This window comes from Diadema setosum, chromosome 17, assembly GCF_964275005.1.
Source record: "Diadema setosum chromosome 17, eeDiaSeto1, whole genome shotgun sequence".
Classification (NCBI taxonomy): domain Eukaryota; kingdom Metazoa; phylum Echinodermata; class Echinoidea; order Diadematoida; family Diadematidae; genus Diadema; species Diadema setosum.
Genome location: NC_092701.1, coordinates 7,767,742 through 7,832,575, shown reverse-complemented (window position 1 = coordinate 7,832,575; position 64,834 = coordinate 7,767,742). Strand labels below are relative to the sequence as shown.

The window sequence follows — 64,834 nt, the reverse complement described above, 5'->3', positions numbered from 1 at the left end:
AAGTTAAGAATTTCATGTATATACATGTATTTTCAAATTTGCGGAATCAAGATGTTAGCATAGGGTACTAGTACATTAGATGACAAGCAAAAGTATTTGTATGCTTATATTCTTTGTGCTTGTTTCTGGTCGTGGGATATGCACAAAAACTTCCACTTTAACAGTACCTGATTAGCTACCATATATAAGATCAAACTCGAGAAAACTGCAAGAAACACATGAACTGTCCCAAAAATTTATGAGTCTTAATCTTTCCTAGGATGAAAATTTGATTTCTTAACTGCCTCCTGGTAAAAATTTCAAAGTGACATACTTTTCACTCTTTTCGAAGCATTTGGCATTTTAAATTTACCATTTACTACCTTGACTAACAATCTCTCTTGAGCTTCATCGGGTCTTAGAGTTCAAGGATGAGTTTCTCACAGCTCTACTCTTTTCATGATCACCTGTCTCTCAATTTTTGTATCAAGCAGAGCAAATAGAGAAAGCCAATTTATTGATACATTTGAAAACTAAAAGTCAGAAAACTTAACTGGAAATGCATTAGAAAATTCACATGTGACTTCATCAGGTGTTAATCACATCTCAAAAGGACATGCACACACACACATACATACATGTTTGTCTGTGTGTGTGTATGTTCATAAAGAGAGATAGATAAATATACACACTCACAAAATACAGTGTAATCCCGTCATAACAAAGTCCACAGGACCAGCTATTTCTTATGTTATATTGAAATTTCGTTATAACCAAACAGTATGGTGTATAAAAATATACACATGATAATTTGGTTGCCTGAATTTTAATTTTGTTGTAACGAGAATTTTGTTACACATCTTGTAACCTTGTTCGTTACGAGAGTGCACTGTAACAGAATCAGAGATACAAAACAATGCAAGTGTGTATTCATCCTATTCATGACAGCACACATGTAACTGCTGCTTTGATGTATATGGTGTTAATATTTAAATAGTAATACAAGGTATATGTACTAACCTTCCATACGCAACATATTGCAAAAATATACAAGACATTCATAACAACACACATGAATCAACACGCAGGGGCAGGTAAATTTCTTTTGCACATTTTGACATTTCTCAATGAAGTTTATTTTGATATCATTCAACAGAATAATTTGTCAATACCATTCAATAAATGTATTTCATACACTTAAACTGGTGGCTACACACGTTGATTCCACAACTGTTATACTTGGGGAACTTGGGCAAAGGGTGATAGACCACAAAGGCTTCTATGATAAACTCAATAGCAAACCAATCAGAGTCTTCATTTCAAACAAAATATGATAAGAAAATATGGAGAAACAACTTACACTTACCAGAGGTACACATTTGCATCATATCCATATCAAATTCATATCCAATAAGAACATCTAATATCATTTTATACAGCCTAAAACAATGTAAAATTGTTAGCCCACATATAACATGTACTCATTTATCAGACTCTAACCATACTAAATTGTGGCTAATATGTTTCAGGGTGCATATGTCTGTGTGTGTCATTTGAAGAAGAATATATGGGAAAAAACAAACAAACATACTAAATGCTGCTTTCTGTATTTAAGAGCAGGGAGGACAATTCATACTTTGGTTAAACACAGACAAGCATTACATGTGAACTAACATACTAGAAATCACTCTATGCCTCTGTGTTGTTCCATAGTGGTTGACAAGTCTTGTTTGAAACACAGAAGAGCATGTTGAAAAACCTCGTTATCGCTTTCCAATTTTTACTGAACTCTCTTAGACTCACCTCCCCAAAAGAAAACTGCCACTGCTTGCATTTGGGTGGCCCCTGGCAATAACAAAAGACTTGTTTGAAATGCTGTCTGTGTACTGTATAATCAAACACAACACAGAATGTCAGAATGCATAATTTCTGAAGCTTCATAGGTCGACTGCCTCAGACTAATGCTCACCTTTACCTATTCCAAGGCAGATGCTCACTGTTTAATAGTCAGAGACAGAAACACTGATAATCTCTCGATTTTACAGCTATGTAGAATACATGCTGAAATCTAGCACTGCCTACTCCTACCAGATTGTAACTGCAGGGCTGAAGAGAATAGAGAAAAAGTGTCTTGAAGACCCTTTTCTTCTTCATTTTTGTTTTAACAACACATCCTAAGAAATGTTATTTTCACAAGCTGACAAAATATACAAGCATTATTTTTCATTTGCACGGAGTAACTTTTCAACTCGCTGAGAGCAAAAGGCTGAGTGCAGTGGAGTGCCTATCAGAATTCATAGCCCTAATAATAATAAATAAGACTGTCGAAACGGAGTCAGTCTTAAATATTTTCCATCAAGCTCTCAACAAGTTACCGCAAACTTTCGTGGAAGGTTTGCATGGCCCCATACAGCTGTGATGGCCGACTGTGACATCCAACGCACCACGAATCTTGTTCTGTAATGTCGAGGCGGGGTGACATTGGGGGTCACAGATACTTGAGCGATTTCCAGCACCCATGCACACAGTGCACAACCAGGGAACAAACTGCCAATTTCCTTTCTCCTGTGAGGTAGCCATACATTTGGAAAACCTGCAAACGTAGCATCTGTAGCAGCCTACGACAAATCGAGTCTGTGGCATGAGCCTTTACTGAACAAAATGTTCCAACCTATGAAGTATTCAAGCGAGCTTCACAGCAGATCACTTTTCTGAAAACCTTACAAACAGACGGACTACCTTTAAGCATGCAACAACAGTGAAGCAGCAATTTAATGTCGCTTCTGTTTTCTCTGTACACGAGTTGCACAAGGGTCATTGGAATGTTACTGTTTCAAGAGAAATCCTACTTGGACCCAAACGCACACATTACAAAAGTCTTGATATGAGACTAGGAGTACACGCCAACATAGCAGCTGGACACACTATCCATCATTTACACAAATATTCTCAGTATACCAGCTTAGTGCAAGTAGTGGAAACACAAGAAAATAAATACTGTGTGTTACGACTGGGTCGTTGAAAAAACTGGCTCGATTCCCAAGCTTTCAGCTGGCTTCTGTTTAGCCCAAACCAGTCTTTCGAATATCATAGTACTACTTCAAGCCACAGGATGTATTGCCATTATTAACTGTCATTTACATAATTGGTGTACTCATTATTCTTTTTTTTTTTTCACACAACACATGGCTTTTATCAGTGTCAGAAAATATACTTGTTACCTGGTTATTTGGCAGGATTTTTTTTTTTCCAGCTACGAGATTGTGAAAGGGGAAAAAACTTCCTTTAATGAACATTCACATCATATTTGACGCCTCTCCCTCCTTGGTTTTATGAGAGTTGTGACAGTCAAAGCTTCTACGAGATACAAGTGAATACATTCCTGCAGAAATCAGATAATTTATGCACGTACACCAGTCTGGAATTAAAGTCTAGTATCTACAGAACACAGAATAGAAATGAACGAAAGCGCAGAGCGAGTAAGTACAAGGACTACAAAAAACTCGTACTCCACTCTGCAAAGTGAAATGATAGGACTGATTAACTCACCTCTCAGTATATGGAGTGCACAATTATTTCTGACCCTTATGATGGCCAGTGAAATGATCGGTGCACTTTAATGCTAGTATGTCCCAATCAGACAACAAAATCAATTTATAGAATAGCTCTATCTAACGATACAAAATGTTTGGTAGATTAATTTCTTTTCTTTTCTTTTTTAATTGTACAAAAAAGACCAACAGCAGCACAATATCTCCATAGATTGGCAAAGCCATGATTCACAATGTCCCTTTCCTCTCTGTTAAATGCTACAAGTACCATTAATATAATATATATATAATATTTACACAAACAATACCTTTTCTCTTTGTTAATAATACGCTCTGCTGCAATATACAATCTATGGAATGCCTGATGGGTACAGGCAACAGGAGGCAATCACAACAATCAGCAAACAAAGTCACATTTAGCTTGCCATAGCACATACAATCAGTTGGTTTTTCAGAAATACCCAAAATTGCTTCATTCCTCGAGGGGTGAATTACACATTCGTAGGAAGAAGTCCCCAAAAAGATGCAGAGAGTCAGCACTCATTTGTTTACTCAACTTGTTCCTAAAAAAAACCAAAAAACAACAACTCTTCATTTTTTGTCTTGTGGCATGGCTCCAACTTCCTTATCATGACAAGCAAGTGGGTACTAGGTAAACATATCGCTTTCTCCTCAAAGTTGTGGATGTACACATCAACATCAATCCAGATTTGCATAATATTGCCACACAAAAATTGGTTGCACTCACATACAGGGAAATGAGGGGGGTAGGGATGGGGGAAAGCTGTTCACCTAACGTATGAGCAAACATCGATACTTGATCCAACAGGTGCCACATCCGTCACGACTTGGTCAAACATAATGTACCTTGCTTATCACTGAAAGACTGTGATTGGCTCACATACAGCTCTGTTTAGAGACAGAAAGAGTTCATTCCACATGTACGCCTCACCCCTAATTTTCAAGAGCACTCCGCAAGCCAAGGTGAGTAAACAAAAGAGATTACCACTCGAACATCTTGTTTCACCAAAATTTGTTGTTGCTCGTTCCCCCTAAGCTACAATGATGTACTCTGCTGATAATGTGATTACCAATAGCTGGAGATCAATATAATCTCCCCCTTCCCCCCGCCCGCATCCCCTCCCCACCCCCACTGGATTTAAGTGCTGATCCCAATCATGCTCACAGCATCGAACAATTCATTTCACACCATTGCTACCATCAATTTCCACCACGATGTCTTTCGTTTGCCAGTTCATTGCAAAATCTCATCAACATATGTACAGCTTAGTTTGTAGCACAACCATTTCTTGCACAATGTACAGTTTAGCAGCAGTCTCACCACTGTATACGTCATGCAAGACATGATTTTGCACACGTTCCTGTGAAACGCATCATCGTTTGTTTCTCCACAGGCAAGAACGTCCTTTGACGGACAATGAGAGCAGAAAACTACAATGTACACCCAACAACGGGTTGAAAAGGAAAGCTCACTATTCTTAATTTCCATCAGGTTAACTGGGAAATAAATGCTGAAGTATGAAAGAGATACAGCTGGCATGAAGATTATGACAGTAGCCAGACATATACCACGACTGCCTCAATGAAAATGGTTATGTTATAAAATTGATGATCACACGTCAAAATGCTGTGAGCATTGCATTATTACAGAACAATGAACGGTCATCTGTATTGGTAATATCATGAGCACAGATTACTCTACATATCTAATGGGGAAGCTCATTCTCTGATAGTTTGCAATACCCACTGGTCAAAACCACTGCCTTCAACCACGACTGGCAGTGATCGTGGAAATGCAGAACAAACAAACAAACAAACCAGCCCAATGTCGACCCATCAAACTCTATATCGCTGTGAATTTCATCCTCATCCCACTGACCGTGAGCACAGTTGAATCAGAGACCTTTTATTTTTTCTTCCAAGCGAGCAGACACAAAGAGATAGATCTAGAGAGACAGAAGTGATGTCGATGCTATGTTAGCACGCGCAGCCCTCTTTACCCGGCTGTTGGTCTGTGTTCAGTTGATTGCTCCGGGGTGCAGCAGGCTTGTGTTGTACCCCTGATTCAGCGGCATTTAGATCAAGACTGCGTATGGAAGATGAGACAGAGAAAGAATTCATACAGCATGGTCATTTTGAAAACAGAAAAATATCATGAAAATCATATTGATTTTGAAATTTAATCATGCCATCTCTTACTAATACGGATCAATAATAAATTCAAATTAACATTACCTCAGATGGAAATACCTGAAGGATACCGATTAAAGTAAAATACTTAAAGGATTATAATTATCTTCTCAAAATAAGAAGGCAACTATCATTTGCCATGCAACATCCAAATACGACAAAAAGGTTGGGCTAAATAAAAAATATGAATCAGACATACAGCAAGTTAGAATCTTATGGCGATCTTGGCACAATCCAACACACCCAACTGAAATTATCAATTTGTAATGTCTTGGCCACCTATGAAGCAAAACTTTGACTCTCTAAATACTTTACAATTACTACAGAAATACAGAAATAAGATGTCTTTCTCTTCTGTGCAAATTTAGAGCTACCTATGACAGTCACTTGAGAAATAGAAGCCTCGGGTTCCATCAAACGAAACAAAAATAATGTTTTTCTATTTCCTGTTTACCTTTGGGAGCCCTGATTTCAAAAATATTCAAGATATCACATTTAATGCATATGTGTAGGTCTGTTGTATCACAAAACATCCTACCATATAAAATGTTCGCAATAAAGCCTTAAGTATAAGGAGATGTCAGTGTTTTTCTAAATAAACATTAACTGTAGACGGTTTAGCCTGGAAACATTTTTATCATGACTATTGTTTACATTCTGTGTATTTAACAACACTGAACATCGATTATATTGATTCAAATTCTTACAGTGGTTGTTTCTATCCATAACTCACATTTTAGAACTATTTAAAAGCACTAATGTTGGGTTTTTGTTTTATCTGCAAATAGTAAATTATGCCTTTAATGTTCTTTGTTCTGACAGGTGAGTTATCTGCATGAACCAGCAGCATGTGTAACTTAAAAGACCTCACCTTCCATCCTGAATATTTTGGTAGATCTTTTTGGCAGTGTCCAGGAATGCTTCTTCTACATGGTCACCCCTGTGAAAGAGAATCAATGACAAGACAGTATACGGTTTATTCCAAATGATGATTCCTGCAGAGAGCTGTCGTATTTTTTTTTTTTTTTTTTTTTTGGGGGGGGGGGGGGGGGGTTTAACCACCTCAGAATAATCAGTATTTACGTCGAAGGACAATTTGTCAATCAGTTGTGAGTCAGTTCTATCCAGAATCTAACGTATTAACTGCCATCCTTCAGCCTGCACAGATATTTTGGTCATCCTCTAAAAACCTATACAAATTCAATGTCATTGGAATATCATTTTGTTGAAGTTTTTAAAAATACTTACTAGATAAATAGTGCATAATGCCTACCATCAATGCTACCTCTAAAAGCAGAGCTACCCATTAAAATCGCTAAGATTCCAAACAGCAATCAAGGAGATACTTGAACAGCACATACATCTGAATGGGCAAAAATAATTTACAAAGCAGGAATATTTTTTTATCTCCTTATTGAAACATGAAAAGATAATGCAGTGTTCAGGAAACCTCCTCCAGAATCCAGGAGACCTGGCAGCTCTGCTAAAGAGAGAAACACAAATTATGTCAGCGACTCTGATTTCATATTGGTTTCAGCAATCACACCCTTCATTAAAGATTTCCATCAAGTGTTTTTATGTTTTCCAAGAGGATAGGTCACGCCTTGATTCATGGCACCCAAATCAGAATAAACCAGATTAAAAGCTCCAAAGGCATAGTGAAATCTTGCATACCCTAACTCAATGTCACTGGCTTCCTATTGAAAAGCATCTCATGATTAAGAATTTTCTTTTTGTTATAAGGTGCAAAATGATAATAGTCCACAGTACCTGCATCAAGGACTCAGTTACCCCATCTATCCCTACATGGTATACAAGTTGTAGATTACAGTATCAATCACTTTTATTTCTTCTTTAAGTTAATATGAATTTTTATGGTGATAGGTCCTTATAAGTTGCTGCCCCAATATAATGAAATTCAATGGCACAGCACATTGGCTTCATTAAAGGTACTGTTCACCATTTAAAAAATTTTCCAAGTTATCACACTTGATGCATATGTGTAGGTCAGTTGTATCACAAAACATCCTATCATATTTATTTTAAAAAAATGCAATATAGCCTTAAATATAAAGAGATATCAATATTTTCTCAATAAACCATAACTGTAAACTGTTTATTCTAGAAACAATTGTATCATAACTATTGTTCACATTTTGTATATTTAACAACTGATTAAACTGATTAACACTTAAGTTGGGTTTTTGTTTCACCTGCAAATGGTCAATAATGCATTTAAAATTCTCCTTGAAGACTTACTAATTTGTAAAGTAAACATTTCTCTGCAGGTATATTAATTCATACAGCCTTTGTTGTGCGTTGTAAGCTTACTATTGTTACTTTTATTTTAACCCTGAATGCAATTTGTTAAAATGCTTGTTTTTTATAGTAAAATTCATAATGGTAAAGCGTCACAGGAACATTTATTAGCTATATCATGCTTTATATAGAAGTTTAGTTCCGTATATCTACTTTTAACTATCATGTAAATTGAATACAGGAAAGGAAAGCCATTCTATTGAAAACGGCTTTGCATCTTACGTCTTTGCACTGGCCTCTAGGAAGAGCAGACCATTCTCTTCTGCAAACTGCTTGGCCTCTTCGTACGTGACATCTCTTTGCGCTTCTAGGTCACTCTTGTTACCAATGAGGAATATTACCTACAAATATAGACAAAGAAATGAGGCACAGGGGATTCTCGTTAGAATGAGGACCTACAAAAAAACAATGACAGTGACCTTGAAATATCATGGTCCTGTTGCATAAAACTTTTTAAATGAGAAAAACTCTGGTAAGAAGAGAAAACTCAGGTTAGCATGATTCTGCCATTGACTTAAAGGGGGTATCTCACCGGGCTTGAAACTAGTTTGCGACTAGTTCCATCAGTTGCGGAGACGTCGCGGAGACGTCGCGGAGACTAATCATATCCGCGACTGCTGAGATGTCTCTGCGACGTCTCCGCGATGTCTCCGAGACATCTCCGAGACGTCGCCGAGACCTGCTGGAGACCAGAAAAACTGGTGAGAGGTGATGCTGTTTGACCTACTTAACCCGTTGAGGACGAGTCCCGAGTATACTCGGGCAGGTGTCTATGGGAAATGCGTGTTGTAGCAGTATCAGTCCGTCCTCAACGGGTTAAGAAACCACGTGACCCATCTGCGTGCTGACATCCTGCCTAGATCAAGTCAGGTGATCCTGCAATGGCTCCCTCATATTTGAAATTTTTTGACACCTGCCATAACTCGTCTCAGAGACGTCTCCTTGGTGAGACCGCAAGCCATTTTTATGTTGGAGACGTCTCCGCGACTGATAAGTTAGAGATGTCGCGGAGACGTCCCCATTGGTGAGATACTAGCTTTAGGATAAAAGCTCTCTTAAAAAGTAACTTTAGTTTTCTCAGGATAATAGTTTAAGGCAACAGGCCCTAGGTTTCTTAACATATCAGAGTACAAAACAAAGAAATCTAAAAGAGTTTGGACTTACACATTCACCTTGTTCAAGAGAATTTTGTTATAATGCATGCCAAAAATTCTGCTTTTACTGTAGACCACTGGCTTCTACTGTGAAACAGTGCATACAAGGGATCACAGACACTCAAGGCTAACTATTATATTCAATGGCAACAATCACCCAAAATTTGGTGTATCTTTTTGTTGTCACAAAATCTTCATCATCATCACACGTTTGTGAACTTCATTTATTTCATTTTGCATACCTTTCCCTTTTGGATGGGAATTAGGTGGGAGGACAGGAGTACAAAGGTAATAAATTCTGTTAAAACTTCGTTTATATCACACTCTCCTTCATGACTGATTTTCCTGATAATACTGTAAAACATGATATATTCGCGGCATGAAATTTTTGCGAATTGGAGCCGACAGCCTTTATTATGGCATGAAATTTTCACGAATTGCCACTGGCATCCAATGCATAAAGTGTAGATGAGCTTTCGCGTGCATTTTAATTTCGCAAATCTTGGCGCTCGCAAAATTAAAATGCACGTGAACATTCCTCGTTTCACAGTAATCTTATTTCATTAATTCCTTTCTGCCTGAGATTTGCTAACTTGAACAGAGACTAAAATTGTACATCATCAGAAGGTGGACATACTGTGTTCGGGTTGGTGAGATTCCTGGCGTCGGTAAGCCAGCTGCTGAGATGGTTGTACGTGCTTCGCCTCGTGATGTCGTAGACCATTAATGCTCCCGCAGCGCCACGATAGTAGCTCCTCGTAACCGCTCTGGTGGGGCAGATGAGTTTGTGGTACATAAGTGAAAAGTGTGAACACCATGTCAAATACTGTTTTCTTCAGAGACTGATTCGCTCACATTTAGAAGTGATGGGACTTTGAAGTAATTACAATAACCATCAAACATTTGGCGAAAATTTCTAGCAACATCTTTTCTCTTTTTTTTTCTTTTTTTGGCAACATACGCTTTGATTACCTTGTACCATTATTAACAATGCAACAATTTTATGAGCTACTGCCTCAAAGTTTGCAAGTCACGACTTTGGAAAATATTATGTCTGATTATTATCCCAACTCACTGGCTTTCAAACCTGTATTTAAAGTGTACTTTAAGTTTGCATGTCTCTACATAAATACTTAATATTTCAAAACATGTCATAATCTGAATGTATTTTTGATTTTGAGAAAATAACAATTCTATTGTCAAACCACTCACATTAATTCTTAACCTGTCATTACAGGGAACAGTTCCACATGAACTTTAAATTACCAAAACAGTTCAACAATATATTTCCAAAAGTCAATATGATTTTAGTTTCATAGACATAAGAATTCAAGAGTTCATGCACTGATCAACTTAATACAGACATATTGTACTTCATACTTCTCTGATATCTGCACCAGTGTTGGAATATAGATCGATCTACAGTTCTACATGTATCTAAAGCTTTTAATTTTGTCGATCATAATGTATTTAAAGTTCTCTGTATGGTGTACATGATCTTCCTCTGTTGTGGTTTGACAGTTATCTGAGAAACTTTAATCAATAAACTGCCCGTATTAACAAATAATCTTACTAATGGCCTAATGAATTGCGGTGCACCATAACGGTCAGCATTATTTTGAAAAACACAAAAAACAAACAAATAAACGGAAATGTTGTAATTCCAACTACCGTCTGTTTCTGTATTGTATAAATTATCTACATTCATTTATCTACATTTGTTGTTGTTGTTGTCGTTGATGATGCTGCTGCTACTGCTGTTGTTGTTGTTCTAACCTGAATCTCTCTTGTCCTGCTGTATCCCAGATCTGTAACTTGATCTTCTGTCCCGACACTTCAATTATCCTTGTCCCAAACTCCACTCCGATTGTGTGCGGACAATCTGCCATGACTGTGGGAAGAGAAAGCCGGACACTTCATGATAGATTTTTGCAGTGATGGTTCGCAACTACGACCTCATGTACACGCAGTTGGAAAAAACCACACTCCAGTGTACAATTAATTTTTCTACCAGTGGCACCTAGCATAGAGTAAAATAGCAAGTTTCAGAATGTAATGTTAGGATTTTTCATTGCCAGTATGAATGACCCTAAGGCAGTCTGCTGTACATACAGTACACAGCTCTTTGAGAGCAGGAGTCATTATTTGCAAAATACTGGAGTGTACTAGGTACTAATATTCAGAATGCTATGCATAAAGTCACACACTTAGCAATAAATCAAGACACATGATTTTACACATTCTATAAAACTATCAGAGATTTTTAATCATATTTTTGTTCAAGGGTAGTTGTAGACTCTAGTTGTAGAGTATTTTGAGTGATGTCCAGAGAGAGAAAAAGACGTACAGACAGACAGACTGTCAGACAAATAGACAGATGGAGATGGAGAGAGAGAGAGAGAGAGACAGTGAGACAGAAAAAGGAAATTCATGGAATGCTTTCACTTCTTCCTGAACCAACTACATAGTAGCTACTGCTAAAATTTGGCATCTATAAATATGCCATTCCAGTAAAAATGGCAAATGTCAAGTCCAGATTAAAACTGCCACAAAGTCAGATTGGATTGCAAGAAACGTTCACCAAAATTGTACAAAGAGCAAGAATATTACAGAGACTGAACAAACAGCTGGCAATGTGGATATACACGTACACGTATGCTTATAGAAGCCTGACACTGTCTTCTCACAAACCACAAAACTCTTAAATAACATGTCAATCTTTCTAGCATTTGATTATTATCATAGTATTGAATATGTCTCAGTCTAGATCGCATTGCATTGAAAACGTCTTCTGAATGCCTCTGTGCTGTAAAAGCATTGAATAATCAGCAAAAAAAAAAATAAAAATAAATAAATTTTGTATCAATATTAATATCATATTGTATACACGATACCTATGACAGGGATACTCTCATGAAATGGGTATGCATGAAACATAATGCACCAACTCATCACAAAACACAGAAAAACACTTGCAAAAAAAAATATATATATATCTATACCTATATATATATATATATATATATATATAACTAATATATATATATATATATATATCCCTAGTTGGCACCTTAGGGAGACATATTGGGGGGAAGTGTCTTCATTAGGGAGACAACTGGTCATTAAGGAGACAATTTTCGTGTCTCCATTGCGTAAATTGCCATTGAACATGTATTTCAAAATTTGCATATAACATAAATGGAAATGTCTCCCAAATGACCCATCTAGGAGTATATATATATATATATATATATATATACATATATATATATATATATATATAACTAATATCTATATATATATATATATATATATATATATATATATATATATATATATATATATTACCTACATCATCCTACAGTAGTCTGTGTCATGTCAATAAAATGATTGTTTTCTAGAGCTACAATGCAATATGATATTGTCATTATACAAGTTCATTTTCAGCTACATTCCTCTCTTCTGCTTTATACTTTAAAGACACCATCAAACCTTGGGAAACTTCATCTAATTTCACAGTAAACAAATATACAGTGTAGTGGAATATATGAAAGTGGCTTCTGTGAACAGCAAAGGTGCCCATACATAGGGGCAATGTGCAAGGTTCAATGTACATTGAACAGAGTGAACCACCCACTGGGGCTTTTAACACATGTAATGGAATGAAGCTGAACACACATCATCAGCGATAATAAAAACCTCGCCGGCGACAGTGAGGGAATATTTATGCACCCTACCTCACGCATTATTGATCAAATACTGAAAGGTGCCTAAAATCTCCGAAAGGAAAAGCAGTCATTGTTACATGTTGCAATGATAATTACAAACTAGCGTCACAATTATACAATACACAGGTGCATTTTCGTTATCAAATCAAAGGAACAAGCAGCATTATGAAAATGTTTTACTGCAGTTAACCTTTAAAAAAAAAAATGAATGTTTTTTCATAACATTCATTTTGAGAAAACTGTGTGGAGACGGATGGATTTAAAAGTACATGTAGCACTAAACATGAAATCAAATTCAATGTACATTATTGGATTCATTCTATTCTTGCAGGTCGAAGGGTGCGGACGTGCCGTGGTGCTCTCGCTGTTCTACTTGTACTATTAACCGAATTTTGCATCTATTTTCTGCCTTTCAGCTTTGATTAATATTGTTTGTTCTTCTTGATCATATGAGTGAGCCTGTTTTTCATTTATTTGATCCTTATGTGACACATTTCTGCTGAACTTGTTTTGAAATTTGACTGCGGATCTGAACCCAAAGGACAACGCATATCATCGTAAGTTGTTCGACTCACGGCAGTCAAGCACTGCTTTGCACAGTCTGTCGCAGTGAGTGTACGTCCGCTGCTCTTTAGCTTCCGCCCTATACAGTTTGAGTTACCGTGATTTATACATGTTATCACTTACTTTACTACTTTGTTGTGTTGATGTTATATACTTCGTAAGATCATTTATCATTCATTGTAGCGAACAGTATATTGTCTAATTATTATTTTTCTTTTTGTCTTAGATGTGTAGGCCTATTTTCCTCTGTTTTGAGTTATAGTATCCACTATTAGTATTATCCATATATCTATATCTTTGATTGACTTCACCTGTAGTTTATTTGTGAAAGGAAAGTATTATCTGTCTGTTATTGTGTTATTATATATCCACTGTGTATTTACACCCAGGTGTCAAACTACATCTGATTCTGTGTATACTTGTGTAAACTGCAGTGTTCGGTCGCTGCACGTTGCCAAAGCTATAGTGTGTAGCTACATGTAGCTGCCATTTTGTTTCTCACCTCCTCTATACACGCGTTCTCTTTTGTAATTCCCTTTGTTCTATACTATCCGACCTATTTACTTTATAACTGAGAGGCCTCATACTTTCTTTAGAGTTCCTTATCGCTTGGTCTCTCTTGTCATTGCCTGGTTTTTTCCTTTTCTTCGTATTCGGTCCGGTGCGCCTTTAGTCCTCCTTTTCCCTTTTATTCATTTCGCCTCTCCCTGCCCCACTCTATTGTTTATCCCCACTCGATCCTCTCCCTACATGGCCGTCACAATGGCGGCCATGTCTGGAATTCAGGACGTCCCTCCCCTCATTGTTCCCGCTAATGACTCCGAAGAAAACCCCAACAACCTCTCAGAGATAGAACCTGACCCCACTCCGATTCCTATCCGCGACACTGGCTTTACTGAAGTATCACGAAAAAGACAACGACCGAATTCCCAACCCTACTCCGATGACGAATCTGATCTGTTTCACACACCCACCCGTCCTCCCTTCAACCCGCATGTAACTATCATTGGCACAGTCAAAAACATTACTCTCATCAACCCCATCCAGATCGCACGTGAAATAAACAAGCTAGTAGGAAAAGTGTCTCAAGTCCAACGCAAACAAAAATCCTTCACTATCAAATGTTTCAATCCTAAACAGGTTCGTACTCTTATGGAACTGAATGAATTCTGCAAAACCCCAATTCGTGTCACTAACGACAAGTCATTCTCTCCTGTTCTAAAAGGTGTCATCAAACGCGTCTCGCCCGAGTTAACGGAACAAGACATCAAGGAGGCGCTGGCGGGCCAGGATGTGACCGAAGTTAAGCGCATCTCAAAGCGATCAAACGATGGTCCCACCCCAACCAATGTACTTGTTCTCTCTTTCGACTGCCCCTCACTTCCAGAATCAGTGTGCATTGGCTACGAAACTTTCCCAGTAAGTGTATATGTTCCCCCTGTTTCTCGCTGTTTTCACTGTCAGAGGTTTGGTCACACAAAAGATACATGTAGATCTAAACAGCGTTGTGTAAGGTGTGGAGAAAACCATGATCTCTCTTCTTGCCCGTCCAAATCCAATCCAAAATGTCTGCGATGCGGGGGCCCCCATAGCGCGGCATACGCAGGTTGCCCAAAGTTCAAACTTGCACGTAAAGTGCAAAATTACTCCACTTTGAATCATGTTTCCTACGCTGAAGCTGCCAAAAAATTACAGGTTACCCAATCCAACACCCAGGCTATGAATTCTAACCCAGATCAATCTGACCCGCAACATCTCCCAGGTCCTCATGTGCCCGATTCTCCTCCTCAATCCACCATACCTGCTCCCATTCATAACTCCAAGTCCAACCCTACCACCTCCTCCATCACTACTTCTCGCTCCCATCCTACCACTGTGAATGTGACCCATGCATTTTCTCAACCCCAACAGGCTACTGACAGGGCCCAGGTTCACAGAAGCCTCCCAGTCCCCACAGATACAAATACGGCCTCCACTCAAACTAACAAACGGCAACTCCCTCCTACAACATCCATTCTCCTAGTAGAAAAACTAGTCTCCTTTGTGAGCACAGTTATCAACAATCTTCATGCGGCTGATTCTGACCACAAGAGAATCATGTTAGTTGTTCAATCTGCAAACACTTGCTTCGATGTGGTCGTTTCCCAGGAAAAGATATTCGAACTCCTACACCAGAACCAATAATGGATCTGAACCTCATTATTTGGCAGTGGAACGCCAGAGGGCTCCCCTCTAATGGCGCGGAGCTGACTCAACACATCTACTCTTCCCCTTCTCCCCCACATGTTATCCTCGTGCAAGAGACCTGGTGTCACGATGACACAAATTTCTCCATTCCTAAGTATACTGCTCTGTGGCGCAATCGCGTCTCATCACGTGGAGGTGGCTGTGCAATTTTTATTCATCAAGACGTAAATTTCAGCAATGTTCATTATTTCCCTCACCTAGAGGGCTTAAAAGTCAATATTCTGTATAGAAATGTTTCTGTCACTGTGATAAATTTTTACAATCCCATAAAAAGATTGTCCACACAAGATTTACTTTCACTTACAGTCGACTGCCTGCCATACTATGTCATTGGAGGAGATTTTAACGCCCACCATCCTGCATGGGGAGGAACCACTATGGACCTCAACGGAAAAGTCATATTTGAATTTTGCAATGATCACGATATTGTTATGCTTAACGATTCCTCAGCAACACGCTTTGACATTGCTAGAGGATCTTCCACATCAATTGACCTCACTCTTGTTCCTCCGTCATTAGCCCCCCACTGTAACTGGTCGGTATCCCCGTTTTCCCTCGGGAGTGATCATTACCTTATATATTGCAGTGTTCATTTTACTTTGCCATTAAAGCGACTTTCCATACCTAGCGCTTCCTCTCAAAATCATGACAATCTTCCGCCCCGTTGGGCTTTTCGAAGAGCCAATTGGGAATTATTTCAGCGTGAACTAGAATTGTTACATCATTCACACAGCTCCCGTCCAGCAAATATTTACGATCTGTATGATCTTTTTCTACAATGTATTACCCAAGCTGCTAATGCTTCTATTCCCCTCCAGACCCCGACCTGTCGCCCACCTCTTCCCTGGTGGTCGGCGGCCTGTTCGAGAGCTGTCCGCGACCGTCATCGTGCCAAACGCAAGCTTGATAAGTCATATCTTTACGATGACTTAATCACTTATCTACAATTCAATGCTGCAGCCAGGCGCACCATTATATCAGCCAAACGTTCTCATTTCACTACTTTTTGCAACTCTTTGAACCGTTTTTCCCCACTCTCAGATGTATGGTGCAAAGTAAAACTATTGTCTAACAATAACACCAGGAGTACCTTCCCACCCATACTTATAAACAATACTTATACTCATGACGCCCACTGTATCGCCAATGCTATGGCAGTTGCTTTCTCTCAAAAGCCTTCTTTAACTCCCACTCTCCCTCTCCCTACTTCCCAACCCCCATCCTATATACATGACAATGATTCTCCTCTCAACGCTCCTTTCACTCCCAAAGAGCTCGAAATGGCGATCAAAGCTTCCAAAAACTCAGCCCCTGGGGGCGATGGAATCAACAAACAGTTGTTAAGCCATTTAAATGACAATATGTTTTGCTCTCTGTTAGAGATTATTAACATGAGTTGGGAAACGTCTGTGATCCCGCCCCAATGGAAACACTCCATTATCAAGCCCATACTAAAGCCTGGCAAGGACAAACACTCCATCAGCTCCTACCGCCCAATTTCTCTCACACCTATTGTATGTAAACTCATGGAACGTATGATTGTCCGTAGACTCTCGTACATTATTGATAAATATGATTTAATTTCTTCCCATCAGTCAGCTTTCCTCCGACATCGTAGAATTCTCAATAATCTCCTTTGCTTAGAATCCGAAGTAAGGAAATCCCTATTCAGTAAAGGATATACGGTCGCTATCTTTCTTGACATTTGTCAAGCCTTCGACTCTATTAATCATCAGGTACTGCTTTCCAGACTATACTCAGTGGGACTTCGAGGCCGATTTCTAAGCTGGGTACAAAGTTTTCTGGACTCACGAACTTTTCAGGTGCAAATAAACTCCACACTTTCAGACATTCGTACATGCCAAGCTGGCCTCCCGCAAGGTAGCGTCATTAGTCCTCTATTATTCAATTTGTTTATTGATGAAATTATACATTATTGTGCATCAAACGTGTCTATGTATGCTGACGACATCGCTTTATGGCATTCTTCTACCAGTCTTCGTCACATCAATACAAAACTCCAGTCCGATGTGAATAGCATCTCTGATTGGATGACACAGTATGGACTCTCTCTGTCTACTAATAAGTCTAAAGTGGTTATATTTCACTCTCGCCCAGTTTCTCCCACAGGTTTCTGCATTCGTCTCCAGAACGCTCCGCTTGAAGTCGTCCCTTCTCATAAATACCTAGGGGTTACCCTTGATTACTCCTTGTCATGGTCCCCTCATGTTCAAGACATCTTAATGAAATGCAACAAACGGTTAAACCTCCTCCGTTCGCTAACCGGTTCAAACTGGGGCGCCGATACACAAATCCTTCTCTTACTCTACCGGTCTCTAGTTCGCCCTCATCTCGACTACGCCTGTGAAATCTATGGTTCTTTATCCCCGCTCCTTTCAAGCAAACTAGATACAGTACAGGGCCATGCCCTTCGAATATGCACCGGCGCGCTACCATCCACCGCCCTGCATGCACTTCAAGTAGAATGTAACGAACCACCACTCCATATACGCCGTGAAAGGGCCGCCTTCAATTACTGCGCCTACATATACACACTGTCCCCACTTCACCCCGTCCGAAAAGCCATTGTCAACTGCTGGCAATACTCTTCGAATAAATGGCCACAAAACAAACTTCCTTTCGCTCTCCGAGTAAAGCCGCTTACGGACACTTTCCTAAAGCTGCAACCAATGCATGTTTATCCCAGTCCCCCTTGGTCCATTGAACATCCCAATATTGACTTCTCTCTTCACAGCTCATGTCCCAAGACCGCCCTCCCTTCAGCGCAACATCAAACTGCTCTTCAAACCATAAAGACCACATATTCAAACCACCTGACAATTTACACTGACGGTTCCCATGATCCCTCCACTAACTGTTCTGGCATTGGAATTTACGTACCTCACTATCGTCATGAAATAAGTGAAAGGGTTTCACCCATCTCAATTTGTCGTACAGAACTGGTAGCAATTCTTCTTGCCCTATCATGGCTGGAATCCTCTCCCCCTCTCAGAGCTGTTATTTTCTCAGATTCTCTCAGTGCCTTGACACTTTTGAATAACCACACCTCAAATATCCTTGACCTTCCCAATGAAGTCCTTCTTAAATGCTCAAATCTTGTAATGAATGGGTGTGACATCACTTTAGCATGGGTACCAGCTCACTGTGGTCTAGCGGGCAACGAAAAAGCCGATTATCTTGCCAAACAAAGTTTACGTAAGAATATTACAATCAGTGTTCCTCTAAGTGTTGGTGATATACGACATGTAATTAAACATAGGTGTCTTGACGCTTGGAACGCGTTATGGCGCTCGTCTAAGAAAGGACGCCATCTTTTCAACATCCAACCCTGTGCCTCAAACACCTTCACCTTTGAAAGTCTGAATAGACGTGATGAAATAATAACTCACCGACTCCGCATGGGCAGAGCCAGATTAGCAACTTTTTATCATATTATCCGTAAGCATCCCACTGGTCTTTGCTCAATATGCAATGCACTGGAAACCGTGGAACATTATCTATTACACTGCAAACAACACACAAATCAACGTACAAATCTCATGCGTGCTATCCATAAGCAATCACTACACATCTCTGATTTACTCGCAAATCACAAAGCTCTGGACGCAGTTATTGCCTATGTCAAGGAAACCAACAAATATCACAGTATTTAAGATTGCATAACTTTGCTGTAGCATGGACTTTGCAAAGTCTTGCAGAATGTACATGTACTTTATCATTTTGCAAACGTAGATTTCAAGATATTTTGTGAGTCGTATTATATGTTATTATGCATTATTGGTATTATCAATTACTTGTTTATTAATAATGTCTCCCACGTTGCTGTGGAATGCATTTGAAGAGGTATATACATGTATCATACATCTTCATAAATAATTGCGAGTTGCCTATACACACGTCATGTTGGCATATATCTGCTTATCAATGATATGTGGGTTTTTGTGTTTGTTTGTTTTGTTTTGTTTTGTTTTGTTTTGTTTTTCTTTCTTTTTTTCATGCTTGATTGTGATAAATCTCACTTATGTTTTATTTAGTCTCGTTTTCCCCTTCCCAGTACACAGGGGAAGGACTTTCATTCTCCCCTATCAGCGTAATAGACCTTCACGACATTCGCAGCGGACATCGCTCTCCGGTCCCCTCCGACAACAAGCCCACCTTTGAATTGGTCAGCCGTCACGTCGAGGCCTCCATCCGTCCACCTCGCCTATAGGTGCCGGAATCTGCAGCAAGCGGGTTTGGGGAGTCACTCGCTGCTGCAGATCCCGGCATCTCCCTCAATGGGTCTCTATTATATAAAATATATTCATGTATATTGTCTTACGTTCCTTGCGTGCGTTTCCCTAGCAAGAACAGGGGATCCTTTCGTTCATATACCTATAGTGTAATTTTATAAATGATACACCTTTCATCATTTTTGTGGTGAGAACAACTTAAAAATATTTGTTAATCCCCTTTCGTATGAGTCGCCTGCACCTAATTAATACTTTAAATCTATGGTTTGAATTTATTTTGAAGATTATTATGACTCCCACTTTCTGGCACTAAATTGTACTTTTTATTTTTTGGGGCTTGAAGCCCGCAGGTATACTCATACGTCTTTGATTCCAGGATTATATCTGTATCATATTTCTCCGTTGTTTGCTGCAAATATTTTTCTGTATCAACGCCTTAGAGCTCCTTGATATAAACACTGCAAATATTTTTCTGTATATGCAAGTACTTTTCTGTATCAACGCCTTAGAGCTCCTTGATATAAACACTGTATATATATATTTTTTCATCTTCTTCTTTCTTTCGAAACAATGATACAGTTATAGTAATTTTATCTATTTTGTAAAAAACATATCATTGTGTGTGTGCTCTATTTAAATACTGTACATTATTTTGGGTTGAACCATGATATGGAAGTGTCTGTGCGTGGTTGAAGGTGTGTGTATGTGGTTGAGTGTGTGCACGTGGATGAGTTAGTGTGCGGTACACGCGCGCGTGTATTGTGTAATTATTTGAGTTTGTCTGAAGAATAATATGAGGTATTCATCAATATCATATGAGCTCCCTCGTGGAGACGTAATGAGCTCCTTTATGGAGACAATATGAGCTCCCTCGTGGAGACTTTATGAGCTCCTTTGTGGAGACAATATGAGCTCCCTCGTGGAGACGATATGAGCTCCCTCGAGGAGACTTGGTATGCATTTAATATTCTTGTTTATATCTCTTTAAGATCTATAATGTTTGTTTTATGTTATAAGTGCTGTCTGGGGCAAATTATTTGTATAGGGCCCCATTTCTCTCTCTCTCTCTTCTTTCGATCTTTAAAATAACAACAACATACATTATACATACAATCAAATCATATCTACATTATCTTTAAAAATGTATATCAATAATAAGCATGATATATTTGTAATTGCTGTTACGATGTAATTTCAGCTGACAGGACTGGTATCTTTGCTTCATTAGTAGTCAAAGTAACTGATACAGATTTGTATGAATTCATATTAACACAGAAATAAAGAGCAGATAGTCAATCATACTTACATTTTTTCTCTGTAAATTGATGTAAGAGACATGACTTCCCCACTCCCATGTCTCCTATGATGATGTATTTGAAAATATAAGAGTAGTTGTATGGCCCGGCAGCCATGGCTAGATGTGTGCCTGAAAGATACAAGCAAAAAACATCACTTAAAAGCTGAGTACGTGGGACTATGATCATCATGGCATGCCTTCTACGTGTACAGTGCATTTGTATGTTTTGTAGTAATGTCAACAGCACTGCGCTATCATGGTGTGTGAATGCAATTTGCAGCATAAAACCAAAACACACACTTGGAATACAAATTGGATATAATGTAACAGACACACTGATAGAGGTGGATGAACCTATGCACACACAACATACAGCAAGAAACCTTGGTCCCATGTTTATGCCAATACATCCACCACGTACTGTAGTAGCACTGGTTTAAAACCATGGTTTGGGCTTTCATACACCTTCATTTACTGTACTCTATCCTGACAGATGAGTGATGCCTAAAACTGAACCCTTAGTCACAAAATTGTGTTTATGAAATTTAATATTTCAAGAAAAAAAGTATGATAGCAATTTCCAGTTAATCATTCATGAGTGCAGGTGGAAGGATTTCCCATCGACCCCGTATCACCGACTGATGTCAGAAACAATGTTTGAAATGGACTAGACAAAGGAAAGGTCCCAAAGATGTACTGCACATAGTGTGCACTGTATCCTTTGTCTAAATTGTAGATGTAGATTGTAGATGTATCGTATCGAGTCATCTAATAATCCAAAGAGCTCAACAGCTGCATTATATACAGCTCAGTTATGCCATGTGATATCCCTAACAAACCGGGTGCAATGTACAACTTATTTTGAGTACTGCATTTAAAAACAAACTGCTTTGCCTAATATTCATGATGTTTAACATGTTCATTTAAGCTTGCCTGAATGCAACTACACGTAGGATACACGCAGACCCAACTACTGTAAAAGTGGATATTTTCGCACGACTAATTTTTCACGCTTGGCAGGGTAAGAAGAGTTTCGCATGTTTTTAATTCCGCGGAATCAAGACATCACACACAGGAATGTACGGCAAGCAAAAATATTCGCATGCTTTTATTTTCGCGCTAGTTTCTGGTTGCGCGAAATGCGCGAAAATTTCAACACCGTGAAAATTTCCACTTTTACAGTAGGCGATGACCCATAAGCTGCACTCATACGCACAAAACAGCAGGATAACAATCACAATCCATATCTCGAGACAAGCTGCACTCATACGCACAAAAGAGCAGGATAACAATCACAATCCATACATATGTATCTCAAGACAAGCTGCCCTCATGTATACGCACGAAATAGCAGGATAACAATCACAATCCATATCTCGAGATTTTATGCTTGGCGTTCGCATGGACAGAAATAGGGGGATAACGATCGTGATAAAAATCTCAAGATTTTTTCCACGTGTTCACATGGACAGAAATGTCCCACTAATTGCCAATCACAATAATTTGTCAACAAATTTGCCAATGCATGAAATCTGCCACACTGGCGCACACCGTGCACTTCAATGCATAAGCTTCTCTTTGCCATTCTGTCTTGCATGTAACAAAGGTATGTTCCCCATGCTGTACTGATCTGCGCTTTGAATGATGGGATATTAAATCTCGAGATTATTTGCCCGAGCGTTCACATAGTCACCAAAGGGGTAAATTACAATGTACCTCAGAAATATGCACAAGATTTCTTTGGGTTTGCATCGTGATGCTGATCACGATGAAGAGTGGGGATTTTTGAGTCCACATGGGCAAAAATCTCAAGACTTTGATCGCGATGCAAATCTCAAGATTTACACTGTATGTACCTCGCTATTAATTCACCTAAGTGTGAATACCAAGTTAGGAGAATACATGTACATTGTAAATGATACACCCAGAGTCTTGGATCAAATCAGTCTGCTCGTATGAGTGGAGTATTCACGTGTACGCAGAACAATGTACAATACAGGCAGCCTGAAAGAAGACAATTGTTCTCCCCAATTTACATCACAAAGGGACATGCCTTGTGCGCCAGGGACATGAACAGCAGGCTGCACTACTAGGGCCTTTCACCCTATAAAATGACTATGACACCCCTGGAGTTGCAACCTTTAAATGGGGGTTTAGCACTCACTTGTCCCAGGGAGGTGGAGTTCCCACCTCCCTGCTTGTCCTGTTCACACACACACACACACACACACACACACCCACACACACACTTGATATAAAATGGTTTTCAAAAATCGATGTTTGCAAGGTGAAGTAAAAACGGTATAAAATCAGTCCATCTTTATTTTTTTGTATTTAACTCTTTGTGTGTCCCTGACTTCTTCTTTTTTTTTAAATCCTATAATGCAACTCCTCTGGTCATTGCTCAGGCATGCTTAGTCTAGAGATTTGAAGCTCCTCATTTGCAGCCATGTGATTTTTAGGGGGGGCTTGTGTAAATGGTGACAAATACAAATTGATTTTCGCATCGCATTGCAAAAAACAACAACAACAATTCCTGCATGTGAATGTGACTTTTATAGTTGTATCTGTACTCTTGATACAAATTAAGTTAAAGAAATCACATAAGTTTCAAACAAAGGCAAAATAGCTTTAATATTACATTTATATGTATGTGATGTATGTCACCAGAAAGTGTAACTATCCTTCGCATTTCTTCTTCCTATAGCATTCCACTGTAATAAGACTCTGTCACTCATATCAAGTCACAACTAGTCAAGTATTGTTTATCAACCACAGTGCTGGAGAAAAAAAGTTGCCACTCTTTCAAGGCACAGTTGATAAGTATCAAATTTCAGATCAGGGGGGGGGGGCATTGTTTGGGTAATGAAGCATCACAACCCATCAGCACTGTGCAGTATACTGTTCATAATGTACTAACTGAATAAACTGAGTACACTGTGTACAGGAGCTTTATACAAGTACACTTTCAATGATCCACGGAGTCAATTCTTCCTACATGTACATACAGAAAATCCTTGTGATATGAAAGAACTTGTCACTGTATGAAAGTGAAATGTTGCTTTTTGCACAGTTCAGATTGTTTGATATTTTCTTCCTGTACATGATGCTGACCCTTGTACGGTCATTAGTAAATACAAGGATGTAGGCCTACATTCCATATGGTTTAAAACAGCAAATGTGATGGAAATAGAATTAAATGACCTTCTCATACAAAGATCATCTGTTGTACATATTTTGGAATTCAGTATTCATCCCTAAACATTTCATCCACATTGTTTGACTGTGCATGATCAAAGAGCAGGATGCTAAAAACCCAACTGCCCGTTAGTCCTGGGCAACAGAAACCCAACTGTGTGGGGCCTTTGCCTACATGTAAATTCCCACTTTGGGTTAACTATACACAGCCCTGTCGCTGTACACAAGTGTAAGTCGCGACAGGGCTGTACGGTGTGGACACTCCGTAATCTCTGTATTCCGGGGAGCCGACGCGATTTTGAATTTACTGCACCATATTTGTTACTGAGACTACATAAGGTGAAAACTTTATCTATTTAGCTACCGTTTTCAGCTATTGATATTGATACTCATTTTAGAACTTACCAAAAATTGCACCTTTTTTAATCCTGTACGCCGCAGAAACTGTAGAAATTGCAGAAATGATTCGAAATGTCGGCGCAGCACTGGGCAAAGAGGGCGCTGTCGACTTCGCGGGCGTACAAACTCTAGCAGCGCAATTTGCATCGTTCAAAGCTGGGAAAGGTTTATTTTGAATGGCCCCGCGATGATCACAGCATTCCGGGTTAAGATTGGACTTTTTGCTCAGTGTATGTTGCGTGAGGGCTCACTATGGACTGAAATACCATGCTCATAGTCCAAGTATCTCAATTCACGTGAGTGATTCATAAAATTTGTGAAAAGAATGTAGAAATTTTCAATAGTTTTGTTGTTGTGTTGGCCGTGTTCAAGGGGTTTAGTAGATATGTGTATGGGGTTCCGTAGATATGTGTATCACACACCGTCAGACCCCGTGCTAGCTTAGCGCACGGGGTCTGGTCGGGCTAACTTTGGGTAAGCAGGTGAAATATCTCACATAAGCTAATGCCCACCAGATTGTTTAGTCAGATGATACAATCATTCACATTGTCGTATACATTGTACCTACCTGCACAATTTTCCCCACAACATAGACAAGCACTGTAGTTCTAATGGTACAAGAGCATCAGTTGGCAGTTAATTAACTTTATGGCCTTGAACACTCACTTTAACATTCATATTAACTGTCTTGCAGATGATTCTCATTCAATGGAAGTGCATGGGGTTGAAAAGCACACTTAAAAATAAAAACAAAACAAAACAAAATCGCACCCACTTTTTCACTTTACTCCGTAATGAAACAAAGAAAGTACGGATACTTGTGCATGACCTCATTCTTTAATTTTTATCACCAGACTGTCGCCAATTCATTATCAACCTGTACATGCATAAAACATATCCCATTGAGGACCGATTTTGCTGTAACACACATCTCCCACAGACACCTGCCCAAGATTCTCGGGACTCTTCTTCAACTAATAGTGATGATGATGATTAATTAGTAGTAGTAGTAGTAAATAGTAGAAGTAGTAGTAGTAGTAGTAGTAGTAGTAGTAGTAGTAGTAGTAGTAGTAGTAGCAGTAGAAGTAGTAGTAGTAGTAGTAGTAGTAGCAGTAGTAGTAGAAGTAGTAGTAGTAGTAGTAGTAGTAGTAGTAGTAGTAGTAATAGTAGTAGTAGTAGTAGTAGTAATAAGTCATATACATGAATATAATAATCAAGATGATGATAATGAAAATAACAATACAAACATTAAATAAAAACTACAACTACAATGACTCTACTTTGGGCAACTGGCTAGATTAAATGATATATTCGCAGCATGAAAATTTCGCAAATTGGAACCAACGGCCTTTCTCGCAGCAAGAAATTTTCGCGTATTGCCACTGGCATCCAATGCATATTGTGTAGGCAAGAACTTTCGTGTGCATTTTAATTTTGTGAATGTTGTCGCTCGCGAAATTCACGAAATTAAAATGCACGTGAACATTCCTTAATTTACAGTACTTTATAGCAGATACTCAGATTCTGAAGAAAACAGCAGCTCACATTATGAAATGGAAAGTTCAAGTGATCACCAGTGGCCACTGCACTATACATGTAGTTGGCTGCCAGATTTTATCACAGTACACAAGCTCATAAACAGGCTTCATAAAATTTGCAGTTTCTATCTGCTGAACCTAAATTCAGTGCGAAGAGCAAGGGGTGCACTGTATGGATTACATCCTTTTTCTGTACTGCAGAATGTTCAAATCAAAATTGAACACAGTACTTCACAATAGGACCTGTTTAGATATGATAAAATAGGCTTGATAACATATCATTTCAAAAGAATAAAAATTTGAGAGTTACTCTGTTTACCACAAACAAAATGTTTGGTAGATTACTTTCTGTATCGTGTAAGTGTGCGATACAGTGACTTTTGAGCTATGCAATGTCCACTACATTACAAATGGTGCACGCATGTGCCCACTTAACTCACTTGTGCTAAAAGTTTAGCACTTCAGGGCTGCCTCTGAAGCAATACTTGCCTGTATAAAGAGTCTGTAATGAATCCACACCTGCCTTTTTTAAATGACTTGTAGTACATGTACTGATGTGATGAGATTAAAAAACAGGGGGCCTACAATGACTTATACTTGTATGCAAGTAATATGTACATTGTAGTTATGCTTTAACCTAATATACAGGGTGTAACATGTAATAATTAAGTGTACAGAAAGCAAAGCTTGAAAGACATGCTATACTTGTACCAACAATACAATTGTATGTACCACAACAACCAGTGTGCCAAAATATTACTGCTGCAGTGACAGAGAAACCACTGGGATCCACATGTGTCTGTATTATAGGCATAATTTTCTTGGTGTATAGACAATAAAATGTGCCAAGACCATGTGTGAGTATTTAAGGTCATATTTTAAAAGTAAAAATGGCGGCGGGGGGGGGGGGGGGGTATTTCTCTCCACCAAAATAGTTTCTCAACAGTTAATTGTTTATTTGTTCTCTGAATGGAAACATGCAGCACTTATACCCCTTTCAGGTAATCGTGGATGCGGATAATAGGAGCACTAAGTCGTAAAATTTCGATTACATGAACGGGAGAGGAGTAGAAAAGTGCGCATTATTTTGATGCTGCTATTATGCGCATAATTGCAGCATGAGGAGTAGATCGAGAATACATGAACGCGTTTTACGACTTATCCGCACTAACATTCCACAGTTCGGTCAAAGGTCACTCGATTTCCCACACAACCGCTGATTGCTGAGCTTGAGCGCGCGAGAGGTGTGCATACACGTGAGGATATTCAACGGAAACATTACGTCATTATAGAGGCGTGCGCAGTAACCATGACAAATAACTCGCACAAATAACTCGCACCATTATATGAACGGGTGCTCGTAAAAGTAGTGCGCACTTCATGGGATATATGAACGCGATTTTGACTACTTCATCCGCATTATTTGGATGCGGATAATTGAACCGCGATTACCTGAAAGGGGTATCATTCCTCACATGGACAATAGTCTTCAAGTTACCGGTAGGTGTAGATGTGGTAGGTACAGTTGAACCTCTCTTATCCGGCCTCCCTTTATCCGGATCTCTCTATTACAGTATACGGACGCAATCTCGCCGTGATTTTTTTTCAATAATTACGGGAGGAAAGGGGGATTCCCAACTCCTTGACAACTCCTACCCAAACACACATGAATTACATATTACTTCCAACATGATTAACATACATTACATCAAATTTCCTTCCAAATTGCTTACCTCCAGACATTTCAACATCCCCAAATGTAACAATGAAAAGGTTGCAGTATACACATTACTACATGTGGTACTACAATGGGCTACATCAGTACATACATTGTATGTATGTATATGTACTGTACATGTATAAAGCATTGAGTCTCCCTTATCCGGCCAAATCCCTTATCCAGATGAGCCCCGGTCCCGACTTGTCCGGATACGAGAGGTTCAACTGTACATGATAATGCATTACAAATTGATATACTGTATGAACACCCATGCATGTATCGATGTACAAAGTTTTACCAAATGTTATCACTTTTGAATACCGGTGCACAGAGAACATAATCCTGCACGTGTGCACAGAAAGATGATTGACCACTTTTTTTTAATACTTTTTTTTTCTTTCTTTTTTTGGTCTCAGAAGGAAGGACGACAGGATGGATAGGATGTGACTGTCTACCAGGAAATATGTGGTGGTTCACGAGTATAATGTATTTGGTAAGATTTTGTTTTGTTTCTTTGTTTGTTTAATTTCCATCTGAGAAGATGGCTGGATAACTCATATTCATTCTAATTGGTCTTCCATGGGGTCCAGTTGGATGCGAGGCCGTATCACTTCACAAGGTTTGTGCACCCTCCTGTGTACTTTGCAATAAATGACTGAAGCCGTGTCTTTTACATGCATGAGTTGTGACTCTCTCACACAGGACCTACATGTATCCGAAGGACAGGGGCAGTATGATATCACACATTCCCATCTATATAGGACATTGTAGCAGCGCATTACAAATATAATTGATCAATACTATATATTGCTAAGTGAGACTTTGGAATCGAACCTAGGTTCTTTGGATCTGGAGGCAGACATGCTACATGTAGACCAACTGTGCCAAACACTGCCCCCTACTATACATGTAGTGACATGCTATGGATGTGACAGTGGAGCCTAAAGCTAAAGACTGGGATGTACACCCAGAGACACTAGTCTGGCAGGGGATAAAAGGGTATTCCCCTAGATATTGTAGAAGACCAATCAATGGTGATTGCTTCCCTTTGAGGTAGCTTCAGGTCACACTACAGTAGCATTCACACAGACAAAGTAGCGTGATAACTATCACGATCCAAATCTCAAGATTTTTTGCACCCCCTCATCAGGACAGAAATATCCTGCTAATTGCCGATCGCAATAATTTGTCAACAAAACTGTGCATGCCTGAAATCACTGAAATGGTGAGCCTGACTTGCAATTGTGTTCGTGCGCTATTCAATCGTACATATTTTGAATGATAGGATTATTTAACAAAATCTCGAGATGTTTTGCTCCAGCTTTCACTCACTCACCATGGTGCGAATTATAGTGCTATTTCTCAAAATATCGCAGGCACTTCAGAATTAGAGCTATCTGTAATACTCAAGCTTGCAAGGGGATAATCAAAGCAAAGAGTGGTCTTTAGATGTGAGGTCATGTCAGGTCATAGCCCCGAACTGATGTACTGTACACTGTATGCTAGTTTTCGTACTGTACTACAAAAGTTCAGTGGGTCATACAAACTGTACATTGTACAACTGAACATACGTACATTATACAACTGGGATACGTACATTTGTACAATGGTACCGGGCAAGGTCTTACAAAGGTGTCTTGTACATGACACAAAAACAAAGCAATGACGACTGAGCATCTGGACTATTGGAATTTTTATGGTCACATACATGTACATGTAGGCAATGAAGATTTTTCTTGTCATCGTAAATGTAAAATAAATCAACTTCTTATGGGGGGGGGGGGATAGGACCACAGAGATTTTCATTATAACGTCAAGTACCTTGTAAACTGTGCTCATAATTGTACAAGTTTCCACTGTAAATGGTATACTGGTATCACATTTAATACTGTAATGGCCCCAAGTGAGAGTTCAAACACAAAAGAATAGCTAATACTATAGATGGATGTCATGGGAAAATACTAGATACAGCACAGGTTTACAATTTTTTCTGTACCAAGAACCTATATTCAGTATCAGATTTTGATTCATTTTTAAAAAATAGTCTGTTTCTAAATCATTTTAAAAATTTCAGGAAATCAAAACAGATCTACAGTTCAAAATAGACAACCAAAGGTCTGAGAGATCATTGAAAGGATTGCTGAGTAATGCATGAATCCCTCTTTTAATTCACTGACATCATAAACCTAATTCAGTACGCTATGGAAACCTACAGTCTACAGGACAGGATTCTGAAATGTCAGTTTAAGCGCACATTTGTGACCTTGATTTCTGGCATTGATTTGGATGACGTACCCAATCTTGTTAGATAGATAGGAACTTACAGGAAACGATCAAGCAAGTTCACTACTAGGATCTACCACCATGTAGGCTGATAGACCCATAGATACAATACTTCAAGGACTCGGTCTTACTGTAGAATACCCTGACTTGCCAAATATGCAAGTGTCAGTACATATACACTACTAGCTGTAACTACCCAGTAGGGTTGGGTAGTGTAGAATGACAATGTTGATTGGGCAATATTGTACAACTGTACTTTTGTATTGTATCCACATACAAGATATCTTGAATTCTACAATTAACCAAATTGCAGCAGAATCACAGGAAATACTTACTGGCGTATTTCCAATCACTCACTTAAATTTGAACCAAATCGGTTGTCAGAAAGCATTGATATTGTTGTCTACTTTCTTGTCATTGCTCAAAACAATTCACTCTTTGGGAGCGATGTAAAATGTAAATACATGTAGTTTACGCACAACGCATGACGCACGACGCACGACGGACGCCAGACGAAGAACGATCACAATAGCTCACATGAGCCGAGTGAGCTAAATAAGCCTGATAACCATTGAAAATGAGGAGAAAATTAGTGGGTTTTTTTTTTTTTTTGTTTCATATTCTATAGTACCATACCCTTCAATTCAACTCAACTGGTGCTCAGACATGATAACCCGTTGAAGATGGTCTGATTTTGCTACAACACGCATATTTCCCATAGACCCCTACCCGAGCATATTCGGGACTCGTCTTCAACTGGTTTTTGACACATGAAACTGCACTGGACGGTTGAGCAATTTTTGTGCTACCATAAGCAAGTGCACAGGAAAAAGTCACACATGAAACAGCAACAACTGTGTACATGTATGCAGAGCTCATTTCGCCCGGAGACTGCAGGAAGTGATACAATACTGTACTTCTGCATTTTTGACATACAATGGAGTTGTAGCGAATTACAGCTGATATTGTGGAATATTCCTAATCTAAAAGCTGGGCAAACTTTTGTGCACGATGTATGGGCCCATCTACAAATTGTACCATACACACGCAAGCTGTGTCAAGCGTACCAAACTACATGTATACTGTTGCTGTATGTCACTTGGTGAATGAGGAAAATATGAACAAACTACATTATTGTAGGAGGTCTAAATGCTGCATTTTGCACTGTAATAACAGATTATGAATACAAGAAGTCTGTAATTATGTCTACATAAAGGCAAGTAACAATACATTTGAGGCATAATTTATCTTCCAGCAGAACTTCAGTTTTCTTGTGGTGATGACTACTGCCAGTAAGGATGAACTAGTACAAATTTTCTGAGGCAGAATCACAGTCCTAAAGCATTTGAGACATTTTCAGGTGATAGATAAACACAACAGTGTTTTCAAACGCATTAAGAAACACTGTAACTTTGACAATAAAAGGCAAATTTGAAATGCATTTGAGACCATAATCCCCTTTCTGCGAGTAGATAAACGCAATGCCATCTTAGAAATGCTTTTAATATCTCAGAGCTGCCCAGGTCAACTTCAGCGGTTTCGGTTGTGGAGAAAAGCCAGCGTCATTTGTGTTTTCTACCCATTGTTTGTGCAGGAATGATGAAGGCGTATTTGGTGGTACAAAGTTGACCTCTGTTTCCCAGGTTGAACAGTGGAAGCAGTTGCACAGTGACAACACTCAAATTGCTAATATTACATGATTGTCAGATAAATGCAGCACCCCGAGAATCATGTATCAAATCATGTTCCTAAGCCCCATTCAAAACGCGTTTTGAAACGTGATTCTCTCTCTCGAGTTAGATAAACAAAGCCTCAGCTCAGTCTGTTCAGGTTGTGATGATGCAAATCTTTCATTGGACTTACTAGATATATCTAGGTTTATACTAGTATTTAACAAGTTAAAGGCACATAGACCCGTTGGTTTAGTCGAATGTGTACAAACGTGGGCGCACGGCACAAGTTTCCTACAGAGACCTACATAGATGCTATCGACTCCTCTTCAGCACTTACGCTAAATTTTCATTTCCGTGAGTCTGAAGAAGTCTGATCCACTGTAGTCAGTGGTCCGATCATAGTTCAGCTCATGATTTGGCCGAGGGGGATGACAGCTTTAGCAAACTTCTTTTGTGACGTCATACTAAGTCTAAGACTAAGACTCAAGAGGCACATAAGCATGCGTCCTGGCATCACTACACTACATACAGACTGCTTGATGCGCAGAGAAGACAACAAAGGCAACATTACCTAGCAACACCTACTGTTGTATGCACTTTACTCTTGATGACAGCTCAACTTTGGCAATCTTCGTATCAATGCTAATGGAGATTGCTAGTAATAGTAGTATCATCCCACAGTGCCCCTACACCCACCGGGTCTAGACACTATGTAGCCCGACCAGACCCCGTGCGCTAAGCTAGCACGGGGTCTGATGGTGTGTGATACACATATCTACGGAACCCCATACACATATCTACTAAACCCCTCGAACACGGCCACACAACAACAAAACTATTGAAAATTTCTACATTCTTTTCACAAATTTTATGAATCACTCACGTGAATTGAGATACTTGGACTATGAGCATGGTATTTCAGTCCATAGTGAGTCCTCACGCAACATACACTGAGCAAAAAGTCCAATCTTAACCCGGAATGCTGTGATCATCACGGGGCCATTCAAAATAAACCTTTCCTAGCCCGACCAGATGCTGTTAATACGCTACGCGAATACAGCATCTGACCAGCGAGCGGGCACCTTCAAAGTGGGGAACCACAACACAACAGAAAACTTATGAAAATTTATACGTTCTTTATAAACAGTGTACACGTTACCAAACGTTACTCACCTTAAGTGCATGCTTGTATTAGAGAAGGTTCGTAAGTCCATTGAGAGCCCTCGTGATAAGTCTGTGGAACCAAAAAAATTATACTTTCTGGCGGATTCCCTACACCGTCGGGGTTCATCGTTGCAGAATTCAAAATGGCGCCTTGATCTCTGCGGAAATCTTTTGCGTGCGTGCGATGCGCTGCGCTTGAGTGTTGGTGTAGCGACTAGCAGCACGGTCGACAGCGCGACCTTTTGAAAGGGCATTCAGATCATGTGACCTCCCTGATATTGGAAATGGCCTGGCGTGAAAGACGATGTACCGTTCGTGAACCGTTCACACATGCTGCATATAACCATCATTTTAGGTAAGTTATTAAATCTAAATTTCAATATTCATAGCATAGATATGAAGTCTCATTATCATTTTGTTCGTCAGACGAGTTTGAAGAGACAAAAAAATGATCTAAAGTATCAAAATTCAATCCGATCGCATGCGATCGTTGGACCCTCTTCGTGTTTGGAGCTTCGCTGGTACAGCCCTGTCGCGCTACGTACGTACAGCGGCGACTGGGCTGTGTATAGTTAAACCTTTCCCAGCTTTGAACATGCAAATTGCGCTGCTAGAGTATATACGGCACTGCGCCCGCGAAGTCGACAGCGCCCTCTTTGCCCAGTGTTGCACCGACTCTGCAATTTCTACGATTTCTGCGGCGTACAGGATTAAAAAAGGTGCAATTTTTGGTAAGTTATAAAATGAGTAGGCCTATATCAATATCAATAGCTGAAAACGGTAGCTAAATAGATAAAGTTTTCACCTTATGTAGTCACACTCTTAGTATTAATAGGCCTAACAGTAACAAATATGGTGCAGTAAATTCAAAATCGCGTCGGCGCCCCGGAATACAGAGATTACGGAGTGTCCACACCGTACAGCCCTGTCGCGACTTACACTTGTGTACAGCGACAGGGCTGTGTATAGTTAGACACTGTATGTGCCTTTTTATTTTTGATTTTATAGCAAGCTGCCCATATTTCCACCATAAAAACTGTCCAAACTTTGACCCCCAGCTATACATTGAAGTAAAATCTATCCGCTATAATCATGGCTACATGTACAGGAATATATTATCTTAATATGCTTGTCGTTCAAATCCTCCACATAATCAACAGAACAACATTATACATATGTACAAGTGTACTAAGCGACTGCCTTGTGAAGTGGTCTGATCGAGAGCATCAGTAGACGTTTGGCAGTACCGGCGAGACATTCCACGACACACACTGTACCATTGTCATTGATTAGTGTACCACTCATCACTGTATGCACTGCCTACCCGATTCCGTGCGCCATTCATCCCCGCCGCATCAATCATACGATCTACAACACACAAACACACTGAAGTCACCGCAACACACGCAATGTTTTGGATGATAAAACTTACGATATGAGCCTAATGCGTCAAATAATTGCCTCCAATGGCAGATAAACAAATGCTTCTACGGAGATTCTGCGATCTGTCAGCACCGCATCAAGATGAAGAGCTACGGAAGCCGAAATATACACGATCTCAAATGCAAGAGCTACGGTTCGGCACTACACGGAAGAGGCGTTATCAGTGCGACAGTCATACCCCGTAGTTCAATATGGCGGCTTTGGATACTCCTCTTGCTGTATGACGTCACTGACCGGCAAATAAGAAGGCAGGGTGGGGTGCTAAAAGTTAATGATAGACCCACTACAGTAATTCAGTTACACAATGGGATTGATATTTGAAACCTACTTTATGATACCCTACAATCAAGTACATTCAAGTCCTTTCGTCATCTCGGGTCGTTTACGGAATACTGCAGTATGATGAGAACTTTCAGCTGTTCTTCTCTCGTCAACGGGGAAAAGATGCCGAAACTCAACTATACAAGAAAAAATATAGGCCCTGATGGGCCCGTAATAGGACGTCTATATCAAGTTTGTTTTGTTTTGTTTTGTTTTTTGAAGTGGAAAAGACAGAATGGAATAAAATAGAGTAGACAAAGCACAAAAAGAAAGTATTCTCAAAGAAAACAAAAACAACTTTCTGAAATTGTTTCTCTCTCTTGTCAACGGGGAAAAGATGCCGAAAATCAACTACGGAATGAAGAGAAATAATCATAGTCCTATAGACCCACTATATAGGACGTAATTAAGTTTCTTGAAGTGGAAAATACAACAGAGAATAGAGTAGACAAAGCTAAAAAAAACCCAAAAAACAAAAGAGAGTAATCTCAAAGAAAAATTGAAAATGTGACAAATTTGAAAACTGTGAACCTTTGCTATATAATTGAAACAACAGAAACGAAATAAACAAATAAAATAGTGAAAAGAATAATATTGTAAACTACATTTAAGTTACAGACATTGCAAAAGTACTAAAGATTAACAGACATATCTTTATTTTATCGATATGATGTACGGTCTGCCATCACATAGTGAGCCACGACTTCACAAGTGCAAGTCATTTCTTCCAACATGATAGTGGTCAGTCAACGTTTACACTTCACAGAGAAAAACAGGTCTACTGCACCAGCAAAACTGATACGGAATGTCCATGTTAAACGCTGTTGTGAATAGATAAACAAGCAATGTAAATGGAAATGTTTTCCAACCTCTTCAAAATATTGCCCTGGAATTAAGCTAACCATAATAAGCCATGACAGAGAAAGCCTGATCTTTTGCGCCAATTTTACAAAGATTCCACCTGCGTCATGTTTCAGCTGACGAACCTTCAGAAATTATTCAGACTTGATTCTGCTCATCATCAATTTTCTGACTGTACAGATTTTTGTTAATAGATTAATGATTATCATTTTATTTCTTTCTTCGCTTTCAAAAGTCTTAATTTTAAGTTAAAATATTTTCGTAATTGACTGCATCCATCACCTGAGATTGTTACCATTTTGACGATGATGCTAGTAGGCTATAAGGCTAAAACATAATATAGGGCCTGATATATACAACAGTGGGTATCAAAGTGATCTGGTGATCAATCATGTCCTATGGCCCAACGGCCCTCGAAGCAATTATTCAAGAAACAGAAAAATATTTCCATCTCGTCTACCATCCACCACAGCAGCGCATGTCATTTAAAGGGTGACCATCAGGGTAGAAGTTTTCTTCTTCTTCTTCTTCTTCTTCTTCTTCTTCTTCTTCCTCCTCCTCCTTTTAATTAATTTTCCAGGTAATTTGCAAATCCCGTGATTTGCAAATCTTCAGTGGGTTTATGAAGGGGGATTGAAGTATTTGGGTATATATTTTTTTCGTTGATTTAGAGAAAACTGCATTATGACAAAATAGAAGTAATTATAGGAAACAAATAAACTCTTGTTCTTTATCGTTGCTGGGTAGAGTTGTGGTAATCAAGTCACTGATGTTATCGAAATTGACTTATTTGTTTTGTCTTTGCCGAGTTCTACAGGTAATTTTTTAATTAGATAAATGATATGTTTTATAGTTTTATTTGGGACAGGAAGTCTCTTAAAATAAATACTATTCAAAATAAATGTCTCAGACATAGAGGACCTATATACAAAAGGATGAGTAAACATAATAAATCTTGTAATTCATTTGCACAAGTTTAACTGCACTAAAAATTATTATTAGGCGATTGGTACTTACTTGATGGTCAGAAAAAAATATTGAGTTTAGTTCTACCTCAGATTCATCAATCAGACATGAGCCTCGGAAATGATTTCCGATTCGAACAAGCCCCGTATACCTCTAATCCTGTTTGGAAGGAAGTTATACAGCTTACGGTGGTTTACTTTCTGTTCGTTGAAGTCATTTCCACGGTCAACCCTTGTGGAAAACATAAGATAAGGGAATGTATCGGTTTTGAAAAGATCACGGTATATAAAAAGGAACTCCTTTCATGACTGTTCGTGATTGCGAGCCATGATTTGTTACACATGATAGTTATCGTTTTATTGCATGCTTTCAAGAGGATATATGACGATGTGGATGTTAATTTTTTAGATCATTTCGAAACATGTCAAGCGGAAAGGTTATCAGGTTGTGAGAAACGTATTCGATGGAAAATTTTTGTTAACCAATGATACCCGATGTTTTAAATGTGGTTATTAAACAACGCATTACTAAGGATATTCCAATATTTATGTTTTGCTGAGGAATATAGTATTTCAATGTAAAGAGTTTTAAAATGGCAGCATTAAATAATACACCTCGAGGAAAAGAAACGGCAATTATTTTCGTTGGCCCCGTAGAATACACCGGATGTTGATTTACGGTGGCTTCATTTCAAAATACTTAATAACATTTTACATGCAAAAAGATGTTGAATAGAATTGGGTTGATTGAAAAAGAAACATAATGTTCGTTTTGTAATGTATATGTTGAAACTGTAATGCGTCTTTTGAGTGAGTGTTGATGTTCATGGGCGGAAGTAAGAGAATGGATTAACGTAATGCAGATTTAGAAATGATATTTACGACGGAAAATAAATTATAGTACTCGTTTTGGGGTTATAAATTCGGCATTTAATTGAAATACTATCCTTCTTAGAAAATTTAATGAAATTTATGACTGAAAACAAAAATGATACCTCGTTTACGCAGACAGCATTTTATAAGTCTTATGACATTAGGCCTACCAGGGCATGGTTTCATCCTATATCTGCAGACATTGTTGTTGTTGTTGTTGTTGTTGTTGTTGTTGTTGTTGTTTCTGTTGTTGTCTGTCTTGTCTATTTGTTTGTTTGTTTGTTTGTTTATTTTGTTTGTTTGTTTGTTTGTTGCGTTTTGTTTTCTCCAGATTGCTTCACATAATGGCTTGAAACGTTTCGGTGCACTTGTGTCTTTAAAAAAATCATATGAAATAGGTTAGGTCACTAAATCAAAGCAGAAGAAAGTATGATGATCGAAGGTGATCAAACAAGTAGTTCAAAGTATGTAGTCATGTACTAAATTTATCAATTTGGTTTTGCGTTCAGATCCTTTGAGAAGAGTAAATTTCGGTTTTGCATCCTCATTTAACGGAATCTCAGCATCCAAGGGCGCCGGAAGCGGGGGGGGGGGGGGGGGGGGGGGCAAAACGAGTTTTTGCCCCCCAAAAAATTTAAAGTGCCCCCCCTGTAACAAATAATTAATCACTGATTTAAAGACCAAAATGAACAATAAAGGCATATTTCTTGTCTAAATGTTGTAATTTCATAACTGAAAATGCAACAATTTTCGCTCCTAACGGGGCGAAAATTATAATACACTAACAACATACATTATTGTATCTATACACTAATAGTAACTTATGAGTAAATTTAGTGTACAGATGGTAGCCTCGTGTCCTCGAGTGTGCCCGCTGAAACATACCTTTAGTAAACTTACACATTTCATTTTCTTCTTTGCTTTCTAGCATATAAGAATATTTTTTATTGTTCGAACGATGCCATCACGTTTAAGCTTTTAATGAGTACATTTCAGATAAATTGCAAAGTAAAAGTGGCTCGCTCGCTCTGCCCGTACTTATAGTAAAATGAAAAGTTTTCATATAAGTTATTATCATAGCCCTTCGCAGTGATTTCTTTTACTATGTTTAATTCCTCAGAATTAATTTAAAATGCTCTATAAAAGCGACTTTTATACTCTGTTTTTACAAAAAGTCCCTACCGTGGGAGGGGGTATCCCCCCCCCACACCCTCCCCCGCTCGGTCGCTTCGCTCCCTCGACGAGGATCTCACACCATCACCGATCACATAATATACCCCCGTATGTTTAAGATCATAGTCCTTCCAACTGATTTTCTTCAATATGTTAATTCCCTAGAAATTTGCTTTTAAATGTTCTATAAACGCGACTTTTATGCTCTGTCTTTACAAAAATTCCCTACCGTGGGGGGGGGGGGGGGTATCCCCCCTCCCACACCCTCCCCCCCCCCCCCCCCCCCGCTCGGTCGCCTTCGCTTCCTCGCCGAGGATCTCGCACCATCACATTATCAATGTACTCGGACCGTATGTTATGATCATAGTCCTTCCAAGTGATTTTTTCAATATTATGTTAATTCCCTAGAAATTTGCTTTAAATTCTCTATAAACGCGACTTTTATACTCTGTTTTTACAAAAATTCCCTACCGTGGAGGGGGTATCCCCCTAGCTCCCACACCCTCCTCCCGCTCGGTCGCTTCGCTCCCTCGCCGAGGATCTCACACAATCACATTATTATGTACAGCGTACTCCCGTATGTAATAATGAGTCCTTTGCACTGATTATTTTTCACTATGTTTAATTCCTTAGAAATTTGCTTTTAAGTGGTCTATAAACGCGACTTTTGTACCCTGTTTTACAAAAGCTCCCTACAGTGGATGGGGGATCCCCCTTTCCACCACCCCCCCCCCCCCCACTCACTCGCTTCGCTCCCGCGCCGAGGATCTCACATCGTCACATAAAATTAATGTGCCCCCGTTGAGATTTTGCCCCCCCCCCCCCCTAAAAAAAAAAAGAAAAAAGAAGAAAAAAAAAACCAGAAGTGTTCCGGCGCGCTTGTCAAGCATCTACTTTTTATAGGTGAGTTCTACTATAATTATCTGATCCAGGCTACCCTTTATAATTAATATAGTATCACAGTGGTTGATACCCGAGGCTCTATCACTATCACTTGTCTTTGATCGATTCGTGACACTGTAGCTTGATCAATGAGATTTTGTCTCAAACCACCATAATAATATTTCGAAATTCCCGAAATGCCACTCAGCCCTCGGGGAATCACAACGTTAAAAGGAAATTTCGGCTTTCTAGGAACCTTCCCTGGGCATACGCCTCTTTAGCCAGTAGACATCAATTCTGAGAATACTCGCTCAGCATCAGCTGGATAAAAATTCAAGGAGCAGACGCCAACTACTAGTACACTGGACTACTAGATAAAAATACTGCTACTTCAGTCATAATATCATAGGTGGCGCTGCATACGCAACCCGGTGAACGCCGTGAACCCGTCATGGAGCTTGCTGAGAGTTATGTGAGTTGTTAACGGAAATAATCTTTGGCCTATCATGTATAGTGCCAATTATAATTGTATAATCAGCATGTGATTTTTAAGAGTCTACAATCTACTTAGATAATTTGGTGAATCATATGATCTGGGAATAAGCTCTGGTGTCCTATCGTAAAAGTGCAATGTGTGTCAGCGGGATCACGCTTTGTCAGTCCCATACGTTCATTATTGTGTAAGCACGGATAGTCGACACCCTGCCCTGCATAGCTGCGCTGCCCTGGCACTCAAGTGGCAGTATAAATATTACTGAATATCATGAATATGATGGCAGGTAACAGCACAGGCAACCCTAACCCTGGGGCGCTCCTTGTACACAGTTATACTGTAGGAGCTTCGCGTTCAGGCTGGTCGCAGTTATGGCGACCCCACTACCAGGTGACTACATACCACGGCACCAGTGTCACCATTGCCCAGCCACTGCCAGCCGTATGCACGACATGCCAACATTCAACAACAACACAACAGTAATTTTACCACTACTTTTTTAGCTACAGCAACACATTTTGCAGTAGCCAGTGGAAGGACTCTAACCCTAAATATGCTGTTATTTTCGCTAAAGATATTTTCACGAATGAGGAGGTCAGGGACATTTTTGTGAGATGTTGTTTTTCACGAATTGACACAGAGACCTTCATATTCAAATCATAAGCACACAGTATTACTTTAGCAGATGGTGACATTTTTGTGCATTGTTAAATTTGTGGTCCAACTGTGATTCACAAAGTTCACAAAAATTAAACCCTCACGAAAATAACAGTTTATACATTACTCACTCCTGAGTGATACACACCATTAAGATGCCATTAAAATAAAAACAACAATGTCAATAACTTGTACTGTCATTACAATGGTCTTGTGGATGGTCAAGTTGATTCATTTTGAAGTTGTATAGAAGATTCTTATTTGTGATGGGTATTGTGTTACTGATTCATTTCTACTTGGTAGGATATCATGCCGTTAGGGGCAAATGATCTTTTGAAGATGAGGGAAAAATATGTTCGTCAAATAAGTAATGAAAGACAGTTTCATTGGCATTGTATCTATGAATCATTGCAGATCAAATATGATGGTATTTTGTGATGTAGTCCTTTGTGCAAAATAGTACTTAACACTTTTTTAGGACATCATGGCTAGTGAAAGCTCCTAACAGCCCAACTTTTAACTACTACTTACAACCTCACACTAGTCAACAGATATTTTGCCCTTTTGGGGTTATCTGTCTTATGCTGTAAGCCAATAGATATTTGTCAGAGTTGACAAGTTGCCCAGGTGAAAAGATTTTTGTGTGTTCCAGCTCTGTTTGTTCTTCTGGCTATTAAATGCAAACAAACTCCAGAGCTTGGATATCAGGTTGCAAGCTCAATGTGGCTAGCAGTTTGTTAAAAGCGGGCCCCCAAATGAAAGTTGAGATGTCTTGCCCGATCCACTGACTAAAATTGCCACACTTGTTTCACTGCTGTAACACATGAGTTTGTATCATGCAATATCCATAGCACCAGCACTGTTCGTGTGGTAGAATGCAATTATCTGTACTCATCAAACTTTGCATCATTGATGCAGCTGAAGGATAAGTCGTCATGGCAACCGGAGCTGTTCCTAGGTACTCTCCGGGAGCTGGTGGACAAGGAGGGGACAAAGGAGGTCCTGGACATACTCAGGACAGACAAATACAAGGTGAGGATATAAAGTGGGGCTGTAGGGAAAAACATCCTAGAGGAATAGATCTAGTGAGCATGATACTTTTGTGTGAGACCCTACATATCAGTATAGATTTTCTTTGATCCCCATTTCAACCTAAGAAATAATATTCAAAAGCAAGTTTATAAAATAATAGTTGAGTGACATTTGTGGATGATTTTTATGTGGAATACATGCATTTCATTTTTTTGTTTGTTTCTTTTTTTTCAGGGAGGGGGGGGGGAGGAGTTATTTATTGAAATGTTGTGCAGGGTTATGTAGCCTCTTCATTAAAGAGCCATCACTAATATAATGTATTGTGCTAACTCAAGTTAAAGCATGTTTTCTTTCATTACACTAAGTGGATGTGAGGTTGATCAAGGTTAGTTTGCAAAGCCAATGTACTTTCTACTATAATACCATGGCATAAAAATTCTCATTTTGTTATATGACTGTGGCAAAGTCCTGGCAATCGATTACCAGACTCAATAACATATTAAATGAATGGTTTTTGCTTTGATCCTCAGCCAATGGTAGAGTCGATTGCGTGGGACATCTTGCCCATTGTGACGCCGCACATCAGCAATGCCGAGGAGAATAATGAGGTGTTCAAAGACTGTGCCGATATTCTGAATGTCTTAGCTGAGGTGAGCATATGAGAATGAAAGGATCAAAAGAAAGCATTCACATTATGCAGGTGTGTTGCCTAAGGCAAGTAAACTCACAGTAGGGTGAGTTAAGTAAAAATGGACACTTGATTGGGGGAAAGTATGCAGCCTATGTGCCTATGAGGGCAAGTGGAAAAATATGTGACCCGCCACAACAAAAGGATCCAAAAGTCACTGACGGCAAAGCCGATAAAATCGAGATTGAAGTCAGATCATCAAAATCGGTCAAAGCCATCAAATTTCTGTTTTGGATATAATTTTAAAGTCTCATGTTTCGTCTGTCATCTGCTGAAATTTTGAAGCTAAATGATCAAAGGAAAGGCGATAAACTAGTGTTTTTCCGACGTGATTTTCCGACTTTCAGTGGAACAGAAACGTGTCCAGAGATTTGGATTTTGGACCACAGACAGACTCCGCCCCTAGCAACGAGGGAGTAATCTGGTTTGTTAGTGTGTTGCATCCTGGTTACTGGTTGGTCGTGCATAGACTGCTGGCGCTAAGCTTGAATGAACATCGTGGAGGTTACTAGGAACATACCTTCTATCGTCATGCGGTGAAAACTGTCATACCTCCCCTTGATCACAATTGCGTCGGAAGGAAAACTTTGAAGGTGGTTTTCTTGAAACACTGATTTCACATACCACTTAACATGCTCTCATAAAATCATTGATATCTCCGCAACCAAGTAATTTTAAGAGTTGTATTACATATGAAATTAAAGTGGAAGAGTAAGGGAATAATGATATGTCATTTTCAGAAAATCGACCTCCCCCGGTTTTTGGATCCTATTGTTGTAGTGGGTCACGCATGTTTTTGTTATAACCTGCAGCCCCTTGAGCCACATCCCCAGGATTTGTCAGTACCTATGACTGAGATTTTAGGGTTGTGTTATTACCTTCTCCAAGGAAGGAGGTTATGTTTTCATTGGCGTAGGTGTGTTTGTCTGTTTGTTTGTTTGTTTGCAAAAAAACTCCCAAAGTTATGAACGGATTTGAATGAAACTTGCAGGAAAAGTTGATAATGACACAAGGAATAGATGATTTAATTTTGGTAGTGATCCAGGAATTTTTATGGATTTTTGACAGATTTTTTATCTTTGTCAGATGGGGTCAGTGAACATGGGAGCTCAAGCTGTATGTATTTTAGGTTTGCTCTAAAGCGCATGCTCTGCTCGGGCCAGGTGAGGCGCTGCGTAGCTGGAAGCTGATGAGGTAAACAAAAGGCTTCTTTCTTGGGAAAATTGAACGATTTTCAGCATGCGTGTATGATTTTGTTGTCTCGAGAAACTTCTTTCCTTTGTTCAAATTTTTAGAAACAATAGCAAAAAAAAAAACAACAAAAACCTAAAGGTCAAATCTGAACAGCAACAAACATTTAATAGCAAACTAAACAGAGCAGCTGAGAGGAAAACAGACAAACCATGTTATGAGGCATTTCCATAACTCTTTTACATCATCAAATGCCATATGATATTTTGCACACTTCCTCTCTTTTGATGTCACTTTGTGTGCCCTAGTATTACATTTTCTGTGTATATTGATCAGAGTGCAATAATGTGTGCATCGCAGATGTGTACATTCAAGTACAAATTTGAATGTGTGTTATTTGTGCTTACCTAAAACTTAAATGCAACTGATGGTTGATGATTTATGTTCTGTCTTAACAATGTATTTAGGTATGTACACCCTCCATTTTCATATTTAAAAAGGTTGGGAAGCCTAAAGAAATGATCCTTGGATTCCTTGAGCAACTTGACCGTTTCTTAGATGACACTTCTTACCGCACCCTCCTAAAGCCCATTACAACAGGTTAGTCAAAATTTCTTACTTCATGCAGTAGATGTATTCACCAAAAAAACTCAAATTACAACACACTATCCTCCCTGTGGTGACTAGCAAAAAACTCTTGCTTACTCCAAGAGACATTGACTAGAATTTGTTATCAGGACCTTATGAAGTGTAAAATGTACAATTGCATGATAAATTACTTGTTGCCTAAAGTTGCTGCTTTCTCTAACCCAACAAAGATTTTTCTACCGAGTACAATCTATGGTAGATAGGAATAAATGGTATGTATTTAGTATTTGGGGGAAGAGTTGTCAGAGATGAGGTTTAAAGACTGATCCAGTTTGTACAATCAGCCAGAAGAATACTGTATACGCCGAATATTTCGCGAGGTTTTTATTTTTGTGAATTTCGCGAGTTAGGTGCTATTCGCGAAATTAAAGACACGCGAAAATATTGACTCTTATCCCGATGTGAATGTGACATACGCCTGTACACTTCTGCGTTCAGTACAGGATTCCACAATCGTGAATTTAACCACTTGTGAAATCGTTGGGAATTCCCGATTCGCGAAAATTTAGACTCGCGAAATATATGGCGTATACAGTATCAAAATGTATCTTACCTATAACAGGATGCTGACATAAATGTTGATGTAAGAGTTCTCCACTAAAACTGCAATATAAACTCAGATCAATTATCGAGTGTAACTTTCTAGTGGGTGTGAATGAGCAATGATTTGCTAGTGCAAAATTACACATCATACCTTGAAATTCGTTTGGAGTCCCTTTATTTCTTTTTTCCCCATCATTTCAAAACAGATACATTTTTTTTCTTTTAATTGTTGTGAGAATGTAAGTGCTCCTTGTTCAGATTTGAACTCATTAAACTGATTTGTGTTCTATTCTTCCATCTTGATTAGTGTTGATGCGATTTGGCCTGACAAAGAGTTACCATCTCAACCAGACATTTGTATTGCTGCATACACACATCCAGACAATCAAGGTAATCAAAAGTGTAAACTATGTAATCTCAAATTAACATTTTTAAAAAGAATTAACATATTATAGCTTTAAAGAGTTTCTTTTTTTTCTAGGGGAAAATTGTTATTTCTGTGTAGTTTGATGGCAGTTTTGATTCTGTAGCTTTGTCTGATCCAATTAATTTGCATAGATTATGGAAAAGGTTCTTTTTCTAAAGACATTTGTGATCTTGAGTAATTGCATTTCTGTCAAGTGGTTTCAATTGATAATCACCTTGGGAGTAGACATGTTCTTTTTTCTAAGATCTTGCTCTGTGTTAATTCAAAATAGCTTTTCTATCAGTAATCATAACACAGATGGCTTGGGGTCTGGCACTCAAATGCACTATGATATAATCAAAGCTGTAACTGATATGGAAAAAAGCATTGAACCTATGAGACTCTCAAACATATTGAACCTATACGACTTGTAACACGAAAATACTAAAATGCATCATAGAATTTGATAGTCTTGCTCTCTTAGTGCCAAGATTCTGTGTACATTTTTGTGAATTTCAACATCAATCCATAATGTGCCAGGCACGTTGTTAACGCATTCACTGTGGGAGCCTGGTGGCCTGTGTATTAAAACTGGACGGGTTACAGAATTCAGTATTGAACTGGTTAAAGACATAATTTACCATTTGCAGATGATTTAGAAACCCAGCATTAGTGCTTTGAAATAATTCTAAAATGTGAGTTAGGGACAGAAACAACCACTGTAAAAACTTGAATCCGTATAATTGATGTTAAGTATTGTTAAATACACAAAATGTGAACAATAGTTATAATAAGAATGCTTCCCGACTAAACCGTCTACAGTTACGGTTTATTGAGAAAAATACTGATATATCCTTATATTTTAGGCTTTATTGCAAAAATTGTGGTAGGATGTTTTGTGATGCAACAGACCTATACATGCTCATCAAATGTGATATCTTGAACATTTTTTAAATCACTGTTCCCAAAGGTAAACTTGACCTTTAATACCGCCAAACTTCTTTTGTCAGCATTCAGTAATCCATCCAAACTTGGTCCGGTTGTGGATTAGCGATCCCACTCAGGTGTAGCAGTATGCCTCAGTCCAACAGGAAGGCCATGGTGACACAATAGGGATTAGGAGGATTAGGTAATCTCTATTCATTGACAATTAGTTTCCAGTCAGCTGTACCCATTGGCAAAGAAAGCTGTCCAATGTGTTTGTTAATCGGCAAACAAAGCACAGTAAGGGTTTGACCAAAAGATAGGTCTGTATCTTGTCATCCTGGGATGTGTTCCACAGCGTATCTGGGCAATTACCTCCAGAGGGCAATTACCTCCCCCCCCCCCCCCCCCCCCCCCCCCCCGGCTAAATTCTGGTTAGTGGTAAGGTTAGAGTAGAGATTAGGGTTTTGGTTAGGGTTAATATTAGGTTCAGGATTAGGATTAGGGCCAGTGGAAGGGTCCGGGGTAATTGCCCTAGACATGTTCCACGGAGACTACATGTATGTCTGGCTTCACAGAATCCCCTCGTATACAAAGAGAGCCATAAAAAAAATTGTAAAAAAAAAAAAACTCCTCCAGTCAGATGGATTTCCCTGTGTAAGTAAGAGCTGGTAGGTTTTAAGAATGAATTATAAAATCTTGCATGTCTGTATGATGGTCTTTCAAAGTTTCCATCAAGTCTAGGAATGGATGAAAACCAGAGACGCCTCCTGCTGGAAGACCCGGCGATTCTGAGGCTCGGCAGCAGCACAATGGCTGTGCTGGATTTTCTGGCTCCGTTTGTCTTTGAGGTGGAGCAGATGTTGTACGGCAAAGTCAGGAAGCTTACTACACTCGTGAGTTTCACTGCGCTTTTATGTCCAATGCAATGATGTGGAAACATTAAACATTGATTCCCTATGATATTCTGCAATCTATTCTTTGTAGGAGACCCACCTGTTCTTATAGAGTATCAAAGTGTGATATCATAGCCAATCATCACCATGGAAACCATTTCTTGACAACCTCATCTTGCCCAAGTGTTTATGGGCACACCTGGTTCCAACCCAAGCTATAACAAAACACTATGACATCACTTCAGTTCCCTATACTACAGGTGTTGAGTTAACTTACACATTGAGAAATTTATTTGCCAGGTTAATGTACACTCACATATGGCAAAGTGGTTCTTGCATCCTCTTTAGTGACAATTATTTTTCCTTTAATTATCAACATTTTGTTGTAATGTGCAAAGTACTGTACAAAGTGTGATTGCTACAAATATCAAGCACATTGCATTCTCTCTGTGACCTCTCTCTTTTGGCAGATCAATGATTTTGAGGATTTTTTAATTTCCCACATCTTCTGATATTTCACAGGAGAAAACGGAGATGGAAAACTGCAAAGTGGAAATAACAAAGCTGTAAGTATGCCTTCAATTGTCTCTCTGTAGAGGGAGAGTATTTATGTACATATACCTTGTTTTTTCAATTTATAGAGTGTAGACACAGAGAGCTCTGACTTAGGAAGAGATTTGCAAATGATGATATATGCCCTTCTTTTATGTATCTTTGTGTGTTTGTCAGTAGGGGTGCTTTGTGGGTGTTGCGCTTTTAAATGTGAATATAGTGGATCTATTCTTAAGCCTGAAATTCAACGAACTTTAATGTAGAGAAAGGGTTGAATAAGAACTTTAGAATATATCATACTCAATATCATGAAATTCTGCTTTTGTAAAAGTCATTGACTTGCTAAAACCCTTTTACTACCTTCTCTAAAATCTCCAGCGTGCTGAGAATCTTGGACTACCCTCTGGCCAGAACTGACCTGGTGTGGACTGAGATGGAGGAGGACACGAATGCACCCAGGCACAAGTCTGACTTCAGACTCTGTGCGGAGCAAGCTCTGGTAAAGCACTATATTATGCAATGCTACGTGATTCTTGTGTTTGCAGGGGACGATTTCCTTAAAGACAAATATTGAAATTGAATGACATGAGCGATGTATGAGCAACAGATCATGGAAAATGTTTGCGCAGCAGAATTTTGCAAGTGCTGCAAGGAATATGACCGTTTGAATTTAAATAGTTCACCCAACGAGGACTTCCTGTATTTGTGTCAAAGTAGCAGAAAGATAATGCAACTAAGACGGCCCTCCTGCAAGACACTTTGCGACCCACTGGTTGAGAAGCACTGCTCTAAAGGTTCTTGGCGTGGAGGGTTTATCAAAAATGATAAGTCACGAGCAGATGTGGCTAAATTTCAGTTTCTCTCAAGTATTACTGATCATAAGCCTCTCTTTACCACCGGTAATGCTGTCACTCCCACAAACAGACCTACCTGGCCAGGATGCGGTTCAGCTTCACCCGTCTCCTTCACTATGGCAACGAGTTCAAGCTTCCCGTCGCCCCTTCTCCAGAGGAGGACGAGCTGGGGGAAGAAGACCGGGGTCCAGGGGATATAGGGGGGATGCCCCCCATGGGGATCGGCTGCTTCTTGTATCTAGTCATGGCTGAGGAATTACAAAGCGATCGTCTGCCTTCAATATACAGGTTGGTGCACATTGTTTATTTCGCTCCGGAAATGGTTTCTTGGTGTATGATGCATGTTTGGCATGTTGCATTAATGACACTGCCATGCAATGGTTTTGACGATACCAATCTTTCCTTCCCATTTGTTCTTTTGTCTGTCCATTTTGACCATCTATCAGCTGGTGTGTGTTAATTTCTTGTCGCAAGAATTTGTCACCATGGAATTTGATATGATTCTGTCAAAGTGCCGCGACCTGTGATAATGCAACACTAAAGTATGATTACTTTGGTATGATGTTTGTGCATGTTGGTGTGCAAGATTCATGTGTGTAATGATGCAGACTCAGCTATAAAAAAAGACAGAACAGCAACAAAAGAAAAAAAAAAATAGAAAACACAGGAAGAGAATGCATTTTAGGAATACCGATACTCCGTAGCTAATGGAGATGAGGTACCTCGTAGGTTTCCAGTGTATCCCCATTGGGACCATGGGGACTTTACAGATAAAGATAAGGAATACTCATACAGTTACAATTAACAGTACTCCATGCCCTATTTCTTTTTTTTGGGGGGGGGGGGGAGGGGTTCACTTCTCATTTTACTCTGTTTCTTTTTAAAATTGCTTAGATTACTCGGTATACCAAATTATTCCATTACATCTCATCGAGTTATATGGGATTTCTGTGTCTTGTGAAAAACCACAAGTCAGAAATCATCAGCATCTACGCAGGGGTGCACATCATAAGTTCAACACCCATGAATCATACAGCCCACGTATCATGCAGCCAATGAGTTTGACACTAAGATAAGCCAACAAGGCCCACGAGGCAGACACATTAAACCCAGTGTTGTAATGTGAAACTCATGGGCTGTTTTGATGTTATGTTGAACTTGTGGGCCTTATTTGCCTAGTTTTGAACTCATGGGCTTTATGACTCATTGACCTTTTTTCAATGTCAAACTCATGGGCTCTATGACTCATGGGTGTCAGTCTCGTGGCATGACCCCATACACAGGGATGACAATTTTTTCTTCATCTTCATCAGGCCTGACTACCTCCTGGAGGTCATGAGTGTCTTCATCGCTGCTTTACTGAGGAAAGCTCAAGAGGAAGCTGTTTACAAGGGTCTGGTGAGTAGGGAGACTCGCATCATTCTCTTTACTAAGATTACTATCTCATGCTCTCATTAAAATCAGACATTTGCCAAAGCAGTGGTTTTAGCCTCCTGGAAATTTGCTGGTCATCCCGATATGCCCATAGTTCAGTATGAGATCAAATAACCTGATTATCTGAAATGGTGATGCTCCAGGTTCAGGGGAGATTTGTCCATGCTAAAAATGAATTTTTTATGTTATGTTTGAATAACAATGTACATGATTCACAAGGATTTGCAGGATACCTTTACTTACTAACCCTGTATCAGGGCAATCACTCCCTGAGGGCAATTATCCCCCCCCCCCCCCCCCCCCCCCCCCGGCTAACTACTGGTTAGTGACAAGGTTAAAGTACTGGGTAAAGATTAGGGTTAAGGGTAGTTTAGGGCTAGAGTTTGGGTTAGGGTTAGGATAAGGTTCAGGATTAGGATTAGGATTAGGATTAGGGTCAGGTGAAGGGTACGGGGTAATTGCCAGGGGGTAATTGCCCTAGACCCACTATCCCGTTGAAGATCTAGTCCCAAGTATACTCGGGCAGGTGTCTATGAGATATGCATGTCATAGCAATATCAGCTCATCTTCAACAGGTTAATTTAGCTGTTTTGTGGAAAGCGGTCATATTAACTCATTGAATATCTGAGAAAGAGTGGACAAATGATAAGTTAGACAAGAGCATTTGAATGAAGTTTTATCAAGCCACCCCCTGTCACATGACTACTGTCCTTCAAGTTGGTTCTCAAGTCATTAATACAAGGAATGCATTTTAATGCAGATTCATTAATTTCCTCATTGTTTCCAATAACCAAGAAGATATCATACTCAGTAGATGTTTACATGTGATAAATGGTCAACGTCATCCCATATTTGATGTGTGTCTTTTAACCCGTTCCTTCCGCAATTCTCTAAATACCGTCTATGTCCCCAAACGAGATTCTTTTTGCCCGTCCACAGAGAACGGACAGGTTGGTAATCCACCTGTGGGAAAGCAGTCATGCAGTGCATGCATCCTCTCCCCACGGTCAACTACATGTGCCCTTGAACAATAGAAGTATCGATCGGGTGCGATGTATGAATAGAGCGTGCACTGATGGGCTCACAGACTCTTTTGTTCTACACAAATCAGGCACCAGAATGCGATGACTGGGGTCAGCAAACATAGATATCTACTGTGATCAGCTTTGATCGCTAATGTCCATGTTCATACGAGTTTTGTAGCAGAGCAAGGGCAAACTAAATCAGAACAAATGTAAAAATACTGTGATATATGAATTCTTCCAACAGAAAGAGAACAAGTGCTGATAGAAAAAACTCTAATCTTTTTATCAAACCCATTTTTGGGAACTTTATAACACAAAGAAGCATGAATTTAGGCCACGAAAGCCACTCTTGTCTTCATCTTGGGAACCTGGTATACCAGGTATGCCAGGTTCCTGTATATCAGTTGCTCCCACGGGAGCCTGGTATACCAGGTTCCCGTAAGGAACGGGTGAATAGATGAGTAGATAATATCTTTGTTGTTGTTTTTTCTTCATTTTTTGCATTGACTGTCCTACTGTGCAGAGGTTATTATCACTGTTAGTGGAAGGCATTGAGGATGGATCCCTGCATCACAGTCTCCTTGGCAACACATTCTACGAGGACCTCCCACAGATGCTGTCTGTCGTCATGGTGATGAGTCCTCTGAATTTTATTGTGAGTGTCATTATTCTTTACTTACCTGTCTAAATGGCATGCTGTCTATCATGTAAAAAGGGAACATGGTGAAGTTAGCAATGATAAGTTTAATTTTGAACAACACTGGTACGTATGCACATGAAATAGATTGAGGAAAAGTATCAATATAGCAGAGGGTTTTTTTTGTTTCCATTTAATCCTTTGTTTATGGAAGTACATATACCATGTATTGGCTTCAGGTGCAACTTATTGTATTAGAGGGTCGCATGGTATTAGAGCATCAGCAAAAGATTGAAACAAGTAACAAATGGGACTCGTGGGAGGATAAAATAAATAATGGAATCAGTCATTTGTACAATATCATCCACCTCAATCAACACGCATAGATAATGACATATTGCAGAAATGTGGAACTCTATACTTTGTGCTTCTGTAAAGCAGTGGTGAGTTAGCATGACTACGGTATGCTATGGGTTAATGCTTGAAGGAAATTTAATGTAGAACTCTTTCTTATCTGTGTCAGAGGCAAGCAGCTTTCAAAGTGTTCCCAGTCTACATCCACAAGTTTGACTGGAAGGGTCGCTATCGGTTACTGAGGATACTTCTGAAGAACACGGTCCACTCGGGCGTCTGCGGATTTGTCATTGGAAAGGTCAAAGACTATTTCATCCACAGCTCACAGGTAAATTGACGATTGATTTCTGTCCATTTTTTAATTACCTCAAGGAAAAGCAGAAAGATTACACTTGAGCTTCATCTGTTACTCGGGATGCCAGATTAAGTAGTATCTTTGTCCAATTTTCTAATGCCTTGTTGATCAGATTATGATTCTCCTATTTGTCCTTAGTGCAAGACATAAGTATGACTTTGAAATTGATTGTCATTTCTATTATTTGCATGGCAAGGTGCAAAAAAAATGACTTTATGGCACCGCCAATTTGGTTTGTTTCTTTCAGCGCTATTTGTTTGTTTGGTTTTTTGAACCGAATGTGAACACCAATTAATCTGTGATAAACAAACAAAACAAAATTTCATCCTTTTGTATGTTGACAATGTCTTTGACTGAACCGATTGTTCTCTAGATAATTATGCACTTAGCATACCTCCTCTTTATATTCTTATTTTCCATCAATATTTTTTGTTCTTTCCACTCACAGCACCATGACAACGACTGGTTTGTCGGTCAGAGACTTGCTGACCTCTACCCTTTGATTTTTGCTCTCCCCAATGGTGCTGAGAGTGACCTGCTTGAGAGCTCGGACAAGTGAGTGCTTGACCCCTTGACCCCTTGACCCATCATTACAGGATGGTGATTGTGATTGTGACAGTCTTGTAGGGAAATAAAAATGGTTTGCAGAGTTACCTGTTTACACCAGGCATGGATATAACCTCTTGCAGAGCTAATTAACCCGTTGAGGATGAGTCGCGAGTATACTCGGGCAGGGGTCTATGGGAAATGTGTGTTGTAGCAAAATCAGCCCGTCATCAATGGGTTAATGGTGTAACTGAAAAAAATTCTGACTTTATCTCAATATCCATGTAGTCATTCGATATTGGAGAGTTATGACAAAATTTCAAATATTGGATGATTCTGATATTTGAAGAAATGGATAACCATAACAAAATTGTCATTTAGTTTGAATTTCCAGATGAATATGTACCTTCTTCTACTGTTATACTTATTTTGTATAACACTTGAAAATGACAGAAACTGAAATCCAGATACCTGAGTGGAACTGACCCTGGGAAAATTGTCAGGCATATGCATTGGTGTTCATTCACTTTGAATAAACCGGATGAACGTCTGTCATTCACTCTTTACCTTGTATGTGCCCAGGCTCAGAGCTTAACTTGCCAAGCTTTTTCATTAGAACAAGTAAAGTAATCCCTCCAAACTTGACCTGCATTGTTTAGTTGGCAAGCTCAGTCAGGTGTAACAGTGTGCCTCAGTCAAACTAGGAAGGCCATGGTGACTCCAAGGAGATTAGGGGTATTAGGTTATTTCTATTCATTGACAATTACTAGTAGTTTCCAGACACCTGTGGCAATTAGCAAAGAAAGCACTGCAGTGTGTGTGCTAATAGGCGAACAAAGGGCAGTAGAGGGTTAAATATGCTTCATTATAGCTAGTTAACATTATGAAGAAGGCTGGAACCCAGCCCCACCACCCCCCCCCCCCCCCCCAATATTCCAGGGAGTCAGAGGGTCTGCATGTGCGTTCCCTGAATTTCCGGTAAATGGGTTCTTTTTGTGTGACAAAATCTGGCCCAAGAATTGTTTAAAAAAAAGGGGGGGGGTATCTGACTTGTCATGGGAGACTCATTTAAAGAAAGGGGTGCTCAGAAATTTAGGCAGTCCTTAGATAAGGGGTGCTTTCAAAGAGAGGGAACGAGCATACCCAACCCTAGTAAATGCTGAGTGGGGGGCCAGATGATGGAAAGTAAATTTCAACAGACATCTTTACATTTTAACCCATTGAGGACGAGTCCCGAGTATACTCGGACAAGTGTCTATGGGAAATGCATGTTGTAGCAAAATCATTCCGTCCTTGACGGGTTAATGACATCTCTTTTATCTCAGGGTGATGGCTGCTCTCAACTTCCTCCGCTTCCTACTCCTGAGGGACACGCCCACCTCCAACGAGTCCTGCATCTGGAGCCGCATTGATCAGATCAATGGGGGCTACCTCACCGACCTGCACACCGGTCTGGGTCTCTCCATGGCCCACTACCAATTCAAGATTGACTCCCTCATCAAGGAGAGCAAGACCAAAGGATCAGGTTAGTGACCGCTTGGACTCATGCTGGTCAAAGTCAGTGGTAAAACTCACCATACTAATTAGCCTGTGTTAAAGAGTTATATATTGAGAATTGCATCTTCTTCCTCTTTTTTCCGTCCAATTTTTCTCTTTCCTGACTGTAAATTTTGTTATTTGTGTAATGGGAATTAGTGGATAGTTTAAGAAGCTGTCTACAAAATTGTGTTTGTGTGTATCAGCGTCTTTGCGTTCTAGTACATAAATATGCACTCAAGTATGGTTTTCTATTTTGCCTTGAATGTGTGAATAGTTAATTTCTGGTATTGTAATTCCTGGTATTGTAGTTCCTTGCATGTTACGTAGTTGAATAATGTGGTAATGGAGTTATGTCAATATTTTACATGTTCTCTGTCTTAACCACATACCAAATCTTTGACAGCTCAGTGTTTAAACAGGTGACAAGAATAGTAGTAGTAAAATGGCTTTTTATGATGTATATCTTGACTATTTTGGGCAGCAGGAAAACCAAAAATGCAAACGAGCTTGAGCGTGGCAGGGCATCAGCTTCCAGTTATGCCTCCAACTCAACAAATGCATGTAAGTCTCAAGTTTGTTCATCTCTTTCACTTCAACTGATCTAGTACCAGGTGTAGGGGTAGTCACTCATTTTTATCAAGCATAGCTGCACATTTCCATCCAGTGATCCAAAATGCTTGCAATCACATCTAAACACTGATAAATCTAAACAGAATTGTATTGCGCTTGTTTTATGGAAATTACCATTCATGAATTAGAACAATAGCAGAAAACACTCAAAGTTTTATGATTTGAACTTTTGAAACAATTAATTTCAAATGAAATTCATTATCTGGTAGAAAATAAGTGTTGACATGACCAAAAGCATTAAAATGAAAAATGGTCATTGCAATGTGAAACACTTTATCTAATGAAGAATATGTGACTCTGAGACATTGCAGCAATAGTTTTTTGTGGTATTGAGTAGTAGTTAGAATGTCATTTGCTTACAGGTCAAATTAAAAAAATAAATAAAAATCTATCACTAAGTCATCTGGAGGTCCTTGTGTTTGTGCTTTTCTCAGTAACATGGTTACATCTGAATGATAATAGCAGGATCAATGGCCTACAGTATCAAAGATACATGGCTTTAGTACCAGCACTGGCTGTCAGGTGCGAGCTTGGTGGTCTAGTGGATAAGACGCCTGTCCAGTGATCATGAGGTCGTAGGTTCAAATGTTCCTCGAGTATGTCTTTTGTCATGGCTACTATTAAAACACTCATCAGTTCACTTCTTATTTACATCGATGTAGGGCAATTTGTCAGTCAATATCAAAGACATTCTGCAACTTCACTAAGTTTGTTGTTGTTGTTCAGCTTCTAATTTATTATTCCTCCCCCACTCAGGTTCTCAAGTCGGCCTGCTGCACATTTGAGCTGATGCAAAGCATTGTGGGACGTGTGAGAGACCTACTGGCAGCCAATGAGAGGTCGGCGCAGGAGCCCATGCAGGTTGAGGGAGACAGCGCCAGCTAACACTGCGACTTCCATCTTCCATCATGTGGACCCTATTAGATGTCGCCACGGTGGACTACTTATCTTTGGACTGCAATGTCGATGGTGATCGGGACACTTGTTAATCCATACGTGGACGGAGTATTGGTGGTAATAGCTGGCCTATCAGTGCTTCATCACAAGAAACCTGCATCAGTGCCGGTATAGACCGATTCGGGTTCGTTGAGGGCAGCAGACAATTTGTGGCACTGGGCGCAGCCATAAGCTCATTTTGAGGTGTCTTAGCCGACCCCCCCTCCTCTCCCCCACCCCACGGGCAACATGTTTATCGCGCACTTGTAACAAAGGTTCGTGCACTAAGCAAGCGTTCGCGCACTCGGTACGAGACGCTCATTGGCTAAAACAACCATGCATCAGTTTTTCATTCCGTGCGCTTGAGAAGGGTGGGGAGAGAGGAGGGGGGGTCGGCTGAGACACCGCAGTAATGGCGCTGCCCATGCCAAAAATACACATAGCGCGTCACAGAATCGGTCTATATTTTTTACTCTCCCTGCTGGTGCTAAGTTCATCGTCAATGGAGCATTCCAGTCGGAGACAGGCTACGGAGAAGTTTCAATCTTTGACCCGCCAAGGTTTCTTGATTCTGCAAGGGGGCTTCCTAGAAAATCACTGGTAACTTCTTTCTTCATGTCATGACAGAAGAAGAACATGAAAAGCTCCCTGATTTGGGAATGATCATCATCTACTGAGATGCATGTAACAGAGAAAGTATCTCCCATATTGCTTTCCCTGAATTTGATCCATGAATGTCAGAGACTCCAACCTCAAGCACCTTCTGATCTGGAGATTCTCCCGCCTGAAACCCGTAGCAAACGGGAGACTCCAACTTGATGTGCGCGAAGTTCCTTGCGGCCGGGGTCCAGCTATAGGGTTCTAGATGCTCTTTCGTGCTATCTAAGGCTTATTTTTCAACATGACACTAAGTAAGAAATCATTTCAAGCGGGAGACACAGGGCCAGGGCTGGAGAAATTAAATGTCAAGCGGGAGAACGGGAGATTTAGCAAAAATGGGCTTTTGGCGGGAGATCTCCTGTCGAAAGCGGTAGAGTTGGAGTCTCTGGAATGTTGCCAGCCTCTTTGGAAGCTCCCAAGTTTTGAGGTGGGCCTCTGGCATCCCTTCATACTTGTCACACAGCAAGCGTACGCTGGACATGGTAGGATGGTATTGACGTATTAAAGATAATAAAAAGTTTTGGTACCTCAAAAGTTTTCCTGAATTTCCTTGTCTTAGTTTGTGTTTAAGGTTAAAGTACCTTTCATATAACTAACACTGTGAGACTTACTCGCCCCAAAGTGCTCTCTTGTCTTAGTAATCATGCAATTAACTGCAACCAGCAGCCCCATACACATAGCGACCAGCAGCCCCATACGCATAGCGTAATCGGGCTTCGCATTGTAGCATTCAGGATCATGACAGATTTAGTATCGCGGGTACATGTCAAGTTAAAATCCCAAAATTTCTTCAATTTGAAGACTTAACAATTAAGTTGAAGTATTGAAAACAGGCTTAGGGCAACGTTTGGTTCTGCCAATAGTCCCTTTCTGTTCGAATTGATGACTGAATGTGACTCGGTCGAGAGGACCTTCGGAGAACTATGTACACTGAATACTACAGCCAGTGCATGAGAACACATCACATGCATGCACACAGATTTCAAATCCATGAACGGATAAGATGTTTGTGTGCGCATGCGCTGGCCGTAGTATTCAGTGTATGTAGCTCTCCCAAGGTCCTCTCGACCGAGTCACATTCAGTCATCAATTCGAACAGAAAGGGACTATTGGCAGAACCAAACGTTGTCCGAAGCCTGTTTTCAATAATTCAACTTAGTTGGTAAGTCTTCAAATTGAAGAAATTTTTGGATTTTAAATTGACTGTTACCCGCGATACTAATTCTTTCATGATCCTGAAAGCTACAACGCGAAGCCCCATTACGCTATGCGTATGGGGCTGCTGGTCGCTGTTAGCTATGCGTATGGGGCTGCACGGTGCTGGTCGCAGTCAGTGGTTTCGTACAATACACATACATTGTACTATAATTTTCGCCGCGGTACCACAGCGGCTCTGGTACGAAACCATTATTGCATGATTACCAAGACATGAGAGCACTTTGGGGCGAGTAATTCTCACAGACAACGTACTTTAACCTGAAACACAAACCAAGACAAGGAAATTCAGGGAAACTTTTGAGGTACCAAAACTTTTTATTATTGTAAGGATGAGCTGATTTTGCTGTAACTATCTCCCATAGGCACTTACCCTGGTGTACCAGGGACTTGTTGTCTCCAACAGGGTAATGAACATCCCTCCATTTCAGTCCAGGATGCACGTGGACAATACTCATGTGCTAAACTATGTAGGAGAGGTTGTGTGTACCCCAACAAAGTTAGGTGTAGGTTTTATTCAGTCTGGCATTGCTGGAGTCTGCCCAATATTTATTTTCTAGTCCCTTAACCCATTCAAGGCCATCTATGGCCCATTTTTTGCGCATTGTCAATTACATTTTAATTTTGAAATTGATGCCAAGATATTTATAGATTTGTGGAAGTGCATGCACTGCCCCCCCCCCCCCTTGGAAAGTAGAAAGATTAAACTCAAATCTAAAAACCATTTGTAGTGTGATCTTCATTTTGTGAAAAGTCAGTTAGATACTACAAGCATACATGAAGAAGCTGCTGATGTGCACCTGCTTCACTCTTTCGAACAACTCCATGAAACCATGTGCTAATCCGCAAAAGTGTTCAGAACTATAATGAGATTCATAACCCTGAGATACAAGTAGGTGGTGACAACACTTTCAAAAAGTGTACCCTTTTGACCAACCTACCATTTTCAGAGTGTGGTCATAAAGTGGTTGCTAGTGAGTGAATTATCGCCATAAATATATCAGATATCGAGAGCAGTCTTATTTCCATCCTAATGAACATAAAGGAAATATGTTGCTTTTAAGTGACTTTGTGACATGTCGTAGGTACAGGGGAACCTTGTTATAATAAGCTGCTTGGGACCACTGATACGAATGTATTTCCTCGTCATTATGAGTATCTCATTAAATTAGGGCTAAAATCAGAAGAATTAGAAAAGGAATGGGACCTTTAACCCTAACAAGGCCAAGTCTACCGCATCTTTTGAGACCAAATTTGTGACCCCAGGGCCCCGTTGCTAGAAACTTTGCGTTTAAACGCAACTTGCAACTGATTGTCACTGGCCAATCAAAATCATTGTTGCATGCAGGTCTTCTTAATAGGGCAGACCCTGAGCCAATCAGAATGGTTGTTTCAAAATTAGCAATTATTTGCAATTGATTGCAACTTTCTTGCAACGGGGCCCAGGCACGCAGTTCTGAAGTTACGCATAAATAAGTACAGGCATTTCAGACCAAAAAATTACTTAAAAATGGGAATTCTTGTACAATTTCAATGCAAATTGTGCTTACAGTCAAATTTCTTAAAAGCATGATTATTTCTCGGTTTTATTGATGAAAATCAATTAATAACATATTTTCATGCTTGCTAAAATGTCACAGAGAAATTTCATCGAAAAAACAATGAAAAACAAAAAGTAAAAAAGCAAAGAAATAAACAAGAAATTCTGAAAAAAAATTAAACATTACTTAGGATATTTTTTGATGGCACAATTTTTTTCACTTACATTTGCTAAGGACACTAGAAATAATATATACACAAAACATGTGCCTGTTTGGATCTTTACACTTTTATAGTGATTTATGTCAAATAGCCTGATTTTATGCATAAATTAGCATAATTTAGCATAAATGATTTTGTTTTTGTTTTTTTGAAAAATCACCCATTTACTTTTTGAGATTACATCACAGGCAATGTGTGTGTCAATTTTCGTCGTGATCGCGCAGTTGAGGCCCAAGATCTGAAGAGGGAGGGGGCCCTGGGAGGCACCCCCTTGGCTCCGCCATCTACCTAAATAGCCTGGCCTCATTAGGGTTATAATTATCTCATTGTATGAGGTATCTTGCAACATCCAACCTCAGTATAACAAGGTTCCGTTGTACCAAGTTTCCCCAAGAAATTCTCTGAATGACTTGATACTTGTATTGGCTGTGGTGTACTTGCATTTCAGAGAATGCATGTCATTACACTTCGCAGGTTACATGGATATGGCGTGTTATTTGGTGAGAGAAGAAATATAAGTCAAATAAATATATGATTATCAGACATAGCAAATGTCCACAAACTAGTCATTTTTCAGAAGTTGTCAGTGATTTGAGAGCTTTTCAAGGTGTAATTAGATCATTGAAATAAGTTTGCACATGGGATTATTACAAGTCAAGTTCTGTCTTCAAAGGGGACATTGACCCTTGACCGAACCACATTAAACAGTATCCTCTGTGTGTATGTGTGTGTGTGTGTGTGTGTGTGTGTGTGTAATATATTAACTCGTGCACTTTTTCAAAAAAAGAAAAAAGGAGGAAGAGTAAGAGGAATAATTCCAAAGCTACACACCGTTTTCGTTTTCTGTTATATCTCATACACACACACACACACACACGCACATACACACATATATTATACAGTCACTCTATATTAATAACTCTGGATCCAGCTTTAGAGTGACACTGTGTAGATAAGTAATGTCAGCAGTAAAGCATGTGATTAAATGGGATACTGTATACAATGTACTTGAAAAAGTGAAGGAGACACAAAATGTCTCCTTGAGAAGCTGTATCCATAGTCTATTATCCATGGTCATACACATATATGAAGAGTTTGTTTGCAAAAACCGATAAGTCCATATTTGCCGAATGGAGATATTTGCAATTTAAGGTCCTAAAAAAAATAAAGAGAATAATAAGAAAATTTTTGCTTCTTTTGATCATAACTTCAAAAATATACCTTTATAATTTATGTAGTGACCAATATATCATTTAAAGGTATTATTTTGTACTTTTTGACAGAGACCGTACTTCAAAATCTTCAAAAATGGACTTTATCGGTTTTTGCAAACAAACTCTTCATATATAATTATATACTATATATATATATATATATATATATACAGGGCTCGACACTAACGGTGGCCCGGTGGCCCGGGGCCACCAAAATTGAAAGTCGGGCCACCAAATTTCAAAAAAGGGCAAATTTGGTGGCCCGAGGCGGGCTACCAAATTTTTTTTGAAAAGTATGTCAATTAATTCGTAACTTTTTGCTCCAGAAATTAGCAGTTATATTTGTTTAGAGGATGGATGAAAAGGACTGAATGAGTGCCTGAGAGTGACTGTTGCGAGTTTGTTGAGGTTTATTTATGAGTAGAGTTATGTCCAACTTCCAATTCTTACTATGACTGGATAAAACTTAGATATTTGACTCATTAAAAAAAAAACAGGACTTTTAATGTTTTTTTTTTCGGGGCCACCAAATTTTTCTCTCAGGCCACCAAAAATTTGAAATTGAGGATTTTGGTTGCCCCAACGGGCCACCAAACAAAAAAGTTAGTGTCGAGCCCTGATATATATATATATGTATATGATTTATATATTGTATGTATATATATATATATATATATATACCGGCTGTCCCAAAAAAACGCGGAACGATGGATTTTCAGTACCTTGCGTTCTAAAAGTGATATATTTTTTGGCATCATTACAAAGAGCATCCTTCGCAGAAGACCATGATACCAAAATCATTAAATTTGGTTCAGTACTCTTTATTCTACGCCAATTTCTGTAAATGCAGTCATTTTCAATTTTTTGCGACTTATGAGATAATAATTTTGGTGCAACACGCGTTCCATACGGTGAATTGTGTAAGCTCGTTGATCAATGTCAACAGAAGATAACGCTTTCATATTGGACGCGCACACACACACACACACACACACACATACACACTATTCTTTTTTTTTTTTTTTTTTTTTTTTTTCCTGGCCCGTGCACAATGTGAAAGCTGTATGTTGACATGGATCACCGAGCTTACACAATATTCACAGTATGGATCGCGTGTCGCACTCAAATTATTTTTGTGGGTCCCTCCATTTTTCGATGTCTTACGCATTATGTCGTCTTTATCACTTCAGTCAAGTTTCATTACAACGTATTTCTTATTCCAAGGTTCTTCGATTTTATTTTTCTCAATTTACTTTGTCTTGACTATGCAACCTTATTCTCTGTTACCAAAGAAAGTGAAATGTTTATGTTCTTTTCGAAAAATGAAATAAAGCATGAATTGAATTGAATTGAAAAAAAATTATTATCTCATAAGTCGCAAAAATCTGGGGAAGTTTTAAAATGACTGCATTTTCAGAAATTGGCGTAGAATAAAAAGTACTGAACCAAATTTAATGATTTTGGTATCATTGCCTTCTGCGGAAGATGCTCTTTGTAGTGATGTCAAAAAAAAATATATCACTTTTAGAACGCAAGGTACTTAAAATCCACCGTTCCCCTTTTTTGGGACACCCGGTATATATACATATGAATACATACATATATTTCTGATGAATATGAAATTTAACTTTGATTTGATCATTATGTGATCAGAGGCGCTTTTCATTCATTTGTTCATTTACAAAACATGTATAACGCTTGCTGAGGGATACTTTATTAATTATATAATATTATTATATTATATAATAATTATATTATTTCATTCTTTAGCCTTCAACTTCAAGGGGTGATTTATTTTGAATACATAATTGCAAAATGCATACACTATACTATGAATTTCATGAATACATTGTATTATTTCATTAAGTTCAATTTACTATCGTATTACAATTATGATTCATCCCTCATCCATACACTATGACAGAATCTGCATATTGTGTTTTTAAATGTTAGGAAGTTACCATTAAGCTTATATTTAAATTTCTTAAATACATCATCGAAGAAGTTTTCACCGATCAGCAAAAACATTGGTCAAAGACATTGAGGGATACAATGTATGATACAAACACGTACCAAACTTCCTGTCGTGTTTTATGTTTAACTGATTGATAAGTGTGTGGAAAGAGCAAGTCACGTCAAGGACGGGTGTTTGAAGACATTCTCAGCGCCTTTTACATATCTTTTTTCTTTTGGGGTACACAAACAACATACCATAATCTTCTTGGCATTTATGGTTAAGACTAAATCAAGTCCTCAATTATTCAGTGGAAATTATTAAAATGTTGATATAAAGATGAGCACGCTGCCCTAATAACACTCTTTGTTGATTTAACAAGCAATGTAGAAAAAAACATTATGAAAGATTATACCAAGGAGGTTCGAGAGATGGAGTTACAACTGACTATATTATTCAATCAGCTGTCAGTTTTCTATGGATGGACAAAAGAATTCACAGGTGCATTTGTGCCTTTGATGTTCGATGCTTGAAGCCGCCATCTTTCTGAGCAATCTGAAGATTCATTTTTAACGCTAACATAATATCGGGTATATGCTGCTTGTTTAAACTGTATATCAAATACAATGAAATTCCATCTAATGATAGATAAAGCATATAAAACAAAAGTCAATTCCGTTCGAAAATATGTGCAAAAGTGTAAATCTGAGCTGTATTTTGTGAAAGTGTTTCACATTTTACCCTCATGGAAAGCCGGTTTTATCACTTTTCTCCTTATTTCCGCCAAATGAAACTAATATGGTATCATCTTCAAGTATAATTCTTTATAAATTAATATGTCAGATTAGCGTACAGACACGTACAGTCCAGTAATTTTGATATCTATTTCAGCGATATTTGAGCAATTTCTATTCGCGCATCCCCGTGCCTTTACCATTGTCTACCGCCCATCGTTTGTAAGTAGGGATAGCGAAAAGTAATCACCATCACAAAGACATAATTCTTGGAAAGTGGCTGGTGATTATGCAATGAGACGCGAGTCAATCGTCTTCGCATCTGAGCGGCAGATCCAGTTTGACATTTACTTCAAATATTTTTAGTGGCGGCTTCGAGCATGGGATCAAAGCGAATAAGACTGTTGTGACTCCATTTCTCGAACCTCCTTAATTATACTAATACGGAGCTTTACGCGACATGGACGTTCAGAGGGGGAAAAAAAAAAAAACTTCTGCTCACGCGCAACATCGCTTATCAAAATCGACCTCGCGTCGTCTGAGTTTTCACTATGTGTTCTGGGTCACTTTTGCATCCGCTCAAATTACGGCGCAGAGAACTACTCAATGCAATGATCATAATGGGGCACTATTTTACTTTTTACAGGTTGCGTCTTCGCGAAATCTAAAGTTACTTTGCAACACGACGCAGGAGGGGAGGGGAACGGCCAACGCAATCGCCGTCTAAACGTCTAAAAATCTATAGCTCCCTAATGTCCTTCAGCTGAAAGCACTGAATGCAGACATGATGACGGCCATATGATACGATAGACAATGTAGATAGGTCTTGTAGATGGTAATCGTACCCTTAATAGCCATGGACGAGCACTTTTCAAAAGAAAACCTTGCAGTGCAGAAAAATAAAGCTATTATTGAATTATCAAGACTTGCTCATCGTCGGTATCGTTGTCATCGTCTTCGTTGTCGTTGGTATCCTTTTTATGGCGTCTCCTGGAGCACAGGAGGGCGAAGAAACCGAGTGCGAATAGTGTCGTTCCCACGGAGATCAGGCCGACCACGGCCATGACCATAGCGTAGCGGAAGCCCAGAGCGTGCCGCAGCCCCGGCAGCAAAATGTTGAGCGTGCCGCCTACCGTGTTGATGAGGCAGTAGTAGAAGGC

General features: G+C 39.3%; 3 protein-coding genes across 3 annotated transcripts in view; 1 reads left to right on the top strand and 2 right to left on the bottom strand.

The window, feature by feature from the left end:
* Positions 1–4,687: 4,687 nt before the first annotated feature.
* Positions 4,688–34,906, bottom strand: LOC140240385 (ras-related protein Rab-14). The gene is made up of 7 exons (XM_072320156.1): positions 34,711–34,906; positions 21,313–21,432; positions 10,991–11,105; positions 9,852–9,981; positions 8,283–8,401; positions 6,613–6,681; positions 4,688–5,637 (listed from the first exon to the last, which is right to left on the bottom strand). Exons 2-7 carry the CDS (start codon positions 21,416–21,418, stop codon positions 5,529–5,531), a joined length of 648 nt encoding a protein of 215 aa, XP_072176257.1. The 5' UTR covers positions 21,419–21,432; positions 34,711–34,906; the 3' UTR covers positions 4,688–5,528.
* A 5,341-nt stretch (positions 34,907–40,247) lies between these two features.
* LOC140241140 (glomulin-like) lies at positions 40,248–56,099 on the top strand. Its single transcript, XM_072320901.1, has 16 exons — positions 40,248–40,268; positions 41,865–41,978; positions 42,509–42,628; positions 44,358–44,457; positions 45,356–45,438; positions 47,107–47,274; positions 47,797–47,840; positions 48,205–48,325; positions 48,751–48,968; positions 49,994–50,078; positions 51,663–51,794; positions 52,300–52,458; positions 52,934–53,040; positions 54,357–54,556; positions 55,055–55,131; positions 55,957–56,099. The coding sequence occupies exons 1-16, from the start codon at positions 40,248–40,250 to the stop codon at positions 56,083–56,085; spliced, it is 1,878 nt and encodes a 625-aa protein (XP_072177002.1). The 3' UTR covers positions 56,086–56,099.
* Positions 56,100–62,678: 6,579 nt separating this feature from the next.
* LOC140240453 (probable 4-methylmuconolactone transporter) overlaps positions 62,679–64,834 on the bottom strand; it is a 12,373-nt gene continuing 10,217 nt past the window's right edge. Inside the window, exon 7 of the mRNA XM_072320223.1 lies at positions 62,679–64,834. This exon is cut by the window's right edge and continues 159 nt beyond it. Coding sequence (XP_072176324.1) covers positions 64,583–64,834 — 252 coding nt within the window. The 3' untranslated portion in view covers positions 62,679–64,582.

Coding starts and splice junctions, on each gene's coding strand:
- LOC140240385 (XM_072320156.1), bottom strand. CDS start 21,418: ATGGCTGCCGGGCCATACAACTACTCTTATATTTTCAAATACATCATC. Junction 9,982..10,990: donor GCAGGACAAGAGAGATTCAG/GTTAGAACAACA, acceptor CTGCCCCACCAG/AGCGGTTACGAGGAGCTACT. Junction 5,638..6,612: donor CAAAATATTCAGGATGGAAG/GTGAGGTCTTTT, acceptor TTCCATACGCAG/TCTTGATCTAAATGCCGCTG.
- LOC140241140 (XM_072320901.1), top strand. CDS start 40,248: ATGGAGCTTGCTGAGAGTTAT. Junction 48,969..49,993: donor CGTCTGCCTTCAATATACAG/GTTGGTGCACAT, acceptor CATCTTCATCAG/GCCTGACTACCTCCTGGAGG. Junction 51,795..52,299: donor TGAGTCCTCTGAATTTTATT/GTGAGTGTCATT, acceptor TATCTGTGTCAG/AGGCAAGCAGCTTTCAAAGT.